This window comes from Xenopus laevis, chromosome 6S (assembly GCF_017654675.1).
Source record: "Xenopus laevis strain J_2021 chromosome 6S, Xenopus_laevis_v10.1, whole genome shotgun sequence".
NCBI lineage: Eukaryota > Metazoa > Chordata > Amphibia > Anura > Pipidae > Xenopus > Xenopus laevis.
The window spans coordinates 5,646,463-5,707,410 of NC_054382.1; the positions used below are offsets into that span (position 1 = coordinate 5,646,463).

Genomic DNA, 60,948 nt, shown 5'->3' on the forward strand with positions numbered 1-60,948 from the left:
GTGTATATACTTTATCTGCCGACACTGGGACTTTCACCTACTGTCAAAATCTTCTGCACAGTCCTCAGTAGGGAGTAGATATGGCTGGGCAACATGTAGGGTTGCCACCCAGCTGGTATTTTACCGGCCTAGCCGGCAAAACACCTGCCAGGGCTGGGGCCGGTATTACAAAAATTTACCAGCAATGTAGCTGCTGGTAATTTGTAATACACTTTACAAAAGCCCTTGCCCTCCAGTAAAAACTTACATTTCCTTCGGCTTCTGCGATCTGGCCATGGCCCTTTTGCGGCGCTACCCTGTGGCGCCGCCCCTTTTATGGCACTGACCACTGGCTCCGCCCCCTTTTGTGTCAAGGCCCACCCCTTTATTATCCGCCCCCACCACTGCCCGGTATTTTTTTTTTTTTTTTAAAAGGTGGCAACCCTAGCAACTTGTCACCCCTAAAATTGTGCCAACTTTGGTGGGGAGAGCCTGGGAAAGTGGCAAAGTCAGTATTACACTATTCCCCTGTACTAAGCACAATTCAGCAGGAACAGTCCCCTAAGTTTGCTCATAGTCTGTACAGAGAGATCCCATAAAACTATGGCAGCATAGGTATTCCTCTGTACTAAGCACAATTCAGCAGGAACAGCCCCTAAGTTTGCTCATAGTCTGTACAGAGAGATCCCATAAAACTATGGCAGCATAGGTATTCCCTGTACTAAGCACAATTCAGCAGGAACAGCCCCTAAGTTTGCTCATAGTCTGTACAGAGAAATCCCATAAAACTATGGCACATAGGTATTCCCTGTACTAAGCACAATTCAGCAGGAACAGCCCCTAAGTTTGCTCATAGCCTGTACAGAGAGTTTTTAGTGCCATCCCTATCCACAGAAACCAAAATACACTAACAGCCTGCCCCCCTTTGCCAGTGTTGAGAGACCAAAGTTCACCAGAGTCATTGGCCTTATAACATGCAACACTAGTGCAGGTCATCAGTGAGATTTGTATCTGTGCAGTTTGGGAGGATGAGCAAGAACAGCCCTTCAGGTTTAATCATTAGCCATTGCCACATTGATTTCTCAAGGCCGAGTCCTTGGCTCTGGGGAAAGATTAGAGAAACACTGAACTCTGAGCTGGACATGACTTTGTTTCAAGGCTCTTGGCTGCATCACTCATAGATTAATTAGTGTAGCCCCTGCCCTGGGATACATCATATAATAATAATATTACAGCCCCATAAATTCCAATGCTGCTTCTTCTGGGATTAAAAATTGTTCATGGAAAATTTTGCCCGTGGGAATCACCAATAATGAGAGTGCTAAAGCCTATGTACTTGTGCAGGCACTGATACTGTATGCTATTTGCACTGCTTTGTAGACTATGGTGCAAAGTGCAAGATTTAGCCCACTCTGGTGCAAGGGGGCTCTGCACTTTACATCTGTCCTCTCCAGGTTGTGAGTTTAGAAAACCCAGTGTTGTGCTGTTCCTACAGGCACCCAGTGTTATTCATCTCACAGGCTCCAGCATTCCCAGGAAAGGGTCGCAGCTTTAGCACAAGATTTGAAACATCAGGTGCAAAATTGGTGCTGAGCTGAAGTCCACCAGAATACTGGGAAATAAGAACGTTGCTGCTGAAAATATAAAAAACATGCAAATGACATCAAGTGATCTAGTGAGTGTGAAATCCAGGCGTAAATAATAAGCAGGATCTGTTAGCCAGAGTATTAGTGACATCCCACTACTAGAGTCTTAGTTATATCTCTTAATAGGGTCTAGTGATGCCACAAAACCAATGAGAATGAGTGTATATTTGGTCAGTGTTGGACAGTGATGCCAGGGACCCACGAGGAAACCTTATAGTAGTGATCCCCAACCGGTAGCTCAGGAGCAACATGTTGCTCTCCAACCCCTTGGATGTCGCTCCCAGTGACCTCAAAGCAGGAGCTTATTTTTGAATTCCAGACTTGGAGGCAAGTTTTGGTTCCAAACAGTCTCCTGTAGGCTGTCAGTCCACATAGGAGCTACCAATAGCCAATCATAGTCTTTATTTGGCACCACCAGGCACTTTCTTTCTTGCTTGTGTTGCTCCCCAATGCTTTTTACTTTTGAAAGGGGCTCATGAGTAAAAAAAGGTTGGGGACCCCAACCATAGACTCTCTCCAAACTATTTTCCTCCTCTTGTTTTTGAATTCCAGGCTTGGGGGCAGGTCTTGATTCCATAAAAAACAGATGCACTGCCACACAGAGCTTCCTATAGGCTGCCAGTCCATATAGGGGCTACCAATAGCCAATCACAGCCCTTATTTGGCACCACCCAGGAACTTTTTTCATGCTTGTGTTTCTCCCCAACTCGTTTTTGGGTAAAAAAAAGGTCGGGGACCTTATATCATAGGCCCACGCTCCAAACTATTTTCCTCCTCTCCTTATTCACTTTTTATTCTAACATACTATATTTCTTCTGTACACACCATACTCTTCAGCTTCTAAAGCTGGCCATAGATGCAAAGATCCGATCGTAAGAATCATCGTACGATCGGACTTTCCCATCTCCCGACCCGCCACTAACCATTCAGATCAAAGTCTTACCAGTCAGATTAGTTAAAGAACAGATCAGCAATGTTCTGCCCCTGACAGCAATCGTACGATATCTATGTCCAACCAAAGCTGGTGACAGTCTCCCACTGAAAATCGTACGATCGGCAATACACGCAGAGATATTATCGGCAGCCGACAGAAATTTTCTAACCTGTCCCATCGACCAAACGACCGATCTTCGACGGACGAAAAATGTCGGACTCTCCACACACGTTCCGAAAATCGTACGAAACCTCGATTCGTACGATCAGATCTTTGCGTCTATGGCCAGCTTAAGGCATGAAAATAGCCAAATGGTTAGGAGCATTTGGGCCTTCTGACACCTGGGCCCACAGGGAGTTTTTCTGATATTCCCATAGGCAAGTCTGACACTGTTTTGTGAAATTATACATATTTTTTTATTAGGAAAACGTTATTTTTGGTTGGTGTTCTGTTTTAAGTTGATGCTCCTTTAGGTTTGCTCTGTGCACAACACTGGCCTTAAATGTGATCTCTATAAATAAAAGCATATGCCTGAGAAGTAATGGGGCATATTTATATAGGGCACATGAAGGCTATATACTGTATATATATTTATAAAACAAAATCCCCCGAAATTGCCCTGGACACTTGTGGCTAAATAAAGTAGTGGTGTTTAACAGAAAGTGGGGCCCCTGTCTTCCATGAATGTCCCAATTTCATTCCCCCTTCAAGCAGTGCAGGCATCAGTAACATAACTAGAGGGGGGGGCGGGCCCTGGTGCTGACGCACAGCCGGGCCCCCGCCCCCCTCCGTACGTGATTTTCGGCCCGAATTCCAGTGGCGTTCGGGCTGCCGGGGGGCCCTGAGGGGGTGCAAGCCCTGGCCCGCTAGCACCCCCTGCTCCCCCGGTAGTTCCGCCACTGCCAGGCATGTTCCTAGCGTACCCAAGGCAACTGCATGTCAAGTCCATTCCCTGTAGGTAAGATGACAGTTGAGAGTACAGAGTGCTGAGTGGACAGGACAGAGGCAGACTGACTAGACTGAAACAGAAAAGGTGTTCCAGAATGTCAATTGCTCACCAAGTACATCCAGTGGTCCAGGTGCACCAGCCCAGACTCTCAGCTTCTCAAGCCAGTATATACAGACACCACGGCTACTCAAAGGAATCCACAGGGCCAAAAAAATAAAGAAAAAACTTTTTTTATTTATTAGAAGTTAAAAATGACACATCTTCATAGGCCTTACGCGTTTTGTATTCCTGTGTCTTCCTCACTCAGGGTGCAAATTAGGGGTAGGCTGACAGAAAAGCTATATGGCTAGTGCCCCCCACGGTTGCGCCCTTAGTTCCAGCCCTGTCTCCGATTGCCCCCTCACTCCGTTTTGCCCTAGACCAGAGGTCCCCAACCTTTTTTACCAGTGAGCCACATTCAAATGTAATAAGAGTTGGGGAGCAACCCAAGCATGAAAAAGTCCCTTGGGTGCCAAATAAGGGCTGTGAATGGCTATTTGGTAGCCCCTATGAGGACTGGCAGTCTAAAGGAGGCTCTGTTTGGCACTTCACTCAGTTTTTATGCAATTAAAACTTGATTTCTAGCTTGGAATTCAAAAATAAGCACCTGCTTTGAGGACCCTGAGAGCAACATCCAAGGGGTTGGAGAGCAACATGTTACTCACGAGCTACTGGTTGGGGATCACTGCCCTAGACAGATGCCAATTATGTCCACTCCCAGTTTCACCCCTGTATAATGGAATAAACAGTGTAGGCAGCAGCATGCTCGCTCACCAAAGCTGCCTTTCTTTACTGTGTCTGTATCTAATCATGAGCTTTAGTGTCCAACCCTGTGAATATGAGCTGCTTGTGTGTTTTTTTGTATTATGTAACCCCTGGAATAATAGTCCGGTCCAGACTGGGGTAATTCTATGGTTTCCTTGTGTCTATGCACGTGCTCACTATTCACCAGGGCAAACACAATGGGCATGTTAGTGTCACAATACACTCACATTGTAATAAGGATAATATAATATAATAAGGATGACCTGGCCTAATCCCCAGTGCAGCAGTGTGGCCTTGAGCAGCTATTGGAGATACCTGGAAAATAGAGTTCAGCACTATTATCTCACATAGCAGCGTTTTACTGCTCACGTCAGATAACAGTTCAAGGAGACACAGATGAAACAGTTTATCTAAATCCCAGCACAGCCTTTGGCCTCCTCTCGCACAAATCCTTCTGCCATCAAACGTCTGACTTGCACAGAAGAGGTACGTAAAACATACAACTGTCCCGTTTTTAGAGGGACAGTCCCTCTTTTGACAACTCAACCCGCAGTCTGTCATTTGTACTGGAAAGTCACGTTTTTCTCTGCACTGAACAGCCAGAAAAAGAAACAAAGTTTCTAACTTAATTGGTTTTGGCAGAGAGCCCAGAACAGCCACAGCTGAATAAAAGATACTTTTGTAACAATTTTGAGCTAAGCAAATAAGTAATTGTAACAATATAATATAACCGGTCTCTTGGGAAATGTTAGACTCACAGCTTAAAAGGCAATTCACCTTCATTAGCAAAACTGTAATAACTGGAAAAAAAACACAGAAATATGTTCAAACTTTCATAACCTGCCAAATTTTGTAAAATGAACATGGTAATTAGCGGGTGTAGCCACAAAATGGGCTTTTGTCCCTCTTTTTACTTTTAAAATGTTGGGAGGTATGTGTAAAGGGCAACTAATACGGTCTTAATAATAATAATTATTATTATTAATAATAATGAATTGAACATGGGGCAAATGAGCCCGAGATTACTTATGGAAGTGTTCAGGTATCTCCAGGCATTTGTACAATTTATGAGATGGTTTGGAAAGTGCCACATCTCAATAATTTGCTGTTATTTTTACTACCAATATCAATTATTATCAATAGGGAAGGCACTGAATCAGAACTGCAGACATCTGTAAATCATTGTAATGCTAATAAGAAAAACATCAGATTTACATATAAATGTGATTGTAGCACCATTGAGTTTTTACAATTTTTTCTGGGTCACAACTGCCTGCCTGGTTTTCCAAATCAGGAAAATCAGTCAGGATTATTGACGTGGTGATCCGTAGCTCTGCCCCATATGTAATGGCGCCACCCCTGCCAATCATGAACCCACCCCCATTACATTGCAGCTCCGCCCTCCTGCCTGGTGTTCCACGGGACACAAAGTGGCAACGACTCAGATGGAACTGCTCCATGTGGGATACCTTCCAGAAGAGGTCAATGGAATTATGGGATAGACTTGCAGTCATATGAAAAAGTTTGGGAACCCCTCTGAATTCTTTGTAGTTTTGTTCATCATTGGCTGAGCTTTCAAAGTAGCAACTTCCTTTTAATATATAACTTGCCTTATGGAAACAGTAGTATTTCAGCAGTGACATAAAGTTTATTGGATTAACAGAAAATATACAATATACATCATAACAAAATTAGACAGGTGCATAAATTTGGGCACCCCAACAGAGATATTACATCAATACTTAGTTACAAATGTAACAGCCTCTAGACGCCTCCTATAGCCTTTGATGAGTGTCTGGATTCTGGATGTGGCTATTTGTGACCATTGGTCCATATAAAATCTCTCCAGTTCAGTTAAATTTGATGGCTGCCGAGCATGGACAGTCTGCTTCAAATCATCCCATAGATTTTCCATCATATTCAAGTCGGGAGACTCCAGAATATTGTACTTGTCCCTCTGCATAAATGTCTTTGTAGATTTCCAAGTGAGTTTAGGGTCATTGTCTTGTTGGAATATCCGACCCCTGCAGCGGAACTTCAACTTTGTGACTGATGCTTGAACATTATCCTGAAGAACTTGTTGATATTGGGTTGAATTCATCCGACCCTGGACTTTAACAAGAGCCCCAGTAGTCCCTGAACTAGCCACACAGCCCCTGAACTAGCCACACAGCCCCTGAACTAGCCACACAGCCCCTGAACTAGCCACACAGCCCCACAGCATGATGGGACCTCCACCAAATGTGACAGTCTGTAGCAGGTGTTTTTCTTGGAATGCCGTGTTCTTCTTCCGCCATGCAAAGTGCTTTTTGTTATGAGCAAATAACTAAATTTTTGTCTCATCAGTCCAAAGCACTTTGTTCCAAAATGACTGTGTCTTGTCTAAATGAGCTTTTCCATACAAGCGACTGTGTTTGTGTGAGTGCAGAAAGGGCTTCTCATCCCCCTGCCATACACATGTTCTTTGTGCAAATTGTGCTGAATTGTAGAATGATGTACAGATACACCTGCATCTGCAGCAAGATGTTCTTGCAGGTCTTTGGAGATGATCTTTGGGTTGTCTGTAACATTCTCACAATCCTCCGCATATGTCGCTCCTGTATTTTTCTTGGCCTGTCAGACCTGGGTTTTACAGCAACTGTACCTGTGGCCTTCCATTTCCTCATTCCATTCCTTACAGTTGAAACTGACAGTTTAAACCTCTGAGATGCTTTGTGTAGCCTTCCCCTAAACCCTGATACTGAACAATCTTTGTTTTCAGATCTTTTGAGAGTTGCTTTGAGGATCCCATGCTGTCACTCTTCAGAGGAGAGTAAAGCTGGCCATAGATGTTGAGATTTTTAAAAGATCCGATCCTCATCGTGAGACCACGATTTTCTCGGAACGATAGTTCGAATTAACCATCAACTAAAAAGACTAATTTGCCAGGAAAACAAAGGGGAGCTGCCTGTTTGGCCCTGCAAGCATAGATACATTGTACTGGGACCGACAAAGATTTTTTGACCTGACCGATCAATTTCCTGAGAGATGTCGGCCGAAAAATCGGAAGATGTACGATCGTTTGAATCCCACTAACCGCACAACAATTTCGAAGGATTGGTCGGACTTCGCTAAAATCGGTCGTTCGGCAAGAAGAATCGTCGCGTCTATGGGGAGCAGCTCTCTTGCTTTCCACTGATTGGTTACCAGGCAGTAACCAATCAGTGACATAAGGGGGGGGCACATGGGTCATATCTGTTACTTTTGAATCTGAGCTGAATGCTGAGGATCAATTACAAACTCACTGAACAGTTATGTCCCGTGTGGCTCCCCTTATTGTCACTGACTAACTCAGAGTTAGAGAGCTGAAAAGCAGGAAGTAGTGTTCTGGCTATTATGTTACACATCCAGTCACTCCAGCCTTTATACATTACATTGTTGTCTAACTAACTATATTAGAAACATTATTTATTTTGCACAGTCTATCTATTTACCCAGTTTTTATTTTTACACTGAACTGTTCCTTTAAACTAATCATTGCCCATGGGTTTCAATTTCTGCTGTGGTCTATTCCTACTCTAGGGCATACTCAACTCAATGGGGTTTGCTTTTAACCCCCCTATGCCTGAGCTGGAGGGCTATATTTGCACTCCCAACCACATAGGATTTAAACCCTTTCTGGTCTACATAGTGCAGGGTTGTCAAATTAGTCCCATTTAATAACTACACCTGCCCCAAAGAGCTTGCACTCTTGTCTCTGGGATTTGCATGTAAGTGTGTAATTACCTGGACAAAGTACAGTTCAGCATCAAGGCCAGATACTCTGTGCGCAGAGCGACACTCAGAGTACAGTAGCCAATGACGTGCAAGCTTTGTTTGCTTTGGAATCAGGTTTTTTATTGCCAGACAGACATGAGCAGGCAAAGGAGATATTGCAATTAGACAGGGACCTGCACTCCAATGTTAAGTGAATTTTTATTCAAACTTGTGCATCCAACGTTTCGGCCCATGCTTGGGCCTTTATCAATGATAATAAAGGCCCAAGCATGGGCCATAACATTGGATGCACAAGTTTGAATAAAAACTAATTTTTTTCACTTAACATTGGAGTGTGGGTATATATAGGATCTGTTATGCAGAAACCCTTTATCAAGAAATATTAGAATTACGGAAACTCCATCTCCCATAGACTCTTTTATAATTAAAAAAAAATAAAAATGATTTCCTTTTTCTGTGTAATAATAAAACAGTCGCTTGTACTTGATCCCAACTAAGATATAATTAATCCTTATTGGAGGCAAAACCAGCCTATTGGGTTTAATCAATGATGACATGATTATGTAGTAGGTTTAAGGTATGAAGATCCAAACTACGGAAAAACCCCAGGTCCTGAGCATTCTGGATAACAAGTCCCATACCTATATTTGGATAAAATTGAGTTTTTCTGTAATTCAAAACTTTCTGGATAACGGATTTCCGGATTACAGATCCCAACTTTGTATCATTTGTTTTTACACTGCTAAAAGAATGGATTCGGAACAACAGCGCCACCTGCTGTTCATCAGTGTAACATTGTCTATAAGGAAACTGGAGAAGAGAACAAGAGGATTGCGATGAAGAAAGTAAAAGGTTTGACCCCACCCCCCATGTCTTACAAATCCTCCTAATTATCATCTGCCTGTTTTATTCCTACTCATATCCTATAAGCACCATATATACAGTATATATATATATATATACACACACACACACACACATCCCAGCCATCCAGCCCTGTAGCTATTGTGTCCTCGGTTTCCTCTCCTGACAACAACTTCAGCTCTGCCCCTGCACAGTTAGTGACCCCTCTCAATGTGCCTCTATCAAAACCCCTCTCCAAAGGCACCCACCCACTGACCCTACAGGCAACTGACCCACCCACCCACTGACCCTACAGGCACTCACTCAACGACCTTACAGGCACTCACCGACCCTACAGGCACCCACCTGCTGACCTTACAGGCAAACACCCACCAAGCCTACAGGCACCCACCAACCCTACAGGCACCCACCAACCCTACAGGCACTCACCGACCCTACAGGCACCCACCAGCTGACCTTACAGGCAAACACCCACCGACCCTACAGGCACTCACATGCTGACCTTACAGCCACCCACCCACCGACCCTACAGGCACCCACCCATCAACCCTAAAGCCACAAACCCATCGACCCTACAGGTACCCACCAACCCTACAGGCTCACACACAAATAGCTTAAAGGGGAACTAGGGCCTCCTTGATTATATTTTGTTTTGTTTTAAAGGGGTAGCTCACCTTTAAGTATGTTATAGAACTTTTCAATTAGTCTTCATTATTTATTTTGTATAGCTTTTAATTATTTGCCCTTTTCTTCTGACCCTCTCCTGCTGACCCCACCTAAAAACAAAGGCTCTATATAGACAAGGTAGTAAGGCAAGTAGATAGTATGTAACAGACAATGTTCAATGTGACAGACACTATTCCTTGTATTTGTAAAGTACCGTACTAACAATTTATTACTCATCTTTCTATTCAGGCCTCTCCTATTCATATTCCAGTCTCTTATTCAAATCAGTGCATGGTTGGTAGGGGAATTTGGATCGAGGCAACAAGATTGCTGAAAATGCAAACCAGAGAGCTGCTGAATAAACAGCTAAATAACTCAAAGACCACAAATAATAAAAAATGACAACCAATTGCAAATTGTCTCAGAGTGTCACACTCTACATCAAACTAAAAGTGAACTCAAAGGTGAACAACCCCTTTAATTTAGCACCATTAAAATGTTAAATAGATACATACAGGTAAGTTGCTTCATGAGAAGTAAAAACATACCAGAATCTGAGAGCTGTATATATATAGTAAGTAAAAAACCCAAATAAGGGTCAGGGGAGTTCATGCCCTTGTCTGAACTTCTTGCCAAGGAAATAATGAAACAGCAGCAGCTGAGGAGCCCTTGTGGGTCATGGGGATGGGGAAGGAATCTCCTGGAATGTGACAGTTACAGTTCTCCTGATTAGGGTTATGCCCGACTAACAGACACACGTCCCATGTCTTCTTTATTTTATCTTTCATTAGACACTGAGATGTAGAGATTTGCCCAGACACATGAACTCTATAGGGAACAGGCTTTCCAGGTCTATTTTTCAAAACCAGCCAAAGTCCGCTACAAAACCAGCCCAAAACTGGCCAAGAGGCACTTCAAAAGTAGCCCAAAAATAGCACAATATGTGCAGTGAAAGAAAAGTCTATAAATGAAATGAATGTATATATTTTTAAAATTTTCACTGTTTCGCTAATTTTTCCAGGAAGCAAAATGGGACAGATTTGCCCGTCACCGGGGGGGGGACAGCTCAACCTCTAGACATTTTGGTGGCCAGCAGATTGACTGAAATGGAGGAAAGTCACCAGAAAATGTGAGAATGAAAGAGTGATGGGAGACTGGAGTACAGAGCCCAAAATCCGGTAACTCCTGACATATACAGAAGTCAGTACCATTGCATGCTGGGTATTGTAGTCTTACACTAAACTTGACAGTTGGTCAATTGTTAAACAAAAACTACATTACCCAACATACATTGGGAGATGCAGGCTTGGCACATTAGGGTTCCCTGGTTTTCAGGGAACAACATTCACTGCCCGAGCCTCACACTATCTTGTTCTCACCACTAGGCATCACTCATTTCTTGCCGCTAGATCCGGCCTGTACCATCGCTGCTCCCACCGGGTAGAGCCGACAGCTGGATAGTATATTACAAGCCCAGAAAAACACTTTATAAAATGGTTATTTAATGAAAATAAACATATAGAAGGAAACGACGAATTTCGAATGGTCGAATTTGGCTACTTCGACCATCGAATGGGCTACTTCGAACTTCGACTACGAATCGAACTAAAAATCGTTCGACTATTCAACCATTCGATAGTCGAAGTACTGTCTCTTTAAAAAATACTTTGACCCCCTAGTTCACCACCTAAAACCTACCGAGGTCAATGTTGCCTATGGGGAAGGTCCCCATAGGCTTCCTAACAATTTTCTGATCAAAGGAAAATACTTCGATCGATGGATTAAAATCCTTCGAATCGTTCGATTCGAAGGATTTAATCATTCGATTTAATCATATCGAGGGTTAATTAACCCTCGATATTTGACCCTATGTAAATTTTCCCCTTAATATAAACTCCATCACACTGAAAAACGTTTTAAATATAATCAATTAAAAATTCTGCGCTGTTTCTGACAAGTTTATTTTCACTCTCCCTCTCTAAGCACACGGCTCTCTTCATTCTGTTTTCAGGATTTGGCTGTCAGATTTTCACTGACAGTTAGATCCAATATATCTTTTAGGGAGGGCTCCCTGTCCTAGCAGATGTATTAGCGTTAACTTATATAACGGATTCCAGTACAGGTATGTGACCTTTTATCCATAATGCTCGGGACCTGGGGCTTTCTGGATAACGGATCTTTCCATAATTGGGATCTTCATCCCTTAAGTCTACTAGAAAATCATATAAACATGAAATAAACCCAATAGGCTGGTTTTGGTTCCAATAAGGATTAGTTATATCTTAGTTGGGATCAAGTACAAGCTACTATTTTATTACAAGGAAATAATTCAGATCTTTCTGGATAATAGGTTTCTGGAAAATGGATCCCATACCTATACAAACAAAATCTAACCCTAACTGACTTTGGCACAAATCCTGCATGTAGAGAGACATGATGTCTGGTGAGTTTAATAGAGTGAGATCCAATACATCTTCTAGGCAAAAGGAGCCCCCCCCCCTATAAGATCATTGGATCTAACTGTCAATGAATATCTGACACCCAATTGTTGCACAAAGAGGGAATGAGACAAATGCTAACAGGGGGATACTGAACAGGAAATAATTCATAATTTGTTATTGATCATATTTTGAAAATACAAAAGTTTCTAAAACTTAATTTGCTTTTGGCAGAGAGCCCAGAACATACAGCAGGTGCACTCAGATGTTTTTGTAACAATTTAAGATAAGCAAAGAAACGATTGTAACAATATAAGATAACCAAGTCTCTTGGGGAAACTGTGACTTGCAGCTTAAAGGAACAATTCAGTGTAAAAATAAAAACTGGGTAAATACATAGGCTGTGCAAAATAAAAAAAATGTATCTAATATAGTTAGTTAGCCAAAAATGTAATGTATAAAGTGACTGGAGGTGTAACATAATAGCCAGAACACTACTTCCTGCTTTTCAGATCTCTAACTCTGAGTTAGTCAGTGACTATAAGGGGGCCCACATGGGACATAACTGTTCAGTGAGTTTGTAATTGATCCTCAGCATTCAGCTCAGATTCAAAAGCAACAGTTATGTCCCATGTGCCCCCCAATTTCTAAGACCCGGAACCGACCCTGCAACCCGGCGAACCGAAGTGCAACCCGCATATTTTCCCACTTTGATCCGCTACCAGTCCCAGACCTGCAACTGCCTTATCCACAACCTGACCCGCAACCCGCCAACCACCATCAAACAGGAAGTGATGGTGCTGCAAACCAGAAGTGACGTCATCACAAGTGGACGGGGACAGAAACAAGTTTTGTAAAACTTTAAAAGGTGTAAAATATAAACAAAAGTACATAAGATAAGGTATTTAGATGAGACCCGCAAACCCAACCCACAGCGCAGCTATACCCGCACCTGAAAATTCTCCCCTCATTCCACAGGGTGCCTGTTTTCTTTGCGGGTACCTGACCCGCTGCAGGAGCTGCCCGACTAGGGTTGCCACCTTTTCTGGAAAAAAATACCGGCCTTCTTATATATTTATCTTTTTTCCCTATCAATAACATTGGGATGAGCCATCATTTTTACCGGCCAGGCCGGTACAATACCGGCCAGGTGGCAACCCTATGCCAGACTGAGACACTAGAGACACGAATATAATTTAATTTAATTTTGGGAAAACGGTAAAAAATAAAAGATGGAAGCAATTGATAAAAGGCTTTGTTTATGGTAAACAATCTGAAAACAATGGAACTGAAAAAAACAGTTTGGAAGGTGAACAACCCCTTTATTAACCAGTAGACTACAACATGATATTTGGCATTGCAGTCACATAACCACCTCTTGATATAATCCTAGGGGGGCTACATGTGGGGTCCCATACAAGTCCCCTTTGTGATACTTGTATTTGCTAAGTCTAATGTGCAGCCTTTATAAAAATAAGGACAGCACTGGGCATGTGCCTCTTTATTAAACATACAAAGTAGGGTGCAATATGCAGGTAAGTACTAAGCCAGATGATGGGTGGAGAAGTCTAGCACACAAGGAAGAGTGGAACATTCCCCGGAGCTGAGAGAACACAGTGTTCCGACACACGGACCCCAGTAGAAGAGCACAATTTAGTGAAATGTGCTGAGTCAGTAGGACGATGCATAAAATAAACAGCACATAGAGCCTGTAACATCTGCCTGAAGCTTCTACGCTTTGTGTAGGGACAATAAAGAGAAGGCGGCTCTGATCTATGAACAAATGGACCGTGCTGCAGAAGAATGCGGCCAAATGCTACGGTTGGGGATGCTTAAAAATAGATGGTTTTAAACACATATCGTGTGCTACGTGTGTGTCTGTGCTCAGTGTTTAGGTATAAACAACAAAAAAAGTCTTGTGCTTCATGGTGCTCCTGAGTCTGTATGTGCTACAGCAACCATGCAACAAAGTGCAACGGGGTCTCAGACCCAGGAATTAGTTTCCACAGTCCCAGCTGCTCAGTCCTGGGTGTAGTTCCATGAATTATTATACAGGAATATGATCACAATACAAGTCCATTGCTCCCCCCGCCCGGTGCTGGAGAGAGAGGGGCTTCTGAGGAGGAATGAAAGGGTGATGGCCATTTGGGGGTGCTCTAGATGCCCCTGTAAAAAAACAGGTCTCAGGTTGAGGTTGGAAGAGGATTCTGGAGAGAAAAGGAAGGGGAAGCTGGAGGTTTTAAGTGAGGGGCAAAGTGTCTTCCTAGAGGAGAATGAGGGATCACCGGGAATAAGTGGGGTTCAGGGGGAAAGATCAGATGAATAGGAAACATCAGCAGCTTAATCTCTGAAACCCTAAAAGTAGATGAATTGAGAAAGGGAAAGTTAATTTTTAATGACAATATTGAAGGTAACAGATTAATTCTTTGATTTCATATTTTGTTGTTATTTCCAAGTTTTGTCTTGTTTGATTGCGATGATTGTGATTTGTGTTCTGCGCAATGTAGATCATGTATTGATTTGTTAATATATATAAATATATATATATATATATATATATATATATATATATATAAATATTCATCAATTCCGGATGCACACAAGGATTTTTGGAAATAAAAAACGTAACTTTTATTTAATATATCATTAAAAGAAAACAGGCCAACGTTTCGGTCCCCATCTTGGACCTTTATCAAGACATTGTTTTCAGGTTAAAATCACAATAAATAGGTAAAAGCAAATTGGTGAACCAATCAGTACACAACTGCGTCAAATGACACCACTGGACCTTGTCCATTCAAATTCTTAGAAAATACTATTAGATTTAATGGGTGTGTCATTGTTACAATGTGGCAAAAAAAGTTGTTAATAGTGATTCGCAAATAGTTACAAAAAACAAGTTACTTCGATAAAGAAGTAACTTGTTTTTTGTAACTATTTGCGAATCACTATTAACAACTTTTTTTGCCACATTGTAACAATGACACACCCATTAAATCTAATAGTATTTTCTAAGAATTTGAATGGACAAGGTCCAGTGGTGTCATTTGACGCAGTTGTGTACTGATTGGTTCACCAATTTGCTTTTACCTATTTATTGTGATTTTAACCTGAAAACAATGTCTTGATAAAGGTCCAAGATGGGGACCGAAACGTTGGCCTGTTTTCTTTTAATGATATATTAAATAAAAGTTACGTTTTTTATTTCCAAAAATCCTTGTGTGCATCCGGAATTGATGAATATTTCTACATACCAGACAAATGGATAGCACCTGGGTGAATTGATGAACTAGAGCGTGGGAGTGCTTGATCCAGTACTTTTTCTATATATATATATATATATATATATATATATATATATATATATATATATATATATATATATATATATATATATATATATATATATATATATATATATATATATATTCATAGTCCATGAAAGCACTCACAGCAAATACCATCCAGCGTGAATCAAAACGTTATTTATTGGTGCATGGTATATCAACGCGTTTTGGCTCACCTGGAGCCGTCGTCAGGACAATGACAAGAAGTGTGGCACATCATTATATATATATATATATATATATATATATATATATATATATATATATATATATATATATATATATATATATATATATATATATATATATAGAAAACATGGAGGAGCACACCCTAAACTTGTTTAGTAACTTGCCCGGGTGCTGGTAAATAAGGTAAATAAAGTCACACAGTACCGCACTCAACAGGAATACTTGTTGAAAAAAATCCGACGTTTCGAACACCAACTGTGCTCTTTCTCAAGGATAACAAGAGATATATATATCATATAAATATATATATGTAAAGCAAGCACATATATCATCATCTCTCAGTGTTTGGAAAGTATCTGGGCTGATCAGTGAGTTTCTATATTTTATTCTGCAATTAATCAGACTTTTCCCTGCTTCCCTTTATCCTACTAATTATCTGTAATCATATCTCAGCCCAGACCAGTAAAACTGTATAACAAAGGCTTATAGATTAACTGCTCTGCACAAAATGATCAGGTTTAACAGGGATTACAATTAGTTAATTAGGATTATGAAGCGCCCGGGTTCTAGAGGCGAGTGACTATAGAGAAAAGTGTAACTGGATACAAATTAGCCTGGATGATTTCTAGAGGTTATTCAATATTATGAATCCCACTCACATACTCCCAGCAATACAATAACAACAATTCACTTTTAAATTGTATTTCAACCCTTATAAGGGTCTGACATTGACTCCAATTTGCCTCATTGGAGGAAAAATCCACCCTGTCTCCAAAATGAAACAATTCCTGTATGAACCTTGTATTTATTGTCACCATCAGTCTTGTTTTAACTTGCATTCTTAACCTTTCTTTAAGGAATAGTAACACCAAAAACCATTGTCAAAGTAATTCAAATAAATACGGTACTGTTGCTCTGCACTGGTACAACGCTTTCCTTTCCCAACTTCATCTTTAACTTGCTGGGGCTGCCATGTTGGGTTTGCTGCCAATGAGCAGAGTCTCCAGCTTGTATTGGTGTTAGCAATGGAGGCACACTGACTTTGTTCTTGCTCCGCATACACATTGACACAAAGTAATAACATTTGTGGGTCTTTCTGCAGCTAACAAACAAGGGAAAGTTGTGCTCACCACTAATTTTTAAAACCATTAAGTGCGGTGCAACGAGGCTGTGACCACAAAATTCATATAGACAAATACAAGAGTCCTCTGCACTCAACCCAACTTGGCTTCCCAATGGTGGCCAATAAAAGGGCAACCATGTTTGGGAGTTTTAACCTTGAACGCAGCAAGTAAGTTGCAGGTAAAACATATTCCCTGTGTAACATATACTGTATAATGAAGCAATAGAATTGTTAAGGAATGAGATGAAAGTTGAGCGTAGAACTGGCCACACCGGGGTTGACTTTGACGTAGTTGGCCGCTTAAATATATTGCAATATATGGACAAACAATCCCTGTTTTGTTTAAAGGGCAAAGCATTTTTAGTAGCTTAAGGCACAAAATGTCTCAATGTCCTAAATACAGTACAGGTATGGGACCTGTTATCCAGAATGCTCGGGACCTGGGGTTTTCCGGATAACGGATCTTTCTGTAATTTGGGTCTTCGTGCCTTAAGTTTACTAGAAATTCATTTAAACATGAAATAAACCCAATAGGCTGGTGTTGCTTCCAATAAGGATTAATTATATCTTAGTTGGGATCAAGTACAAGCGACTGTTTTATTATTACAGAGAAAAAGGAAATTATTTTTGAAAATTTGGATTATTTGGATAAAATGGAGTCTATGCGAGACAGCAATTCCGTAATTCGGAGCTTTCTGGATATCGGGTTTCCGAATAAGGGATCCTATACCTGTATATTGATAATGGGTTGAGTGCAGAGCACCTCTTGTATTTGTCTTTCTGCAGCTAAGAATAATCCCTTTCTTTCAATGACCCAGGCCGGATTGTTCTATGGGAAGCACAAAGATAGGCACGTAAGATACTCTCCTTTCTGACAGCAGATACAACAAATGACAATAAAAATCTGTTTATTTTGTTTATGTAAAATCCTTCATCTATTGGCCATTTATCGGATGCTGCATCTCAGACACAGATTTATATGCTTAAGGTTGTAGTAGGCCATTTGGGAAAGGGTTGTTACCCGTTCTACACACCCGGTGCAACAAGCAGGGCTTTTATAGTGATCATAAGACTGAATGGTATCGGTTGGCACCAACAATCCTCATAAATCAGCAGTAAAACCAAACACTGGATACAGAAATATAGTGTTGCACAATGTATTCACTAGAATTCCTGATGCCCAGCGGCCTAAACAACTTTTATGGAGCAGACTTCACTTTGTGTGTTACCCAGGGCATTGTGCATGTACCGACTGGTTTTAGCCTCCTCCAACTCCAATAACAGTATTATGTACAGAGGGACACAATGGAATGTGCCTGGTTTTACAAGTGGTAACTATACTGTATTGAGCACAGAAGCCTTCAGCATTAAATCAGTTGCCAGTCCTTTCTCTTTATATGAAACCAGTTCCCTACATTTCACCTAAATCTGTGTACTCTAACCACTGCCCCAACTGCTGAAACCTCCTTAACTGACCTTCAGACTGGGCCCCCTTAGCTCATAACAAGGTTACAGATATATAGAAACATTGGGGTAACAGTCACCCTGCTATAGTTCCAGGGGTACCCAGGGTACAAATAAGCACTCACCCTAAATCTCCCCCTAACTGACCTTCAGACTGGGCCCCCTTAGCTCATAACAAGGTTACAGATATATAGAAACATTGGGGTAACAGTCACCCTGCTATAGTTCCAGGGGTACCCAGGGTACAAATAACCACTCACCCCAAATCTCCCCCTAACTGACCTTCAGACTGGGCCCCCTTAGCTCATAACAAGGTTACAGATATATAGAAACATTGGGGTAACAGTCACCCTGCTATAGTTCCAGGGGTACCCAGGGTACAAATAAGCACTCACCCTAAATCTCCCCCTAACTGACCTTCAGACTGGGCCCCCTTAGCTCATAACAAGGTTACAGATATATAGAAACATTGGGGTGTCACCCTGCTATAGTTCCAGGGGTACCCAGGGTACAAATAAGCACTCACCCCAAATCTCCCCCTAACTGGCCTTCAGACTGGGCCCCCTTAGCTCATAACAAGGTTACAGATATATAGAAACATTGGGGTGTCACCCTGCTATAGTTCCAGGGGTACCCAGGGCACAAATAAGTACTCACCCCAAATCTCCCCCTAACTGACCTTCAGACTGGGCCCTCTTAGCTTATAATAAGGTTACAGATAATAGAAACATTGGGGTAACAGTCACCCGCTATAGTTCCAGGGGAACCCAGGGTACAAATAAGCACTCACCCCAAATCTCCCCCTAACTGACCTTCAGACTGGGTCCCCTTAGCTCATAACAAGGTTACAGATATATAGAAACATTGGGGTGTCACCCTGCTATAGTTCCAGGGGTATCCAGGGCACAAATAAGCACTCACCCCAAATCTGCCCCTAACTGACCTTCAGACTGGGCCCCCTTAGCTCATAACAAGGTTACAGATATATAGAAACATTGGGGTGTCACCCTGCTATAGTTCCAGGGGTATCCAGGGCACAAATAAGCACTCACCCCAAATCTCCCCCTAACTGACCTTCAGACTGGGCTCCCTTAGCTCATAACAAGGTTACAGATATATAGAAACATTGGGGTAACAGTCACCCTGCTATAGTTCCAGGGGTACCCAAGGCACAAATAAGTACTCACCCCAAATCTCCCCCTAACTGACCTTCAGACTGGGCCCTCTTAGCTTATAATAAGGTTACAGATAATAGAAACATTGGGGTAACAGTCACCCGCTATAGTTCCAGGGGAACCCAGGGTACAAATAAACACTTACCGTATATACCCGAGTATAAGCCGAGTTTTTCAGCATCCAAAATGTGCTGAAAAAGTCTACCTCGGCTTATACTCGGGTCAGCGGTACCCGAACCGAGTAGCTGAGTTTGCAGTCACTTTTAATCATTCCTATACCAACAGTTCACTTGGGGAGAGACTGCAATATCCCACAATGCCCTCTGTTGGTTATATGAAAGATTAACAGTGACTGCAATATCACACAGCGCCATCTGTTGGTTGTATGAAAGAATAACAGGGACTGCAATATCACACAGCGCCATCTGTTGGTTGTATGAAAGAATAACAGGGACTGCAATATCACACAGTGCCATCTGTTGGTTGTATGAAAGAATAACAGGGACTGCAATATCACACAGCGCCATCTGTTGGTTGTATGAAAAAATAATAGGGACTGCAATATCACACAGTGCCATCTGTTGGTTGTATGAAAGAATAACAGGGACTGCAATATCACACAGCGCCATCTGTTGGTTGTATGAAAGAATAACAGGGACTGCAATATCACACAGTGCCATCTGTTGGTTGTATGAAGGAATAACAGGGACTGCAATATCACACAGTGCCATCTGTTGGTTGTATGAAAGAATAACAGGGACTGCAATATCACACAGCGCCATCTGTTGGTTGTATGAAAAAATAATAGGGACTGCAATATCACACAGTGCCATCTGTTGGTTGTATGAAAGATTAACAGTGATGGCAATATCAAACAGCACCCTCTGCACATGGTAGTGGGACAGTGGGACAATGCACACAGTAATCCGTTTGGCGATTCTCTGTCACCATCAGCTTTGCAAAGAAGTCCGGTTGATCGCTGGGGGGGTCACTTTGGCAGAATGTGCGCTGCTGGGAGACAGGGCTGTAGTTGTGTCTAGGCTTATACTAGAGTCAATAAGTTTTCCCAGTTTTCGTAGGTAAAATTAGGTACCTCGGCTTATACTCGGGTCGGCTTATACTCGAGTATATACGGTACCCCAAATCTCCCCCTAACTGACCTTCAGACTGGGCCCCCTTAGCTCATAACAAGGTTACAGATATATAGAAACATTGGGGTGTCACCCTGCTATAGTTCCAGGGGTACTCAGGGCACAAATAAACACTTACCCCAAATCTCCCCCTAACTGACCTTCAGACTGGGCCCCCTTAGCTCATAACAAGGTTACAGATATATAGAAACATTGGGGTAACAGTCACCCTGCTATAGTTCCAGGGGGACCCAGCACTCACCCCAAATCTCACTCCAAGTGACTAGAAATGTGTAAATACTGGCATGTGCTCAGTACAGTACAGGGTCCCTACTCTTTTTCGGGTACCACTGGTAAAAAGGAAACTTGATTTAGCCCTTTACACAGAAGAGTAAGTCAATGCAGTGAAAGAGGAGAGAGAAACATAAGAGTAAATACCATAAATGGTAATGAGAAGCAGGAAGGCAGAAGTATTTACCGATGTGCTTTATATGTCTCTTGTGTTGTTAGCAGTCAATTACACAGCACAAGAAGTCAGAGTTTGAAAATAAAGAGTGAATGAGAAGATTACAAAGTCGGGCCATATTTAACCAACACTGGAGCAAATCAGCCTCAGGACAAGCAGCAATGAATTTGTAGCATCTACTGATTTGGGGGCGGCTGCAAATGCACAGAACCCCCTTGTTTGGAACTGACGGAACTTGAAACATATGATGCCCAAACAGTAGCACTGGCCAAAGAGGAATCCCACTACAGATCAATAAATAGGTCTTTGAGGCCAATGGAGTATTCTAGAGCCTGCACCCACACCTCAGCCAGACATCCATCCGGACATTGCCTGGACATTCTAACCACACCAGCCACCATTCAAGCTGATATTTACCTGCGGATGCATCTTATCAGCAGACGGGGTTCCTCTTCACAGGACTCATTGGGCCCCAAACCACTTCTTCACGTAGGGCTCCCCACAATTACAACTGGGCCACATAGAAAACATACCTTGCCCCATGTATGTATAGTTATGCCCCTAGTCTACACAGCCACGCCTCCATTATGTCAAACCCAGCCCATGTCCCACCCAGACTCCACCCCCAAGATGGCAGCCCTACCTCTCAAGGTCGAACAAGACAGTGGCTCTTGGCTGTACCTTATAAAGGGCCAATTGTACATTACACGCCCTGTGTGGGGGCTAATTGATTGTCTAACGGACGGTTTAACCAAACCTGGATACTTTAGGACTGTTTTAATGGGCACAGCACATGTGTATTGGCATTGCAACCCCCAATAAGCATAATAATAAGTATGGGCACAGTCCAGTGTGAGGGAAAGATGGAGCTGAGGAGTCTGTAGTATTTTACAGCTCCAAGGACTGGGGGAACACAATATAACAACCAACTGCACTCCTATGGGTTTACTTCTCCTTTAAATCCCCCACAAGCCATTACAGGAAGTAGACACCGCGGGTCACATTCCTGAGGGACACAATTACACGAGCTACAAGTTACATTTGTGAGTAAATATAGTCTGTGGGGAAGAGTTAAGAGAGTAGCCTCCTGGGCATTCCTGTGCCGCCAGTACATCTGTGGGAGGGGTAATTGCTGCACGTATACAGTCACCATGACATGACAATATTACCCAAAGGTACGTGACAAAAAGTCAGACAAGTGATCCAGGTGCGGTCTCCCAGGCAACCGCCTAGTTACGTCACACTTCCTTCCCTGAGGCATTTACGCTGCCATCGCGGCTCTCTCCAAGGCACGTACTCTTCCTTCCCAGCACGCTCCTCCCACTTCTCAACCCTATATGATGCGGTCACCGCCGCGAGGCATGCTGGTAGTTGTAGTCCCAAAAACGCCGAAATAGCAGCCTCGACTTTTACCTGGTAAGACATAACAAGGTTCTACCTCGGTTGTAGGTAAATATAGGCGCACAAACAGGGAATACGATTTCGTAGAGTCATTTTATGAGCCATTTATTTTAAACCGTCCCCTTCATTGGCGAAGGTCATTGTGGGCCGCTCTGGTAACCCTGGTGACGCTCAAGCTCCCGCCCCGTGACGTCAGATGCCGGTGAGTGAGTATTAGAAGCGGCAGGCGGGTGACATTGGAGCAGTGTGACAGCTCCGCGCAGAGAGGAACCTCAGTACAGGTAACGGGGCCGCGAGAATTGGGGGAGGTCTCTGGGGAGAGGAATTATATGTACAACTCTCAGTACCATTACTGCCAGGCCTCTGGGAGTTGTAGTTTTCATTACTGTGGATGTGCTTGATGATATGCTATTTGGTGAGCCAGTGCTTTGCAGAGTCTGCCAGAGGGTTTTGGGAGGTGCTGGGAACACCGCAGCTTGTTTATATAAACTATAGTAGTACTTATCTGTTATCTACTGTGTATCCTGTGCTTGAATGGCTGCCCCCATGGCTACACAGCAGCTTGTTTATATAAACTATAGTAGTACTTATCTGTTATCTACTGTGTATCCTGTGCTTGAATGGCTGCCCCCATGGCTACAGAGCAGCTTGTTTATATAAACTATAGTAGTACTTATCTGTTATCTACTGTGTATCCTGTGCTTGAATGGCTGCCCCCATGGCTACACAGCAGCTTGTTTATATAAACTATAGTAGTACTTATCTGTTACCTACTGTGTATCCTGTGCTTGAATGGCTGCCCCCATGGCTACACAGCAGCTTGTTTATAAAAACTATAGTAGTACTTATCTGTTATCTACTGTGTATCCTGTGCTTGAATGGCTGCCCCCATGGCTACACAGCAGCTTGTTTATAAAAACTATAGTAGTACTTATCTGTTATCTACTGTGTATCCTGTGCTTGAATGGCTGCCCCCATGGCTACACAGCAGCTTGTTTATATAAACTATAGTAGTACTTATCTGGTATCGACTGTGTATCCTGTGCTTGAATGGCTGCCCCATGGCTACACAGCAGCTTGTTTATATAAACTATAGTAGTACTTATCTGTTATCTACTGTGTATCCTGTGCTTGAATGGCTGTCGGGGGAGGATTTATTCCAAATGCTGCCCATGAAAGATTATTGGGGGAACACCCTCGGTTTATCTTTGTCCCTATTCACATTCTCCTGTTCTTTTCCATTATCTCCCCCCGTGAGCTGCCCCAGTACAGAATGTTCCGATCCACTTCTCTCTCACTCCAGGACTAAACGTTCCATTGCTCCCAGTTGGTTTCATATTTAACCCCTTCACTGAAGAGCAAGCCTTGTGAGAGTGCGAAGATATTAGGGGAGGTGACATTCCGTGGGGCATTTTCTTTGTTTATTCACTTGTTCCTATTATACAGAAATCCTATTCCCTTAGTGTATCACAGAGCTGCATCTGATCCATTCTAATGCCCCTGTGTGAACATAATATTTCATAATCTGGATGTAAAGGGACTCCTTTTTGTGGGTTAAAGGAGAGCTATAGAATAAATGAAATTAAACCCAATTTTGTTGGACATTATAAGTAATATATGGTGTTGCTTTTACATGGTGCTAAAAATTAACATTATCTATAGAAATAGCCCTATATTTGTTCTTTGGTCCCTGTCTGTGTTTCAAATGAGGGGTGGGCGTGTCCCTGCCAGAAGCACAGTAGGAGGGGGACAGCCAATCACAGCCCTGCAGTCACACAAGCACAGACAGGCGTCAGTTCCCTATCAGGTCCTGCTAGCTGCTGATTGGTTCCTGTCCTACAGTGCAGTGAGCTGAGTGCACAGCCTGGGAATTCAGGGAGCAGGACGTGGAAGAGAAGGGAGGGATTATCAGGGTTTTTACAGAAATATTCAATAAACCAGCCTGAAACGCTACTTTTTTTTAAGCACAATTCTTCTATATCTAAATGAGTATAATGTACTGGTACGTTCTTATTTTTTTACACAAAATGTCTCCATTAATAATGAGCAGTGTTCAGAAATCCATATGAGCATTTGTGTTTATCTTATGCCATAGAGCAGTGATCCCCAACCAGTGGCTCTTGAGCAACATGTTTCTCTCCAACCCCTTGGATGTTGCTCCCAGTGGCCTCAAAGCAGGAGCTTATTTTTGAATTCCAGGCTTAGAGGCAAGTTTTAGCTGTATCAAACCAGGTGTACTGCCAAACAGAGTCTCCTATTGGCTACTAATCCACATAGGGGCTACCAATAGCCAATCACAGCCCTTATTTGGCTCCCCCATGCTTGTGTTTCTCCCCAACCTTTATTTACATTTCAGTGTGACTCACTGGGAAAAAAAAGTTTGGGGATCCCTGCCATAGAGCCTAGGAGAAGTGAGCCGCCTACTGATCTGTTTCTTGACTAATGATTGATTGATTATTGATTATTTGCCTTCTTCTCCTAACTCGTTCCAGCTTTCAAAAGGGGGGTCACTGACCCCCCTCTAAAAACAAATCCTCTTTAAAGCTACACATTTATTGTTGTTGCTAATTTTTATTACTCCTCTTTCTGTTCCGACCCTCCCCTAATAATATTCCATATTCTCATTCAAATCAATGCATGGTTGCTAAGGTCATTTGGACCCTAGCAATCAGAGGGCTGACATTGCAAACTGGAGAGCTGCTGAATATAAAACGAAATAACTCAAAAACCGCAAATAATAAAAAATGAAAACCAATTGCAAATTGTCTCAGAATATCCCTCTCTACGTCATACTAAAAGTGAACCCCTTTAAATGATTTCTAATGTGAATATATAAATGCATTTCATTGTAATTGTCCTTTAGAAATGTATTTAATTCTTTCTTTTTTTAGAAACTTATCTTGTAAATCATGGCTCAACCCGGAGATGTTCTGCCAACCTACGACATGTCTGATTCCCAGACCTCAAAGCTCATAAGGAAGTCAAAGGAGTCTCCATTTGTGCCAATAGGTATGACTGTCTGTTCTATATCACATGATCGAGTGAATGACCTTCCATAAGCCAAGCTGCCCCCATGAATGTGTTTTGATCCAGACTTGGATCATCTATATGTTAAAGGATAAGTAAACCTTTAAAACAAGTGAAGGTAAAACTGATGAGGGGGCTAATCTAAGCACTTTTGCAATGTACATTCATTATTTATTTATATTTAATTCCAAGATATTAAAGGATACATGTACTGTTAATATGAATGAATTTTGTTACAACAGCGCCACCTGCTGGTCAGTTTCCCACCAGTCTGACCACCAAGTAGTCAAGGAAGAAGTTGTCAGGAGAAAGAAAGAGGCTGCTCTGATGTTCTTCTGCTTAGGAAAGATTTGAGAAAGGTTTCTACTTTTTTTCCTAAGCAGAAGAAGATCAGCCTCTTTCTTTCTCCTGACAACTTCTTCCTTGACTACTTGCTGGTCAGACTGGTCAGAAAATGACCAGCAGGTGGCGCTGTTGTAACAAAATTCATTCATAGTAATATTAGATGTATCCCTTAATATCTTGGAATTAAAAATAAATAATAAATGTACATTGCAAAAGTGCTTAGAATAGCCCCCTCATCAATTTTTACATTCACTTATTTTAAAGGTTTACTTATCCTTTAATATAATTTTAAGGCCGAGCAATTAAATCCTTGTTTTCCCTGTATATTGTACATTGTCTCTAATTAACTGTGCCGTTACTCTCCCTGTAGGAATGGCCGGATTCGCTGCAGTGGTAGCCTTTGGGCTATTCAAACTGAAGAGCAGAGGGAACACCAAGATGTCTGTCCATCTGATTCACATGCGTGTTGCAGCCCAGGGATTCGTTGTAGGAGCCATGACATGTGGTAGGTACCAGTAGTAGCCAGTGTGTTCCCGCTTTCATGGGCTGATCCGTGTTCCGTGTCATGAATCAGCCAGTTGGCACACGGAAGCAGGAGAGACTAATACAACAGCCTCTCATTAAGATACTGGGCCCTTTATCAGGAAATGCACTCACATGGGGAAATGTGTATAGAGGTTACACAGCCGAGCTCTGAGTCTTATCACCGAATGAGACGGCATTGGAGACTGGCACACAACACTTGGCTACTGGAACTGGACTGTGTATGCCCTTTGCTTGCCATTGGTCTGCAGTAAATCCCCTCGTTAGAACAGTAGATGATTGGCCCTGGATCAAAACTGGAATTGTGTGTCTATGAATATGCATTTTGTAGTTGAAGCAAAGAATGAGAGATCTAGTTAAAGGGGAGCTATCGCGTAAATTATAATGTATCCCTCATACTGAAATAAGAAACTTAAAATACATAAATACAATCAATTAAATATTCTGCATTGTCTCTGAAATAATCAAGTTTATCTTCACTATTCCTCTCTCAGCATCTGTTTCTCTTCATTCTCTCTTCATGCAGCAGTTGGGTGTCAGATATTCAAAAATGTTAGATCCAATATATATATATTTTTTTTTCCAATTATGTTTATTGGCATTTTTAATCAACAAAAAAGAGTAAAAGCAGGACATTTTGCTCATCAAGACATTTGTAGATTTTGCAATAAAAGAAATATTACAGAACAATTCATTTTGAACAAAACACCAAAGATTGACCTTAACAATATTCATCAAGAAAAATCAAAAATAAGATGAGTTAAAATAAGATCCTCATCTCTAACAACCAGACAAACCAATATTTATTAAAATAATGTACTAAATTATCACATTATCAGTTAATCCCGGAACTGCAATGGGTACAAAGAGAAGAATCTTTGTCAGAATTGTACAGAAACTTATCTACAGTATATAGGCTTTATCATCAGACTCCAAAATTTGAAAATATGGAGACCATAGCTTAAGAAAATGTTCCCGTAAACTTACAATACCATACCTAAAGCCAATGGCAATAGAAAGATAGATTTATGAGTGGCAGCAAAGGCTAAATGTATAAAATGTTTATAATAATTCCACATCTTTGTCATTGGAAAACTTCCAATATATCTTATTGGGGGGGGGGCTAGCAGATGAATTAAAGCTCAAATAACTGATTCCAGCACAAACAAAATAACTGCCTTTTGCACAAATTCTGCATGTAGAGAGACATGATGTCTGGTGATTTTAATAGAGTGAGCTCTAATACATCTTCTAGGACAGGGGTCCCCACTATTTTACCCATGAGCCACATTCAAATGTAAAAAGAGTTGGGGAGAAACACAAGCATGAAAAAAAGTTCCTGTTGGTGCCAAATATGGGCTGTGATTGGCTATTTGGTAGCCCCTATGTGGACTGGCAGGCTATAGGAGACTCTATATGGCAGTACACCTGGTTTTAATGCAACTAAAACTTGCCTCCAAGTCATAAATTCAAAAATAAGCTCCTGCTCTGAGGCCACTGGGAGCAACATCCAAGGGGTCGGAGAGAAATATGTTGCCCAAGAGCCACTGGTTGGGGATCACTGGTCGAGGACAGGGGTGCCCAAAACGTATATCGGGATCTACCAGTAGACCTTTAGCTGCCGATCAGTAGATCTCAAGACAATGTCAAAAAATAGCTTGTCTATATAACCCTCCTATTTTATGCTTTTCATTCACATATTTATGTTACATAAGAAATAGTTGTTTGTTAAATATAGCAATATACATTCTCTCATAAATCAATCTTTATTTTTTATTTATGTTTTATTTGTTATTTTTAACAGAATGCTAGCAATGTTTTATGGATGTAGATCATAATGGTATGGGCACTCCTGTTCTAGGCAAAAAAAAAACCCCTATAAGATATATTGGATCTAACTGTCAATTAATATCTGACACCCAACTGCTGCATGAAGAGAGAATGAAGAGAAACAGATGCTGAGAGAGGAATAGTGAAGATAAACTTGATTATTTCAGAAATGATGCAGAATATTTAATTGATTGTATTTAGAAAGTTTTTTATTTCAGTATGCTGAAGCTTCTATTAAAGTGGACCTGTCACCCAGACATAAAAAGATGTATAAATAAAGTCTTTTTCAAATTAAACATGAAATCCAAATCCCTTTTTTTATTAAAGCATTCATAGCTGTTGTAAACATTAAAAATCTCAGCTGTCAATCAAATATTGTCTGCCCCGCCTCTATGCCTTAGGCAATTACTTTCACTTTCCATTCAGCACTTCCTACATGTCACTGCTCTTCCCACATTCCCCCAGTTCTCTTCACCATTTAATTGTGTAACCAGGACATGGGGATGGACATCAGGTCCCCCATTCTGGTGCACAAACAAGATTCTGAGATGAAGCAAGTCTTGTCTTAATAACAGTGCCACAAAATGGCTCCTGCCTGCTTGTTATAATTATGAATTCCCAAACTTAAAGAAACAAGATTCAAATAATTTATACAGACTAATTAAAGTTTATTTGGCTTGACCAACATGATCAAATAGGATTTGGATTCATTTTTTTGGGTGACGGGTCCCCTTTAAATTTTAATTTTCGCGATAGTTCCCCATCCATATTCAAGTGCTTGTACTTTCTCATTCCAGGTGTCCTTTACTCCATGTATAAGGAGTACTTGGCCAAGCCATCGGAGCATTGAGGAATCATGTCTGTCCAGACTTCACAGATATTGGATAAACCCCATATTGGGGCTGTGTTTTATTTTCTTCATGTTGCATATCCCACCTTCTCTGTTAAATGGTCTACCTGCAGTGTATTGTGGGACCCCACAGGTGAACCATAAGATTTCTTTCTTTTTTTTATTGAATCCAGCTCTGTAGTTTAAACAGTGAACTAACAAACTAGGGATGCACCGAATCCATCATTTTGGATTCGGCCGAACCCCCAAATTCGACGAATACCGAACCAAATCCTTATTTGCATATGCAAATTAGGGGTGGAAGGCGAAAAAAATTTTACTTCCTTATTTTGTGCCAAAAAGTCAAGCGATTTCCTTCCCTGCCCCTAATTTGCATATGTAAATTGGGGTTTGGATTTGGTTCAGCCAGGCAGAAGGATTCGGCCGAATCCTTCTGAAAAAGACCGAATCCCGAACCGAAGACTTACTGGACCTTAAGCTTCTATGTACTGTCTAGGAACTGTATTTATTTTAAGTGTCTGTAAATACAATTTTAGGTTGATGTTCTTACAGTGATGCAGTTGGTTGTGAGATCGTCCAATCGCTGATTAATATCGGTTGTGTTCTGTTGACGCATTACTCCTCCCCATATAAACCACCTAGAAATCCCCCTCCACCGATGTTTTTTATTTCCCACAAATATTGGTACAGAAACATGGGTTTTTGTGATATTAAAAATATATCTATTCTGCTAAACGGTGTGTTTTTTTCTTCGTGATAGAAGGCATGGGAAACACTGTTGGGGGAGGGGTGGTAACAGAACGTTTTGTTGAAAAAGCTCTGTAGATGATATTAAAGGAATGGTTCAGTGTAGAAATAAAACTGGGTAAATAGACAGACTGGGAGCCTAGATCAGGGGGAGAGAGAGGAACTTCTTCTATAGTCTCTCCAGCTGAGAACTGTCCGACCGTCATAGCAATGGACATGGAGCTGTCGTGTGTTTTCCCCTCTCTATTTTCTAATACCACTGCCAATCCCTAGAACTATGGCTGCCCCGTTCTACTGATAGGCTTCAGTTCTCTGCTGTATTAATAATGAGAACTATGTGATATGAAATAAAATCTGTTGAGGGTGTGGTCTATTAGTTTATTGGATTTCATTCATTTTATCCAGCAGGACCGTCTCAAAGCCGGGGCATGAACTGATACAGACTCAGTCTCCCAATGGAAATATCAGCCCTTCTCTTCACAATAATCTGCAGTTACTTTATCCTTAAGGCTACAAGCCAAGGTCTACACCCTAACCTTTACCCTTACAAAGAAATTAGGACATTTTCAGTTGCAGGGAGTTCTTAACCCAAAGAGCTTACTATTTGAATTTGGCACGGGGAGATGATGTGACTCGCTAAGGAACACAAGGAAGAAGTACAGGAATGTGACTCATTATTTAAGTGACGGCAGAACATACCAAGATATGAGGAGCAAGTACCACCTCCAACAGTAGATGGCAGCACATGTTTAGCTCTTTATATATATATAAACAAGTTCCTTCCACAGACAACCTCCCTCCTCTGACAGTTAGAATACTGAGCTGCTGTCGTATGGAAATTCCACTCCAGAATGTGACCTGGACCAGAGGAAAAGCCCACGTGTATCTTCCAACCCACTCCAGTGTCTCAGTACATAGAAGTGGTGAATTATGTGACAAAGCCGCTGCACATGCCTCTAAGGTTTATATCTGCATAAATATATATTGAACTATAAGTGGGGTTTTCTGCCCTAATTATAAAGAGATCCGTGAGTTGTAGTTACACATGATGCCATAAATCACTGACTCCTATAATTGTCTAGTTCAGAGGTGCGAGTGCTGCAGGTCACAGAATACAGAAACCTCAATCTGCCAGGCTGCTGAGGTGGAGAGGGACAGACTGATGGAGAGGGACAGACTGACAGAGAGGGACAGACTGACGGAGAGGGACAGACTGACAGAGAGGGACAGACTGACGGAGAGAGAGGGACAGACTGATGGTGAGGGAAAGACTGACAGAGATGGACAGACTGATGGAGAGGGAAAGACTAATGGAGATGGACAGACTGACGGAGAGGGACAGACTGATGGAGACGGACAGACTGATGGAGAGGGACAGACTGATGGTGAGGGACAGACTGATGGAGACGGACAGACTGATGGAGAGAGAGGGACAGACTGATGGTGAGGGACAGACTGACGGAGAGGGACAGACTGACGGAGAGGGACAGACTGATGGAGAGGGACAGACTGATGGAGAAGGACAGACTGACGGAGAAGGACAGACTGATGGAGAAGGACAGACTGATGGAGAGGGACAGACTGATGGTGAGGGACAGACTGACGGAGAGAGAGGGACAGACTGATGGAGACGGACAGACTGATGGAGAGGGACAGACTGATGGTGAGGGACAGACTGATGGAGACGGACAGACTGATGGAGAGGGACAGACTGATGGTGAGGGACAGACTGACGGAGAGGGACAGACTGACGGAGAGGGACAGACTGATGGAGAGGGACAGACTGATGGAGAAGGACAGACTGACGGAGAAGGACAGACTGATGGAGAAGGACAGACTGATGGAGAGGGACAGACTGACGGAGCTGGTCTCTGTTCTGCACAAGAGGTAAAGTCCACATATTCACATTAAAGGAAAACTATACCCCCAAAATGAATAATTAAGCAACAGTTTATATCAAATTGAATGACATATTAAAGAATCTTACCAAACTGGAATATATATTAACATAAATATTGCCCTTTTACATCTCTTGCCTTGAGCCACCATTTCGTGATGGTCTCTGTGCTGCCTCAGAGATCACCTGACCAGAAATACTACAACACTAACTGTAACAGGAAGAAGTGAGGAAGCAAAAGGCAGAACTCTGTCTGTTAATTGGCTCATGTGACCTTACATGTGGTTTGTATGTGTGCACAGTGAATCTTACGATCTCAGGGGGCGGCCCTTATTTTTTAAAATGGCAATTTTCTATTTATTATTACCCAATGGCACATACTACTAAAAAAGTATATTATTATGATAATGGTTCATTTACATAAAGCAGGGTTTTACACATGAGCTGTTTTACTCGGTATCTTTTAATAGAGACCTACATTGTTTGGGGGGTATAGTTTTCCTTTAACACTCTTCATTATATGGATTATTGTACGTTGTGTCCCCCGGGGAAGAGGAAATCAATGAGAAGCTCCAGGAGGAAGAAGGTTTCGTTTATTTCTAGAGCAACAGGAGGAAAAGCTAAAGATGGAGAAGAACGTGGGACACACACAGGAGCTGTCTGGCCATGTAAGGCTGGTACCTGACTGTCTCTGCTGAAATATTTAACAAATATCAGTGTTGTATTTACATATGTCCACAAGATGTCCCTAATTGTTACTAACTAATATGTAAGTCTGATCCGGGGATACAGTATTTACAGTATTAATTGAATTCATTGAATCCAGAATGTCAGGCTATTGTGTATAGAGGTGAAAATCTACACAAATACTTGCGGTTTGAATTCACATCTGTGCGTCTACAAATGTAATAAATCTGAAGAGAGAATCAGAATTCAATTGAGTGACAGCTGTCCATATGTACTCAATAGAAAGGCTACGCTCATTCCCATCACATGTTTGATTGGCATGTGATAGAAATAATTAAAATATAAGTAAAGCTTTAAAATAAGTGAATGTAAAATTGAAGAGGGGGCTATTCTAAGCACTTTTGCAATGTACATTCATTATTTATTTGTTTTTAATTCCAAGATATTAAGGGATACATGTACTGTTAATATGAATGAATTGTGTTCCAACAGCGCCACCTGCTGGTCAGTTTCCCACCAGTCTGACCATCAAGTAGTCAAGGAAGTTGTCAGGAGAAAGAAAGAGGCTGCTCTGATGAATCTGTAAAGTTAAATTCCAGTATGATTTCAACATCATAGAATGTACCCTAATTGTAATTAGGGTCGGTTAATCTGGTTAGTAGGGATGGGCGAATTTCTTCGCCTTGTTTTTCCGAAAAAATTACGCCCATAGACTTGTATGGCATTGTGCGTCAAAATAAAAAGACGAGTGTCAAAAAAAGTTCCCCGGCGTCAGCGACATTTCACCGGCGGCAAATTTTTGGCGAAACTAAACGGGTCAAATTCGCCCATCCCTACTGGCTAGAAGACAGGCAGTTGAGTGGAAAATCTAAAGTGACTTCTAATAAATACTTTATTTATTATAATACACAAAAGCCATGAATATCCTGTAAATTATGTCCCATATTGAAAAATACGAGGATATTAGAAGTAACCTCGGAGTTCCATGACCTGTATAAAAACACTCGTCCTTTGGTCTTGTTCTTTTCCTTGGTGACTTTTAATATCCTTATATTTTACAACAAGGGGCACTTAATTCATATAAGTATGAGTAAGTCATGTGACAAAAATGACATCACTTAGCTCTCTCTACAACTGATGACATCACTAAGAGACTAGTGATGGGCGAATTTGTGCCGTTGTGAATTTCGCGTGAAATTTGCGAAACGGCGAAAAATACACGAAACTGCGCCGGCATCTCGTTTTTGACGGCGGCGAATTTTTGTCACGAATTTTTGCCGCGAATTTTCGCGGGCGTTTTGCAAATTTATTCGCTGGCGGCGAATCGCGCGAATTCGCGCCTGGCAAATAAATTCGCCCATCACTATAAGAGACGTTTATAAGGACATCATTTACCGAATAGTCATGACTTATGTGTATTATAAGCCAATAAGACTAATAATAAAAATAAAACCTTGCAGTCTAGTCGTTTTTTGGTTGCCGAGGGGTCAACAACCCCAGTGACCATAATAATAAGTAGCACGCTGGATTGAAGCACCATAGAAAGTCAAATGCTTAAAATAAAATAACCTGAAAAAATACAAATTAAGACCAAGTGAAAAGCTGCTTGGAATAGGTTCAACAAACTAATATTGATTCCGTGATAAATGTCCCCTTTAACAGATAAAAGAAACGTGGGTGTGGGTGTGTCCCCATGTGGATGTAGCAAGCAGCTCAGCTATAGCAGCCCCAAGGGGTTCAGCTCCGAATACTAATTTAGCCGCGTAACTGATCCCTGATCTAAATGCAGCCACAAGGCGGCCAGGCTCAGGGTTGGGTTTCGGGCAGGGGGGCTGCCTTACAGCACCACATTCTACTTGCACCTGCTCTCTAGGGAATGAAGGAATTACATGGAATTTGGGGGGTGAGGAATGTCTCCTTTTCACTCTGATAGGGGTCTGCGTATATTCATGTAGGGCCAGTGCTTTTCTTCTCCCAAGATCACCGATATACTGGCACTTTCTAGGGCAGGTCCTAGGGAGAAGTCCATGTGTATGGCACAGACAAGCCCAAACTAAATACAGAATAAACAAGGGAGCCTTCCTAAGGACTAATGGGGCCCAGGTACTGGCACTTTCTCCCATCAAAGCATGTCCACAAGCTCGTGTTTATACACCATTAAAACTTAACTTTTATTACTAATAAATAAGATTAAAAAAAAGTCCAGTGATAATTAAAACATGGTTAGGACCGGGGAGACAGATTAACTTGGGGTCGTGGGCTGGCGGTACAGATAAGTGGTAAATGTATGCTAGTGGAGGTCACCCCAAAATACTCTCTTTAAAGGACAAGGAAAGTGTAAAATAGAATAAGGCTAGAAATGCTGTATTTTGTATACTAAATATAAACATGAACTTACTGCACCACAAGTCTAATCAAACAAATGATTTATGCTTTCAAAGTTGGCCACAGGGGGTCACCATCTTGTAACTTTGTTATACATCTTTGCAAGACCCTGACCCTGCACATGCTCAGTGTGGTCTGGGCTGCTTAGGGATCATCATAAACAAAGCTGCTTGAGTTCTGCATGGCTGGGAAGTAAGGCGGGGGCTCCCCCTGCTGTTCATAAGTATGATTGTTTCCCTGCAGAGCAGTTAGGGACCGTCTGACAATTCCTATCCACAGCAGTAAATGAAGGGAGAATTTCACTGCATACAGTCAGGTTTCTTATAAAAACGGTACACATTTTTTAATTAAAGTATATTGGAGAAAGGTTTCTTTTTCATTAAAGAAAGTAAAAATGGGATTTTATTTTTGTGCCTTTCCTTGTCCTTTAAACATTATTTGGTCATAAATATGGGGGTAGGAAACGACATGCAATGTTATACAACACAAATCGCCCCCTTAGAAGCACATAACCCAAAGGGTCAGTGGGGCCTAAATCGGTGGGGTTGTGTAAGCCGCTCACTTGGTTAGCACCCCCGATGTGTACAACGTTAGTATGGGGAGAGGTGCTGCTAATCATTGGAGAGGCAGGCTTAGTAAATCCCAGAGCTTGTGTCTCTATTGGAACAACCCCCGTTGTGCAGCCCTTGGTCAGCCAACCCCTTCACCCACAGCACAACCCTCCCAATTGGTGGATATCTGCTCTGATATGAGCGTTGATGCTTCCACCTGAAGCAGTACCAGTTGCAGGTTGCGTACTGATATGCGAAATTAGTGGGCAATGCCTGTAAAAACCACTTCCATACCAACCCCTTCACCCACCTCACCATACCCTCCCAGTAATCGCTGTCAGACCCTTATTTTCATCTGTTCCGGCGCCCTGCCTAACCAACTTTAAAACTCATAGAGCGCTTGACGCATGTTTCATCCAAATCTAATGGGCTTTGTCAAAGGCCATGGGGCAAATTCACTAAAGGACGAAGGGCCTAACGCTAGCATTAATTCACTAGCGTTTCGCATTTTCGGTAATTTGCTGATTCACTAACGGACGCTGGTGTAAATTCGTTACTTCGCACCCTTACGCCTGGCGAATTTGCACAACGGACGTAACTACACAAATTCACTAACACGCGTATTTTTCAGAACGCTACCTTTTACGCCAGACTTCCTTCGTCACCTCAGACCAGGCGAAGGGCAATAGAGTAGATAGGGATTGCTTCAAAAAAAGTTAAAAACTTTTCTAAGTCCCAAAAAACGCTGGCGTTTTTTCTTTTTTTATGGGTGATAGGCTGAAAAAGATCGAAATTTTTTTTGGGGCTCCCCTCCTTCCCCCCTACATTTCCTAACTCATGGCAACTTAACTATACAGTGGGCACATGTGTAGGGCAAAATAAAAATTTTATTTGCTGTTTTGAAGGTTTCCCAGGCTTGTGTAGTGATGATACATATTCCTCCATTGTAACTTCAATTTGGCGCCGTATGCAAATTAAGCATCGCTAGCGTAACTTCGCTATGCTTGGCGAATTAACGATAGTGCAACTTCGCAACCTTACGCTTCCCCTGAGCGCAACTTCAGATATTAGTGAATTTGCATAGCGCTGGCGAAAATACGCCTGGTGAAGTGCAGCGAAGTGCAGCGAAGCGGACGCTGGCGCAACTTGAATCTTAGTGAATTTGCCCCATAATGCAGAATAAACAAGGGAACCCTTCCTAAGGACCAATGGCAGATGATCATGTGACCCTTTCCAAGGTCCATATTGTGAGCAGGGCTGTATTATATAGTGGTGCCATGCAAAGAGGTCTTGGCCATAACAATGTGCTGGAGGGCCAACCCTGGTCAATAAATCATCTGCCTCTAGCACCATCTAGTTCTGCCATGAAGAACGGCTGAAAATAAAATTGTTGCTTTAAACTGAAATATAAAATAACATAAAATCCGAGTTGAACTGGGTATCAAGTTATGGGATAATCATTGGTAATCAATTCATAAATCCCTCAAATCCTCTAAAATGCAAGAATTTGCATATAAATTGATATCACGTCGGTACTGCACGCCAGTTAAATTGAAAATATTTGTTTCCCGAATCACAGGACAAATGTTGGAGATGTCTCAATAACACTGGCGCCTATACTCCTATGTGGTACCAGTGGGAAGATTTCAACAGTGATTGGAAAGAAATAGAGAAGGTTAAAAAAAAAGATCTCAAATGATCTTCTAGTGAAATTAATACTCCATTACGATCCCCATACAGATACTACGAGAAGTGATACTTTTCATGTTACAAGCTGCAAAAAACTATGATACCAAAAAAATCTTCCTTATGGAAGATACTCGGAAAATGGAAGAAATAACTGAACTGATTCGTCAAAAAGTTCCAAGTACTGGCCGACAGAAGACTTGGAAGGATAGAAGGTCTTGAGTTAAAGAAGCGATAGTTTCCCAATTTGTGTTAGTTGAGAGAAATGTAGATAAGCTGTGGTCAAAAAACAAAAATTATTATATCTACTAAGAAATTTTATTATTAATCAGTGTCGGACTGGGATGCTGGAGGCCCACCAGAAAGCCTTAGACCTTGGGCCCACCAGAAAACCTAAAACTGTGAGCCCACCAGAAAACCAAAGACAGTGGACCTTTCCAAACTATTATTCCTCCTCTTCTCACTCAACCTCTTTATTCTCCTAGTTTTTTTTATATTTACTTACAATATTCTCCCATTATATAAGGGATACTGTCATGGGTAAAAAAATTTTTTTCAAAATTAATCAGTTAATAGGGCTGCTCCAACAGAATGCTGCACTGAAATCCGTTTCTCAAAAGAGCAAACAGATTTTTTTATATTCAATTTTGAAATCTGACATGGGGCTAGACATGTTGTCAATTTCCCAGCTGCCCCAAGTCATGTGACTTGTGCTCTGATAAACTTCAATCACTCTTTACTGCTGTACTGCAAGTTGGAGTGATATCACCCCCTCCCTTTCCCCCCCAGCAGCCAAACAAAAGAACAATGGGAAGGTAACCAGATAGCAGCTCCCTAACACAAGATAACAGCTGCCTGGTAGATCTAAGAACAACACTCAATAGTAAAATCCAGGTCCCACTGAGACACATTCAGTTACATTGAGAAGGAAAAACGGCAGCCTGCCAGAAAGCATTTCTCTCCTGAAGTGCAGGCACAAGTCACATGACTGGGGGCAGCTGGGAAATTGACAAAATGTCTAGCCCCATGTCAGATTTCAAAATTGAATATAAAAAAATCTGTTTGCTCTTTTGAAAAATGGATTTCAGTGCAGAATTCTGCTGGAGCAGCACTATTAACTGATTTAGTTTGAAAAAAACATGTTTTCCAATGACAGGATCCCTTTAAGCATTTTCCCCCAAAAAGAAATAGTAATGACCATGAAATTGGCCAAATTTAGAAACAAGAGGCCCACTGACACCTGGGCCCACCGGGAGTTTTCCTGGTATACCGCTGGGCCAGTCCAACACTGGTATTAATGGTTGAAACCATAACATAATCTCTTTATTTTTCTTTTCTTCTTTGTTTTATTTTTATATGTTGAAATTTAAAGCTGTATGTGAAATATACATGGAAGGAAAATGACATGCTGTACAATAGGTCAATCTAAAAACAACTGGACTTGCTGAGTAATCAATGAAGACGTTTCACTACTCATCCGAGCAGCTTCTTCTGCTCGGATGAGTAGTGAAACGTCTTCATTGATTACTCAGCAAGTCCAGTTGTTTTTAGATTGACCTATACTAGATATACCATGTCCTGGATGAATGAAAATCTTCATAGTCACATGCTGTACAAGTTTCCCCTTCCTCCCTTATTCCCTATGCCCCGTTTTTTTTCTGTATCCCTTTGAAAAATGTGTATCAGTAAAGGATTTATAAAAAAAAAATCTGATTTGTTTTCTGCTTGAAAAAGAAATTGCTTTTTTTTCTTATGGGTATGGGATCTGTTATCTGGAAAGTATCCCCTCCGTGTGCAGGTAATATTCCCTCTTTCACTTGCCTTTCATTATATAATTGATATGAAAACTATTCAGGTTAATATAACAAAAAAAGGCAAAGTCTGCCCAGGTCTTATAACCCATCAGATACTTGCTTTCCATAGATGCTGCCCATAGCATGGTTGCTATGGGTTACTAGACCCCTTGGCATTCATGCACCTTCAAGTAGGGTGAGGGGGTTAATGCAATAAAAGGTGCAACATTAATTACATTATTTCTCTAGTTTAATGCATGGACATCTAGAGATGTGCTGAATTAGAAATCCTTTGGGCTGAGAGGGGTAGTACAGTCCTTCTCCCAGGGAAAGCAAACCAGGATGCCTCCCAAAAACCCAATACAAGTAGTGAGCTGCTAGTCTACTGCTTCTGAGTGCCTAAAACATGGCCGCTATCCAACTGGGGCCCCAGACTGTCGCCTGTTAAGAACTGACAGTGAGTGTGTGATGCTTCACAGCCATAGAGGTCACTTTCAGGACTGAGAAGCAAATATTTAGATGCTGACGGCTACTGCACATTACTGTCACTTGGCAAATCAGTAAACAGTTTATATTTAAGGACGTGACATTATCCCTTTAATTCTCTCTCTGAATTAATAACGTCTGTGTAAAGACGTTAGTAAACTACTAAGCACAATTCAGCAGGAACAGTCCCTAAGTCTGCTCATAGTCTGTACAGAGAGATCCCATAAAACTATGGCATCATAGGTATTCCTCTGTACTAAGCACAATTCAGCAGGAACAGCCCCTAAATTTGATCATAGTCTGTACAGAGAGATCCCATAAAACTATGGCAGCATAGGTATTCCCTGTACTAAGCACAATTCAGCAGGAACAGTCCCTAAGTTTGCTCATAGTCTGTACAGAGAGATCCCATAAAACTATGGCAGCATAGGTATTCCCTGTACTAAGCACAATTCAGCAGGAACAGTCCCTAAATCTGCTCATAGTCTGTACAGAGAGATCCCATAAAACTATGGCAGCATAGGTATTCCCTGTACTAAGCACAATTCAGCAGGAACAGTCCCATAAGTTTGCTCATAGTCTGTACAGAGAGATCCCATAAAACTATGGCAGCATAGGTATTCCCTGTACTAAGCACAATTCAGCAGGAACAGTCCCTAAATCTGCTCATAGTCTGTACAGAGAGATCCCATAAAACTATGGCAGCATAGGTATTCCCTGTACTAAGCACAATTCAGCAGGAACAGTCCCTAAGTTTGCTCATAGTCTGTACAGAGAGATCCCATAAAACTATGGCAGCATACTGTAGGTATTCCCTGTACTAAGCACAATTCAGCAGGAACAGCCCCTAAGTTTGCTCATAGTCTGTACAGAGAGATCCCATAAAACTATGGCAGCATACTGTAGGTATTCCCTGTACTAAGCACAATTCAGCAGGAACAGCCCCTAAGTTTGCTCATAGTCTGTACAGAGAGATCCCATAAAACTATGGCAGCATACTGTAGGTATTCCCTGTACTAAGCAAAATTCAGCAGGAACAGTCCCTAAATCTGCTCATAGTCTGTACAGAGAGATCCCATAAAACTATGGCAGCATAGGTATTCCCTGTACTAAGCACAATTCAGCAGGAACAGTCCCTAAGTTTGCTCATAGTCAGTACAGAGAGATCCCATAAAACTATGGCAGCATAGGTATTCCCCTGTACTAAGCACAATTCAGCAGGAACAGTCCCTAAGTTTGCTCATAGTCTGTACAGAGAGATCCCATAAAACTATGGCAGCATACTGTAGGTATTCCCTGTACTAAGCACAATTCAGCAGGAACAGCCCCTAAGTTTGCTCATAGTCTGTACAGAGAGATCCCATAAAACTATGGCAGCATAGGTATTCCCTGTACTAAGCACAATTCAGCAGGAACAGTCCCCTAAGTTTGCTCATAGTCTGTACAGAGAGATCCCATAAAACTATGGCAGCATAGGTATTCCCCTGTACTAAGCACAATTCAGCAGGAACAGCCCCTAAGTTTGCTCATAGTCTGTACAGAGAGATCCCATAAAACTATGGCAGCATAGGTATTCCCTGTACTAAGCACAATTCAGCAGGAACAGTCCCCTAAGTTTGCTCATAGTCTGTACAGAGAGATCCCATAAAACTATGGTACATAGGTATTCCCTGTACTAAGCACAATTCAGCAGGAACAGCCCCTAAGTTGCTCATAGTCTGTACAGAGAGATCTCATAAAAGGGTGAGAAAATTCTAATAGCCCCTTGCTAACAAATTGAATAGACAGACTGCAGTGCTGGTTCTAATGAAACCCGAAATGAATGGACTGGTGCCCAGGTGGCACAGTGTTTATGAACCAGCCCAATCTTTCTCGGTGCCCAACCTACATGACAATAAGTCGTCTTGGCTTAAGTCTTTGGGAAACAGAAGATGTAGCTCTGAACTGAATGTCAGTATCATGGCTGCCTGGAGAACAATATCTTCCCTGTGTGCCCACATCGGCTCATGCCAGGAGGAAAACCAAGAAGGGTGAATAACGCGACCAATAAGGGGAGCTGAATGAACAGGTAACATACACCTGAGTGGGAGAGGCACCTGAGTATCCACAGGGATTGTCTGTAATAAGCAAAGCCTTCATTGTCTGGAGAGGAGAGGGCAGGAGAGCTGAATTGTGCTTAGTACAGAGGAATACCTATGCTGCCATAGTTTTATGGGATCTCTCTGTACAGACTATGAGCAAACTTAGGGGCTGTTCCTGCTGAATTGTGCTTAGTACAGGGAATACCTATGCTGCCATAGTTTTATGGGATCTCTCTGTACAGACTATGAGCAAACTTAGGGGCTGTTCCTGCTGAATTGTGCTTAGTACAGGGAATACCTATGCTGCCATAGTTTTATGGGATCTCTCTGTACAGACTATGAGCAAACTTAGGGACTGTTCCTGCTGAATTGTGCTTAGTACACAGGGAATACCTATGCTGCCATAGTTTTATGGGATCTCTCTGTACAGACTATGAGCAAACTTAGGGACTGTTCCTGCTGAATTGTGCTTAGTACAGGGGAATACCTATGCTGCCATAGTTTTATGGGATCTCTCTGTACAGACTATGAGCAAACTTAGGGACTGTTCCTGCTGAATTGTGCTTAGTACACAGGGAATACCTATGCTGCCATAGTTTTATGGGATCTCTCTGTACAGACTATGAGCAAACTTAGGGACTGTTCCTGCTGAATTGTGCTTAGTACAGGGGAATACCTATGCTGCCATAGTTTTATGGGATCTCTCTGTACAGACTATGAGCAAACTTAGGGGCTGTTCCTGCTGAATTGTGCTTAGTACAGGGGAATACCTATGCTGCCATAGTTTTATGGGATCTCTCTGTACAGACTATGAGCAAACTTAGGGGCTGTTCCTGCTGAATTGTGCTTAGTACAGGGAATACCTATGCTGCCATAGTTTTATGGGATCTCTCTGTACAGACTATGAGCAAACTTAAGGTATTTTCTCTTACACAGAGATATAATGGATTGTTGTGCTATTTATAGTGGAAGATAAGAGACTCTCTGTATGACAGTGAGTGTAAGTAAAAGGATATCTCAGATACAGGAGGAAAAAGCTGCACGTGGGGGAGGGAATGAGAGTCTCATTCAGAATAAAATGTTACCCACTATTCTGTTTGGATGGGTCACATGGTACAACTGAATCAGTGAAGATAAAAGGAACACCCCAAAGGACTCCCCCCAAACAGCACATCCCTGTACATCCCAATGTCTGTGCATGAGACCCCCCCCCAGTACTCAGTCTCTGTGAATCTGATCTGTGTGGCCCCCCTTTGCCCCCAGCCTGGGCCGGCCCCTGTGCACCTGTGCAAATCACTTGTGTCGGATCCCTGTCACTGGCAGTTCTGACAAACAACTCCAGCCCTGCAGCTCCTGCTCCTCATCCCACAAACTTACTTGAGGGACAGTGAGTGCCCCGCGCTACATGGATCCCAGTCCTGTCCCAGTAGCCATCTGTGCCCGACACTGATCCTCCCTCCCGTGGGCTCCTGACTTGTGACTAGTGACTAGTGACTCGCGACTACTGACTCGTGCCCGGGCTCCGACTCACCATTCCAAGGTCAGTGACAAGGGGCTGGTGCCTGGACACAAATCACTTGGAATGATGGATTGTTTGTGGGATATCTGCATTGCAATGAGAGCAAGAAGGGAATGGGGAGGGTGAGTGCAGCTGTCACTGCACTGGGTAAAAACTATTGCTGTTTATTATAGGACTGTGTAGCTGATGTCTCTTATTAGTATTATTGCTATTTGCACTATTAATCCAATCAGCTGTTGGATCTGAGCAAAGTAACTGTTATCATCTACTATTTCAAGCATTGGACAAAGGCTAATGGGGAATTCTGGGACTGGTAGTTCATACTAGTTATATTGTTTAATGTAAGGGCAATTCTTTATGGGTATGGAAATTAGGGTGATTATGACCCACACCTACCAGCAACTGTTAGTTGGAAGAGTGTGGGGATAATATGGGACAATATAAAGGCAATAGGGAGATGGAGCCATTATGGCAAGATAATGGTAGTAGGACTAGATGGAGCCACTTGGGCAACATGGCAACTGTAGGACAGGATGGTGACAGAAAGGCAAGCTGTTGACAACAGGGTAAAGGTGGTGAAAACAACGCAAGATCTTGACAGTAGAACGAGATGGAGACCGTAGGGTGAGTTGAAGACAGTAGTGCAGGATGGAGACAGTAGGGTAAGATGGAGACAGTTGCGCAAGATGGAGACAGTATGGCAAGATGGAGACAGTAGGGCAAGATGGAGACAGTGGGGCAAGATAGAGACAGTTGCGCAAGATGGAGACAGTAGGCCGAGATGAAGACAGTAGTGCAGGATGGAGACAGTATCGTAAGATGGAGACAGTAGGACAAGATAGAGACAGTAGGACAAGATAGAGACAGTAGGACAAGATAGAGACAGTAGGGCAAGATAGAGACAGTAGGGTAAGATGGCGACAGTTGGGCAAGATGGAGACAGTAGAGCAAGATGGAGACAGTGGGGCAAGACAGAGACAGTAGGGCAAGATGGAGACAATAGGGCAAGATGGAGATAGTAGGGCAAGATAGAGACAGTTGCGCAAGATGGAGACAGTAGGGCAAGATGTAGACAGTTGCGCAAGATGGGGACAGTAGGGCAAGATGGAGACAGTGGGGCAAGATAGAGACAGTTGCGCAAGATGGAGACTGTCGCGGAAGATGGAGACAGTAGGGCAAGATGAAGACAGTAGTGCAGGATGGAGACAGTAGGGTAAGATGGAGACAATAGTGCAAGATAGAGACAGTAGGACAAAATAGAGACAGTAAGACAAGATAGAGACAGTAGGGTAAGATGGAGACAGTAGGACAAAATAGAGACAGTTGTGCAGGATGAAGACAGTAGGGTCAGGTGGTAACAGCAGGGCAAGAAGGTGAGAGGAGGGCAAGATGGCCAAACTAGGGCATGATGTTGACCATAGGGTGAGATGAGAACAATAGGGCAATATGGTGAAAGAATGGAAGGCTGCCAACAGTAGAGCAAGATGGCGACAGTGGGGCAAAATAAAACATTATATCAGTGTAGCCCAACCTGTGACCCATTGCTGCTGATGTAAAACTTGTGCAATGGATGGAGGCTGAGGGATCAAACCGACTGTATATAAATATCATCACCCAGTAAAGATGTAAGCTCTTTGGCACAAGAATCTCCTCCTTTCCTTCCTGCAAGCATTGCTACACTCAATCCTTGTACAGCCCAGGATTCTGGTAGTCTTTCTTCATGAAATGCAAGCTCTTGTAGTACAAACCTCCTTTCTCTTGCTACCCGCCAGTAACCCCTTAATTAATAATCACTTGTTTGTAGCAATGATGAACTTTCTATAAATAAAGTAAATTTACATTTGCACTTCATTTAGTGAACATCTTAGTGAAATACTAAAATATAAAGTTGCGTCCCTTTATTTGTCCCTGATGTGTAGTTGCACATTTATCCACCCCCCCCCCCACGAGTCCCTGAGCCCCCATTGCATGTGCCTGGCCATAGAAATGTGCAGTGCTGCATCCGGCACCCTGCTACTGTAATTCCACCCTGCACTACAGCAGAGGAACAGCCCAGCACATGCTATTATTGGAAGAGGAGATGCTGAATTAGCGCCCCCTCCCTTCCTAACGCCCCACATTACTCTCTTCTCTCTGAAACCTGAGTCAATTGTAAGCAGAATGCGCGAGGCACAATTAATGGCAGGACACAGGGGTGGCATCATGTGGTGGGGAGGCTTTACATCAGCAGGGCATCTACAGTAGGTACAATAGGAGAAATTATAGATGGTGCTAAATAATGAGACCTCAGAGTAACATAGTAAGTTAGGTTGAAAAAAGACAGAAGTCCATCAAGTTCAACCTTTTAAAGTGGACCTGTCACCCAGACACAAAAATTTGTATAATAAAAGTCCTTTTCAAATTAAACATGAAATGCAATTTCTATTTTTTATTAAAGCATTCATAACTGTTGTAAGCTCATTTTAAAATCTCAGCTGTCAATCAAATATTGTCTGCCCCTCCTCTATGCCTTAGGCAATTACTTTCACTTTCCATTCAGCACTTCCTACATGTCACTGCTCTCCCCACATTCCCCCAGTTCTCTTTACCATTTAATTGTGTAGCCAGGACATGGGGATGGACATCAGGTCCCCCATTCTCTTCACTATTTAATTGTGTAGCCAGGACATGGGGATGGACATCAGGTCCCCCATTCTGGTGCACAAACAAGATTCTGAGATGATACAAGACTTGTCTTAATAACAGTGTCCACAAAATGGCTCCTGCCTGCTTGTTATAATTATGAATTCCCAGACTGATGTAAATAAGATTCAAATAATTTATATAGTGTAATTAAAGTTCATTTTGCTTGACTAATGTGATAAAATAGGATTTTGAATCATTGTTTTGGGTGACGGGTCCCCTTTAAGTCTCTTTTAACCTTCCTAACTGAAATTGGGATGCAGAGGCATCAGCAGTTCTTATATGCACAGGGCAGGGCACAAAGTGACAAAAACTACATTAAGTCTGCTTTTTGCCCCGCACATAATAAATGACCCCTTCTGATGAAGTAACCTCTCCTCTATTCACAATAAAATTATTTGGGTTCTTGGTCAGGCTCCTTTTGCAAAGAAAGGAGGTTCCGCCTAAATATTGGGAAGGGGTTTGTTACAGTGAGAGCTCTGAAGATGTGGAATTGTCTCCCTGAATCAGTGGTACAGGCTGATACATAAGATAGGTATAAGTAAGGGTCGGATGCTTTATTCACCAGTAGCTCCTCCCAGCAGACAGGAGGGAGCCAATGAGATTAGAGGAGGGAAAGGGGTGTTACAGGGAGGGCTGGGAAGTGAATCAGTGGTACAGGCTGATACATTAGATAGGTACAAGGAAGGGTCGGATGCTTTATTCACCAGTAGCTCCTCCCAGCAGACAGGAGGGAGCCAATGAGATTAGAGGAGGGAAAGGGGTGTTACAGGGAGAGCTGGGAAGTGAATCAGTGGTACAGGCTGATACATTAGATAGGTATAAGAAGGGGTTGGATGGTGTTTAGCAAGTGAGGAAATACAGGGATATGGGAGATAGCGCATAGTACAAGTTGATCCAGGGACTGGTCCCATTGCCATTTTGGAGTCAGGAAGGAATTTTTCCCCTCTGAGGCTTCAAATGGGTTTTTTTTTTTGCCTTCTTCTGGATCAACTGGCAGGTTAAAATATCGTACAAAGGTTGAACTTAATGGACGTGTCTTTTTTCAACCAAAGTTACTATGTAAGAAGACAACCACACAACTTGGATATCTGTGGCAGGACCACCTGGTCAATATCTCATTGTGACTTTGTGAGCTTGAAAAACAGGAGGATTCAATTTAACAAATAAAAAGGTAGGTTTAATATAGTGTAGAAGAGGTTTGAGGATCAACGTGACACACCCTCAACAGGACTAATTAGGAGAGTAAATCCTAGGTAGAGATGATGTATGTTACTACATCCCTGAACATGTCTCCTAAGATGGCCACCTGGATCCTCACCCAACCCCCATGTTACCCCTATCGGCCAAGGAACTAGGATGCAGTCACCATGGAGCAGCTAGGGTTATAGACTCATAGGAGTACAATGTACAGTAATTCCACCTCTTTGTAAAGCATCAGTAACTTCTGGTCTACATTTCCCCATATGAAGTTTACAGAACTAGATCAGAGGTCCCCAACCAGTGGTGCAGGAGCAACATGTTTCTCACCAACCCCTTGGATGTTGCTCCCAGTGGCCTTAGAGCAGGTGCTTATTTTTGAATTCCAGGCTTGGAGGCAAGTTTTGGTTCCTTAAAAACCAGGTGTACTACCAAACAGAACTGGCAGATAGTGGCTACCAATGGCCAATCACAGCACTTATTTGGTATCTCCATGGGTTTTTTCATGCTTGTGTTGCTCCCCAACTCTTTTTATATTTGAGGTTGATGTGGCTCGGGGGTAAAGAAGGTTGGAGATCGGTGAACTAGTGCAGAGAAGAGCAGCTAAATTAATAAATTAAAGGTTTCTTTATTATAAGAAGTTGACCATTTGTATTTGTGTACAGTAGAGAAGAGGTGTTTCTGAAGTGATATTAAAATGCATATGGGAGCCACACAAACCTTTACCAACGGGCATTTCTATAATGAAATACTTAGATGGTGGGATGAAACACATTTAAGTTTCTACAGGTCTGGTAGTATAGATAGTTATTAATAAACCCAGAGACATAATAGTGCCACACCCCAAGGACTAATCAGAGCTCTACTGGTCTTAGGCACAAAACCATTTCCAAATAATCAACCTGAACCCTGGAACTGTAGCCCATGGCCTTCTTAAAACTAGAGAGAGTGGTCTGATAATCTAGTGCATTACTTTTTGGCCTTTAATAGAGCAGCTACAATGCTATGGTTGGCTACAGTTTCGTCTATACCTGAGAACATTCTATTACTTTGATTGACTGCAGGTTGGTCCAGCCCTATAAATATTCTGATGCTCTGATTGGCTACAGGTAGGTTGCTCATACCCAGTGAAAATTATAAAGTCTTAATGGCTAAATTCTGGTCTAGACTATGATATAGATTATGTCTACTCTGGCCCATTAACCATCATGCTCTCCCCTCTATGCCTGCTCTTTTTGTGCCCCCACTCCATGGCCGAAGGGGTCTGTCTTGCCCTAGTTATTCCATTTAGACTTAGCTCCCTGGGGGGGGGGGGGTAGGAATATGCCAACTGCAGTGAAATAAGGTGCCTCTAAGTGAAAGGGAACAAGAAGATAGAATATACCCCTAGGTAAGATTCTATTATACTTTAACAAATCTAAAATATAAAGTATTAAGAACCTATTTATGTGCCTTAAATCAAAGATAAGGATGCAAATATGGAGGAGGAAGCATGGAAAAACGACATGTTAAAGACAGGCAGAGTCATTTTAAAAGACCTTAAATGCTACAACACTTCTTGTAAAGCAGCAATAAAGAAGGCAAAAATAGAAAATGAGGAACTAATTGCTTCACTTGAGAAGACTAATCCCCTTCAAAATGTAGATATATTAATAGTAAAAAGACACAAGTTGAGAGTGTGATTCTATTAAAAGATGTAAATATTTTGGTTACAGGGAACTTCGGAAAAGCAAATGTAGTTTCATGCTTTGGATTTTTAATTGTATCTGTTCTATAATGGGCCATAGGGCTATTGAAAGCAATACATTTATGGTTTAACAGCAGGAAGGGTCAGGAATATATTATCCTGAAGTGAATGTGTATCAGTTGGAGGGAAGAAAGGACAATTGTTCCCAATTACAATGGGCTGGTAAGGCGCCATCTAGAATATACAGGGCAGTATTGGCGCTCAAATGGGATATGAGTGAAATAGAGAAATGAAATAGAGAATGTACTGGGAAGGTTTAAACCTGAAGTATGAGTGTCTTTCTTTCAACCTCATCTACTATGTAGCTACACTTGTATATAACATGCCTCACAAATAAACACGCACAGAGCTTCAAGATGATTTACAGCTGACACTAAATAGAGAGAACATTTGTGTTATTTGGTATCTGCTGATGAGTTTAAAGCCAGAAATATCCCCCAGAGCAAACCCACCTGCTTCTATCTCTGTAGGGCAGAGTGCTGAGCTGGCCATAGCATTAAACTGTCTCATCAAGAACAGTCTCTGTGACTCATTCACTGCTATAAATCGGCCCAATACATCAGTGCGAGGGAGACAGCATGGCATTACTTACTATGGGTACCATCCCACAACCACAATCTGTTCCCCAAACCTGCCCAGTCCCTGCCACCATTCCATCCAGTCCCCTTTGTTCATGATCTATAGCCCAGTGTTTGTTAACCTTCATCTCAGGAGACCCATATAAATTGAGATTATGAGCTTGGTGACCAAAGTTTGGTATAAAATCAATCATGTCCCTCTAAACAACATGGGGGACCATTTTCATGTGAAGAATTCCTGCTTTAGATAGTCCTCTCTATAAGTCATTTCTCTAAAAACCTATTGACTAGTGATTTCTATAAATGCTCTCCTTCCCTTCTAGAACTGGATCTCCGAACCTGTTGTGCTGCTGAACCCACACCATGGGAATCAAAACGGCATTGCCGCATTACGAGCTGGGCTTCTATGCCCTAGTGGTGACTTGTGCCTTGGTCTACTCCTTGAATGGAATCATTGAAGCCTCCCGAGGTAAGCTCTATCTTCTTCTTGGGCGGAAAAGAGTTTATCAAGGTAATGAAACAGAAAGCTCAGTGGGGAAGTAGGGTCAGTCGGTGGCTCATACAGGAATCAAGTTGGGTCTGGTTTTGGCTGATGACATTACGTTCAGTGGTACCTGAAGGTTGATTAGATCAGTGGTTTAGGGGTCACAGGTAGACATGACAATAATGTCAATATTTCATGAAATGTTATTAAAGTGTAACCCCTCTTTAAACTTTTTTATTATTATGGACACCGAGTGGCAGGGAGTGAAGATTCACAGCTTCTTCCTCCCTCATCACTTGAGTTGTGTTGACTTTTCGGTTCACCAGTGTTGCCTGCCAATAAAGATCTTTGGTCAACCACAAACTTTCTCATGTACATTTTCCCTTCCTCTGTCTTGTTGTGCAGATGGCATGGATCGAAAGTCATTCCGGGAGAACATAAAGGAGGGCTGGCATTACTTCGGAAGGAAAATGGTGAGAGAGAAATCCAGAGGCGTCACAAGAGACCAAGGAACTCAGCAAATTGCCATTATTTAAAGGGACCCACATTTTTAACATGCATAAAATAAACACAAACAGATGCTAATGGGCAAATTTTTTTTTATTAAAATGCATCAAATTTGATATACAGTAACTTTAAATGTGTTATGATCTTAGACTAGATCCCCTGTAAATATCTATGATGCAATGGGCAGCCTGTGGCCCCTTTAGATGTTGAATACTAATGACTGTGTTTGGGCCTGTTGTATTTAGGTAAGGTATAGATACATTTCTCTTCATTGTGTGGATGTTTTGTCTTTTCCCCATAGGACGTTGCTGACTTTGAATGGGCCATGTGGTTCAACACATTCAGGAACTACATTATCTTCGCCCTTACAGGACACGTCATCTTTGCCAAGTTTTTTTCATTGATGGTTCCACAGGTGGGTCTTCTTATTCAGCGACTGCATTTACATTAGGCTACTCCTGGGTCCCTATGTAAAGAGATGCCTAGGCTTCAATGGCCTCAATTGAATGGGCAAGTACAACAAACATTTTCTACTAGCTCAGCCTACATATTCCCAAACAACCATTGTCTCTACATCAGGTCGGCCACAATCTCCAATCACCCAGTGTCAGTCTCACTTGTAGACACAGCCTAGTTTGAAGTCATAAATAGTTAGATACTAAGAGAATTTCAAACTCGATGGGCATGTGCCTTTAATCAAGCTCAGTGACTGCATTGTCCATGTGACCTATAATATCTCAGTTAACACGCATTTCCACACAGTACAGATCATACGTTTACATGCTGTACGGGATCCTGACTGTGCTGGCAATCATGGGAAGCAACTACCTGATGCTCATCTTGTCCCACTGTTTCCTCCTCTACACCATTTCGCTGATTAAAAGCAAGTGGCTGTGCTTCATCGCTGGCCTCTGTAGCTTGGCCACCTTCAAAATGGAACCATTCAGCACTTGGCAAGTATGTTTTATGTTTTAAGTATCATATTTTTTATTTTCCACTTATTCCGTCCCTGTCTTTCTACCCACAATAATCTGAACGTGATAGGAACCTGTGGTACACAAGACTCATACTTCTCAATATGCCCAATCCATGGCCTGGCAAGATACATGGGCACATCAAATTTAGAGTCTAGACCAGTGGTTCCAAAACTGTTAGGTTGACTATACTTGGGGCTTGGATATGTGCCAGGAGAGCTTAATCTGAAGGCCAGTTTGGTTTAGGATTGGGTAGAATGGCCGTTAGCTCTTCCAGATGCACCCAAAAGCCTAGCTTGATGGTCAACTAGAGCAAGTATTTATAACTAGTACAATAGTACACATTTCATGAGCTACTGGGGGCCCTGGCCAAAATTTGAAGGTCCTGGCTAAAGGCTGGACCTTCAAGTGGGGCTTGAGCTAAATAAAAGCTTGACAGCCACTGGTCTAGATGACCAATTGCAATACAAATGGATCAGAGGCCTGTCTGTTGGAATTACCCATTTGAGGTGGCTCTATATGAACAAATGGATGGGCAATTAAAGCACATCCGTCCAAACTCAAACAAAATCTGTATATATCCAGACATCACTGCAGGAGAGGACCATTATCTCATTGAGGATTAAAACACCTGTATCATAACTATTCATTATTTATCCATTCATTTATTTATCCATTTCACGCTTCCTATAACCATCCTGGTAAAAACTGCTAAATCCATGTTGTTGTTTGGTTTCAGAGTGGCTTTGTCACAGGGACGTTTAGCCTCCAAGACATTCTTTTCTACGGAGGCAGTGGATTTACCATACTGCGCTGTATGAGCTTCGCTTTGGAGACGTGCGAGAGAAAACAAGGGTTCTACTCCCCAATAGATCTTCTCAAATACAATTTTTACCTCCCTTTCTTTTTCTTCGGCCCGATTATGACTTTTGATCAGTACCACGTGCAGGTAAGTGGGTGTACGGAATGTGGCCTTCATGAGCTCTAAGGCTGTGGAGGACAAATGGGTGATACTCCAGTTGACCACCTCTATGCTGTAGTCCCTTGTCCCCCAGATCCTCAGTAAACTGGAAGGTCACACTTGTCTGTAATCTCTGCTCCACACTCCATGATGTTTGGTTAATCTCCATGTTTCAGGTGAACACGAGAATCTTAACTCGGAAAGAGAATGAGATGTGGAACATCCGAGTCCAGGCTCTGACGCAAATCTTGGTGATCCTATTGGTAGACGTGTTCTTCCATTTCCTCTACATCTTGACCATCCCGTCAGACCTGAAGTTTGTCAATCGCCTCTCAGACTGGTCATTGGGTGCGTAAAAGTGTTTGATGTTCTTCAGCAGCATTTAGTGGCCACCAGATTAAAAGCAAACGCATGATGGTTTCTATGAGTTACTAGAGCCGTTGATAGAACTTTAAGAACCTTACTACATTACCCCTGTAATTTAGCAAACCGTACATCTTCTCCCTATCTCCTGACAGCGGGCTTGGCCTACTCTAACTTGGTGTATGATTGGGTAAAAGCCGCTGTGATGTTCGGCGTTATCAACACCATCTCCAGGCTGGACCACCTTGATCCCCCACAGCCACCCAAGTGTATCACCATGCTTTATGTCTTCGCCGAAACGTAAGTGGCGTTCACAGGTTGGGATGTTGGCAACATAGGGGCCTAAGAGAAGAGATAAGAGAACATACGAGAAGTTTCAATATATGACCATGAGACATGCTTCTCCTATTTCCAAAACGTTGATAGAAATGTTGATTTCTGAAACTTTTACTCAAAATTGTAGATTATTTCCAGGCTCAAGGATACCCCCCGTAATAATTGGGGTTTCTCTAATTCTTCTCCCATCTGGATTATTGCAAGGGATTGTCCTATTTGCAGGTATCATTGTCTCTTTCTGATGAACAGGGATGAGTAACTATGAGCATGCTGTGCTAGCAACGCCCCTCTTGTATCTGTTACCCCAATTCTTCTTCCCCCCTTTCATTTCTGTTCTTTCATGTCTGTTCCACTGCAGGCACTTCGACCGAGGGATAAATGACTGGCTGTGCAAGTAGGTGATGGCAGCAATGCTGAGAAATGGGGAGGGATGAAACAAATTCTCTGTAGGTGGTAACTGGTCCAGTGTCCCCATTAACATTTAGGGGATAGTTCACCTTTAAATTAAAGGGGACCTGTCACCCCAAAAAATTATTCAAAATCCTATTTTATCACATTAATCAAGCAAAATTAACTTTAATTAGATTGTATAAAATATTTGAATCTTGTTTCCTTCAGTCTGGGAATTCATAATTATAACAAGCAGGCAGCAGCCATTTTGTGGACACTGTTATTAAGACAAGTCTTGTATCATCTCAGAATCTTGTTTGTGCACCAGAATGGGGGACCTGATGTCCATCCCCATGTCCTGGTTACACAATTAAATGGTGAAGAGAACTGGGGAATGTGGGGAGAGCAGTGACATGTAGGAAGTGCTGAATGGAAAGTGAAAGTAATTGCCTAAGGCATAGAGGAGGGGCCGACAATATTTGATTGACAGCTGAGATTTTTAAATGAGCTTACAACAGCTATGAATTCTTTCATAAAAAATAGAAATTGGATTTCATGTTTAATTATTATACAGAATTTTGTGTTTGGGTGACAGGTTCACTTTCACTTTTAGTATGACATAGACATTGATATTCTGAGACATTTGGTTTTCATGTTTTCTTAAATAGTTTTTTTCCTAGTAATTTAGTGTTCAATCAACAGCTCAGCAGTTAGGTATTTCAGCAGCTCTCTGGTCGCTAGGGTCTCGTTTACCTTAGCAACCAGGCAGTGGTTTGAATGTAAGACTAGAATATAAATAGGTGAGGGACGGAAAAGAATTATAATGAAGAAAAAGTAATAATAATAAAACAACTGTCATCTGACAGAACAATAGGTTTTTGGTTGCCGGGGTCGCGACCCGCATTTCAAAGTTAAAAAAATGCAGAAGTGGGAGGCAAATCATTAAAAAAAAAAAATGAAGACCAGTTGAAAAGTTGCCAGGAACAGGACATACTAAAAGTAAACAAATGTGAATTACCCCTTAAAATCTGATAGTGAGATCCAATAAAACATGCTGATAGCCACACTGTAATGATGTTGATTTTTGCTTCAATGAATAATCCCTTGTCTTACAGATATGTGTATGACTACATCGGGGAAGGCCACGATAATATTAGGAGGGAATTGGTGGCCACCGTGGCTACGTTCCTCGTCACCACTTTATGGCTCGGCCCGTGTGAAATTGTTTATATCTGGTCCGTCTGCAACTGCTTCGGCCTTAACTTTGAACTGTGGGTGCAGAAATTCTTCCAGCTCGGACCCTTTGCAAGAATAGAGGTCAGTGTATGGCTGGGGGGATTAATATGGGAGATGGATAAAGCACAAGGTCCGGCCACATAGTTCAGCTTAAAGGATAAGTGAACCTTTAAAATAAGTGAATGTAAAATGGATGAGGGGGCTATTCTAAGCACTTTTGCAATGTACATTAATTATTTATATATTTTTAAATCCAAGATATTAAAGGATACATGTACTGTTAATATGAATGAATTTTGTTACAACAGCGCCACCTGCTGGTCAGTTTCCCACCAGTCTGACCAGCAAGTAGTCAAGGAAGAAGTTGTCAGGAGAAAGAAAGAGGCTGCTCTGATGTTCTTCTGCTTAGGAAAGATTTGAGAAAGGTTTCTAATTGTTTTCCTAAGCAGAAGAACATCAGCCTCTTTCTTTCTCCTGACAACTTCCTTGACTACTTGGTGGTCAGACTGGTGGGGAAATGACCAGCAGGTGGTGCTGTTGTAACAAAATTGGTTTTTTAAGTGAATACTTCCGTGATGTTTCCTTTGGGCATTTTAACTGAATGTCTTTCTTAATGATTTCCCAACAGGCCAGGCTACCGGAGTCCATGTCAAGGAGGATCAGAGGGTTTTTCGGTGCAGCCAACTTCTGGGCAATCATTTTATATAACATATTAGCCCTTAACAGCCTGGACTTTGCTCTGCTGGTAGCCAAGAGGCTTCTAATCACAGGTAACGACTCTCTCGGCACTGCTGTCTGTAATATGCCATTCGAATCCCTGGGCTACAAAGATTCTGTACATATGTCATAGGACGGGAGGTGACATCACTGGGGTGTGTGTATGATATCGTGGGGCGGGTAATGACATCACAGGGGAGGGACTTTGACATGGAGATAGTTCATCGGTCGATCACCTTGTCAATCTAGGGGAGTCCTATGACTGCGCAGTGCCATGGATAGGACTGTAGATGGCAGCACCAGCCAAGATTGGAATAGAATTGATTACACAGTTCATTTATATTCCCCATGATGAAACCTTTTATCTTTGTATCTGTTCATTTCTCTGAAACTCAGAAGCATGGATCGTAGGTTTTAAGAGACTGCAAACATTTCTCTTAATATCATGTGTCTACTCCTGATTGATCCAGAGTTGTGTGTATTGCTAGAAACAACATGGTCGCAATCAATAGAAACCTTAACTGGAGTAATCTTAACACTTGTTTTATTTTATCTTTGTGTCTGTTTAAATAATTTACTATAACGTTCAACTGTTACTATCTTGCTTTACTGCCACCATGTTGTCTTGCTGTCTACATCTTATCGTACTGTCTCCATCTTGTCCTGCTGTCTCCACCTAATCCCACTGTCTCCATCTTGTCCTGCTGTCCCCACTTTATCCTACTGTCTCAATCTTGTCATACTATCTCCATCTTGCCCTACTGTGTAAAGGAAGTAGAGCCAGGCACTCGCAGATCGACTGCAAAAAGTTTTATTAGTACGACATGTTTCGGGCTAGGCCCTTTATCAACACTTGATAAAGGGCCTTGCCCGAAACATGTCGTACTAATAAAACTTTTTGCAGTCGATCTGCGAGTGCCTGGCTCTACTTCCTTTACAAAGATTGACTAGCCTTATCTGGACTAAGGCAGAGCTTTGAGGCACACTAAGGCAATATTGGAACCAGTATCTACATACTTGCCCTACTGTCTCCATCTTGCTCTACTATCTCCATCTTGCCCTACTGTCTCCATCTTGTTCTACTGTCTCCATCTTGTTCTTCTGTCTTTATCTTGCCCTACTGTCTCCATTTTGCCCTACTGTCTCCATCTTGTTCTGCTGTCTCCATCTTGTTCTTCTGTCTTTATCTTGCCCTACTGTCTCCATTTTGCCCTACTGTCTCCATCTTGTTCTACTGTCTTTATCTTGCCCTATTGTCTCCATCTTGTTCTACTGTCTTTATCTTGCCCTACTGTCTCCATCTTGTTCTACTGTCTTTATCTTGCTCTACTGTCTCCATTTTGCCCCACTGTCTCCATCTTGTTCTACTGTCTTTATCTTGCCCTACTGTCTCCATCTTGTTCTACTGTCTCCATATTGCCCTACTGTCTCCATCTCATCCGACTGTCAACATGTTGCCTCACTATTACCATCTTTCTGAGAAATTTACCCAACCTACTTATGTTCATGGTCCACCATTCAGGCCTTCCCAGAAAAATTTTTCATTTTTATCTTCAAATTAATGGAATTAAACCAAAACATTTAATCTAGGGCAAATGGATTTAGCTCATTCTCTGCCCTGTTGGAATACCAGATGTATTGAGCACATGATCTGCCCTAATATAATATGGTGTATGATAGAGAGTCTTCCACTGGATTACGATATTTACAATTCTCATTCAGTTCTATAATTGGGGATGATTGATGGTTTAAAGTGTCACCGTTTATGATTCCAATGCAGCCAAGTCTCACCCCTCCTATTTTAAGGTGCTGTCCTATAGCTGCATATAAAAAAGAGCAGCAGCGACCCCACAGGTCAGATTTGGTAATGCAAGTGATTCCTGTAGAAGAAATGATCTTACTTTTGTAAACCACCTCCAAAAAGAGAGCCACTCCATAGACCAGCCATGTTAGTTGATATTATTATAAACACTTTAAAGCCCCAACATATCCCACTGCCCCGTATAAGAGAATATATATGAGGGTAGTCACTTACTCACTGACATGGATTTTCTCTGTTCCTTTCCCCCCAGGTTTCCCAGAAAGCACCCTGTCCATCTGGCTGGTCACTTACTGTGGGGTGCAGCTGATAAAGGAGAGAGAGCGGCTAATAGCCATCGAGCAAGAGAGGCTTGAAAAGCAGAAAGTCGCCTAATCGCCGCAGTTATTCGTAGAAGCCAATGAAACGCCAGGGACATGACTGCTAGATACAACTCCCAGCAACTGAGAGCTGCCAAGGTTTGCTGAGAGTTGTAGTTCAGCAGTCACACAAGGGTGGGGTGGTTCTAGACCCGCAGTCACCAGCCTTTACAGAGGCACATTTGTGTCTTTATAGAAACTCATGTGTCATAGAGAAAGTAGGTTTAATAAATATTTTACTATTATAAGTTGTGTGTTGTGATGATGTGCGACTACTCCCAGCACTAACACACAATTCAGAGTTGTCTAATAATACTTTATGTATAACAGGCTGATTTGCTTTGGCTCCTCCCCCCTCAGCACTTCCAGCTTCTGGGCTGCTCTCTCGCTATTGTCAAGCAAGGAGGAGGAGCTTGAAATTGAGTGAGTGGGAGGGGTTTCCCATTGCCCTAAACAGCATTAAGTGTGTTCATGGACACTAGGGGGAGATCTTGTTCAATCAAACTGCCCAATTCACTTTTATCTGTCAAGTGCCAAGCTCCGCCCCATTAGACAAGGAGAAAGAGAGCAGCCCAAAACCAGGAAGTAGGAAAAAATCAGATCTCTATCAGTATAAAAATTTGGAAAAGGGGATCTGACTCTCCTCCCTAACATAAGCCTTGGCAAATTGGCAGGGTTTTATCCTAAATGGATGTACCCTTTAAATGGGTTATTCACCTTGCGGTTAACTGTTAGTATGATGTAGAGAGGGATATTCGGAGACAATTTGCAATTGGTTTTCATTTTTTATTATTTGTGGTTTTTGACTTATTTAGCTTTTTATTCAGCAGCTCTCCTGTTTGCAATTTCAGCATCCGACTGTCAACATGTTGCCTCACTATTACAATCTTTCTGAGGAATTTACCCAACCATACACGGAGAGATCCGCTCGTTTGTCGATGTCTCCAAACAAGTGGATCTCTCTCCGATATGCCCACCTTGAGGTGGGCAATATTGGGCTGATCTGATCATGGGCCCTAGGGCCCAACGATCGGATCCTAACGAATGGGAACGGGCGATCGGACCGCGGGACCACATCAACGAACAGATGCAGCCGCAATCCGACTGGATTTTTAGTCCCATCCGATCGAGATCTGCCCGACTTTCCCCCAGATCTAGATCGGTGAAGCCCGTCGGGGGGCTCCATACACGGGCCAATAAGCTGCCGACTTGGTCTGTCAGCAGCTTTTATCGGCCCGTGTATGGCCAGATTAACAGAGTATTTGTTTATAAGATGGGGTCAGTGACCCCCGTTTGAAAGCCTGAAAGAATTAGAAGAAAAAGGCAAATAATTAAAAATGATAAAAAATAAACAAAGAAGATAATTCATAAATTGCTTAGAATTGGCCTTTCTACGATATATCAAAAGACAAACAACCCCTTTAAGTTGAAATTCTACTTTTTGAAGGACAATTAGACTAATGTGGTTACTCACACTGTATACTCCACTTACTCACACTGTATACTCCACTTACTCACACTGTATACTCCACTTACTCACACTGTATACTCCACTTACTCACACTGTATACTCCACTTACTCACACTGTATACTCCACTTACTCACACTGTATACTCCACTTACTCACACTGTATACTCCACTTACTCACACTGTATACTCCACTTACTCACACTGTATACTCCACTTACTCACACTGTATACTCCACTTACTCACACTGTATACTCCACTTACTCACACTGTATACTCCACTTACTCACACTGTATACTCCACTTACTCACACTGTATACTCCACTTACTCACACTGTATACTCCACTTACTCACACTTTATACTCCACTTACTCACACTGTATACTCCGCTTACTCACACCGTATACTCCGCTTACTCACACTGTATACTCCACTTACTCACACTGTATACTCCACTTACTCACACTGTATACTCCACTTACTCACACTGTAAATTGGCAATGGTATAACACGTGTTATTCACAATTCATAGCGCACAACATAGACAGGTCATTCCTGTGGGTCTCAGAGGGGCCCCCCAAAGATTTGCCAAAGATCGAGCTGCCGCCATAAAATAGTATTACTAAATGGTTTGTGCTAAGCCTTGTGGCAACTGAAATAAACAGCAGGTGGCGATGTTGCTTTGTTTTATATGAGCCACGGAAAATGGATTTGAAGTAAATCAAGGAGCCCAATCTACTTTATGGTGTTCCAGATTGTGCCGACAAATCCAATTTCGGTGACATAGTCCCTCGTGCTGAAGGTCTGGGGCATGAGCGTTTGGACCCACCATGGAAAGCGGAATCTTCTAGTATAATCCAAACATTCAAGCTTCTTTGTGGTTGTGAAATGTATTATATGAGCCACGTTTATAAAAGCTGCTTCCATCTTAAAAAATAGGGAAAAAACAAGTAAATTGCAAAAGTGCTCGGAAGAGCAAGTCTTCTTTAATCATTCGCTTTTATCAGTGAAAAAATAGTAAAAAGATCATTGATCTATCGGCCCCTCCAGCCACGTCTCTAATTCCCACAATGCTTTGCATGTTCTGTGATTATCAGACCCGAGGAGGGGAAGAATCATGGAAAGAGGCAAAGCATTGTGGGGGTTTATCTGCTATATAATACACAAAAGCCGTGAATATCTTGTAAAATATATCCTTATAAACGGTGAGTTCTGATGTCACCAGTTATAAACGGTGAGTTCTGATGTCATCAGTTATAAACGGTGAGTTCTGATGTCATCAGTTATAAACGGTGAGTTCTGATGTCATCAGTTATAAATGATGAGTTCTGATGTCAACAGTTATAAATGGTGAGTTCTGATGTCATCAGTTATAAATGGTGAGTAGTGATGTCATCAGTTATAAACGGTGAGTTCTAATTTCATATCTGTCACATGACTTACTGAAAATTGTGTATTATAATAAATAAGGTGCCCCCAGTTGCAAAATATGAGGATATTAGAAGTTACCTCGGAGTTCCATGACCTGTATAAAAACACTTGGCCTTCGGAATAATAATAATAATAACAGTTTATTTGGTAAAAATGGTCACCCCCCCCCCACCGACACACACACAAGTTATAAAAAGCCATTGATGGACAGGGCCCCCTTATAAGTTAAAAAAAACGTTGGGGCCCCAGTGAATATTTTTTTAAAAAAAACATTGGTGTCGGGGGTTATAAAAAAAATACATTGGTGATCAGTAGTGATTGGCGAATTTATTCTCCAGGCGTGTCGAAATTCCGTGTTTTGTTGATGGCGAATAAGTTCACAAAGTTTCCAGAATTTCCCTCGCCGGTGACAATTCCAACGCCGACGACAATTAAAGGCTTTAATGACTAAATATGCATCAAATTGTCATCGGTGTCGGAATTGTCGCCGGTACTGACGTTTCACGGGAATTCGCCCCGGTCACTAGTGTTCAGTAGAATTGAACTCGTGGCTTCGGGCTCCAGCTTTGGCTCTTTCTGTGGCTTCAGGAATTCAACTTTGGGTCTTTTCTCGACTCCAGCTCCAGTCGCAGCTTCGGGACTTCGCAGTTCGGCACAACTTCGCCGATGTCAATGGGGGGGGATATTTCAATAAGTGCAGCACAGCCGGACCCCCCTTTATGGCCAGTACATCAGTCCCCCCTGTGTCCCCCTAATGGTGGCCCTGGTAGAGTAAAGGAAGATGATGTTTTTGGTCTCCAGCTGCTGCTGCTGAATTACAACTCCCTCTGCTGAGATTCAATAACAGCTGAAGAGCCTCAGGGTGAAGTAAAAATAAACCCCACCCTAAAACCCACTATCCACCCACTATCCACCCATTATCCACCTACTATCC

At 42.1% G+C, this 60,948-nt stretch overlaps 3 protein-coding genes across 3 annotated transcripts in view; 2 read left to right on the top strand and 1 right to left on the bottom strand.

Moving 5' to 3' along the window:
* Window positions 1–21,465, bottom strand: part of cyp8b1.1.S (cytochrome P450 family 8 subfamily B member 1, gene 1 S homeolog) — a 32,877-nt gene extending 11,412 nt beyond the window's left edge. Inside the window, exon 1 of the mRNA XM_018268567.2 lies at window positions 21,348–21,465. The gene's annotated coding sequence lies outside the window, so the exon portion shown is untranslated. The remainder of the gene's footprint in view (window positions 1–21,347) is intronic.
* A 1,119-nt stretch (window positions 21,466–22,584) lies between these two features.
* On the top strand, window positions 22,585–29,661 carry higd1a.S (HIG1 hypoxia inducible domain family member 1A S homeolog). The gene is given in 4 exon segments (NM_001089129.1): window positions 22,585–22,612; window positions 25,223–25,340; window positions 26,074–26,208; window positions 28,874–29,661. Coding segments are annotated over 3 exon segments (288 nt in total). The 5' UTR covers window positions 22,585–22,612; window positions 25,223–25,240; the 3' UTR covers window positions 28,927–29,661.
* Window positions 29,662–42,632: 12,971 nt separating this feature from the next.
* On the top strand, window positions 42,633–57,356 carry hhatl.S (hedgehog acyltransferase like S homeolog). The gene is given in 12 exon segments (NM_001086023.1): window positions 42,633–42,779; window positions 49,289–49,434; window positions 49,855–49,922; window positions 50,258–50,371; window positions 50,719–50,913; window positions 51,670–51,879; window positions 52,068–52,239; window positions 52,410–52,554; window positions 52,949–52,984; window positions 54,096–54,297; window positions 54,845–54,986; window positions 57,006–57,356. Coding segments are annotated over 11 exon segments (1,512 nt in total). The 5' UTR covers window positions 42,633–42,779; window positions 49,289–49,328; the 3' UTR covers window positions 57,128–57,356.
* Window positions 57,357–60,948: the final 3,592 nt, after the last annotated feature.